This window comes from Mus caroli, unplaced genomic scaffold (assembly GCF_978045245.1).
Source record: "Mus caroli unplaced genomic scaffold, Mus_caroli_1 scaffold_2, whole genome shotgun sequence".
In the NCBI taxonomy this organism is placed as follows: Eukaryota; Metazoa; Chordata; class Mammalia; order Rodentia; family Muridae; genus Mus; species Mus caroli.
This window is the reverse complement of record NW_028227257.1, coordinates 90,242,690-90,314,778: the sequence shown is the minus strand read 5'-3', so window position 1 is coordinate 90,314,778 and position 72,089 is coordinate 90,242,690. Positions and strand designations below refer to the sequence as shown.

General features: G+C 39.4%; 4 protein-coding genes across 4 annotated transcripts; all 4 read right to left on the bottom strand.

Annotated features, from left to right (window-relative positions):
* Positions 1-31,334: 31,334 nt before the first annotated feature.
* Positions 31,335-32,261, bottom strand: LOC110289517 (olfactory receptor 4B1-like). Its single transcript, XM_021155758.2, has one exon. It carries the CDS (start codon positions 32,259-32,261, stop codon positions 31,335-31,337), a length of 927 nt encoding a protein of 308 aa, XP_021011417.1.
* A 9,391-nt stretch (positions 32,262-41,652) lies between these two features.
* Positions 41,653-42,578, bottom strand: LOC110289428 (olfactory receptor 4B1-like). The gene is given in 2 exon segments (XM_021155629.2): positions 41,653-41,678; positions 41,681-42,578. Coding segments are annotated over 2 exon segments (924 nt in total).
* An 8,538-nt stretch (positions 42,579-51,116) lies between these two features.
* LOC110289760 (olfactory receptor 4B13-like) lies at positions 51,117-52,034 on the bottom strand. The gene has a single exon (XM_021156130.1). The coding sequence runs from the start codon at positions 52,032-52,034 to the stop codon at positions 51,117-51,119; it is 918 nt and encodes a 305-aa protein (XP_021011789.1).
* Positions 52,035-69,566: 17,532 nt separating this feature from the next.
* LOC110289032 (olfactory receptor 4B13) lies at positions 69,567-70,484 on the bottom strand. The gene has a single exon (XM_021155242.1). It carries the CDS (start codon positions 70,482-70,484, stop codon positions 69,567-69,569), a length of 918 nt encoding a protein of 305 aa, XP_021010901.1.
* Between the last annotated feature and the right edge of the window lie 1,605 nt (positions 70,485-72,089).

The window sequence follows — 72,089 nt, the reverse complement described above, 5'->3', positions numbered from 1 at the left end:
GGTAGTACTATGTCCAATTTTCTGAGGAACCGCCAGACTGATTTCCAGAGTGGTTGTACAAGCTTGCAATCCCACCAACAATGGAGGAGTGTTCCTCTTTCTCCACATCCTCGCCAGCATCTGCTGTCACCTGAATTTTTGATCTTAGCCATTCTGACTGGTGTGAGGTGGAATCTCAGGGTTGTTTTGATTTGCATTTCCCTGATGATTAAGGATGTTGAACATTTTTTCAGGTGCTTCTCTGCCATTCGGTATTCCTCAGGTGAGAATTCTTTGTTCAGTTCTGAGCCCCATTTTTTAATGGGGTTATTTGACTTTCTGGAGTCCACCTTCTTGAGTTCTTTATATATATTGGATATTAGTCCCTTATCTGATTTAGGATAGGTGAAGATCCTTTCCCAATCTGTTGGTGGTTTTTTTGTCTTATTGATGGTGTCTTTAGCCTTGCAGAAGCTTTGTAGTTTCATGAGGTCCCACTTGTCAATTCTCGATCTTACAGCACAAGCCATTACTGTTCTATTCAGGAATTTTTCCCCTGTGCCCATATCTTCAAGGCTTTTCCCCACTTTCTCCTCTATAAGTTTCAGTGTCTCTGGTTTTATGTGAAGTTCCTTGATCCACTTAGACTTGACCTTAGTACAAGGAGATAGGAATGGATCGATTCGCATTCTTCTACATGTTAACAACCAGTTGTGCCAGCACCATTTGTTGAAAATGCTGTCTTTCTTCCACTGGATGTTTTTAGCTCCCTTGTCGAAGATCAAGTGACCATAGGTGTGTGGGTTCATTTCTGGGTCTTCAATTCTATTCCATTGGTCTATTTGTCTGTCACTATACCAGTACCATGCAGTTTTTATCACAATTGCTCTGTAGTAGAGCTTTAGGTCCGGCATGGTGATTCCACCAGAGGTTCTTTTATCCTTGAGAAGAGTTTTTGCTATCCTAGGTTTTTTGTTATTCCAGATGAATTTGCAGATTGCGCTTTCTAATTCGTTGAAGAATTGATTTGGAATTTTGATGGGGATTGCATTGAATCTGTAGATTGCTTTTGGCAAGATAGCCATTTTTACAATGTTGATCCTGCCAATCCATGAGCATGGGAGATCTTTCCATCTTCTGAGATCTTCTATAATTTCTTTCTTCAGAGACTTGAAGTTTTTATTATACAGATCTTTCACTTCCTTAGTTAGAGTCACGCCAAGATATTTTATATTATTTGTGACTATTGAGAAGGGTGTTGTTTCCCTAATTTCTTTCTCAGCCTGTTTATTCTTTGTGTAGAGAAAGGCCATTGATTTGTTTGAGTTAATTTTATATCCAGCTACTTCACCGAAGCTGTTTATCAGGCTTAGGAGTTCTCTGGTGGAATTTTTAGGGTCACTTATATATACTATCATATCATCTGCAAAAAGTGATATTTTGACTTCATCTTTTCCAATTTGTATCCCTTTGATCTCCTTTTGTTGTCGAATTGCTCTGGCTAGGACTTCAAGTACAATGTTGAATAGGTATGGAGAAAGTGGACAGCCTTGTCTAGTCCCTGATTTTAGAGGGATTGCTTCAAGCTTCTCACCATTTACTTTGATGTTGGCTACTGGTTTGCTGTAGATTGCTTTTATCATGTTTAGGTATGGGCCTTGAATTGCTGATCTTTCCAAGACTTTTATCATGAATGGGTGTTGGATCTTGTCAAATGCTTTTTCCGCATCTAACGAGATGACCATGTGGTTTTTGTCTTTGAGTTTGTTTATATACTGGATTACGTTGATGGATTTCCGTATATTGAACCATCCCTGCATCCCTGGGATGAAACCTACTTGGTCAGGATGGATGATTGTTTTGATATGTTCTTGGATTCGGTTAGCAAGAACTTTATTGAGGATTTTTGCATCAATATTCATAAGGGATATTGGTCTGAAGTTTTCTATCTTTGTTGGGTCTTTTTGTGGTTTAGGTATCAGAGTAATTGTGGCTTCATAGAATGAGTTGGGTAGACTACCTTCTGTTTCTATTTTGTGGAATAGTTTGTGAAGAACTGGGATTAGATCTTCTTTGAAGGTCTGATAGAACTCTGCACTAAACCCATCTGGTCCTGGGCTTTTTTTAGTTGGGAGACTATTAATGACTGCTTCTATTTCTTTGGGGGATATAGGGCTGTTTAGATCATTAACCTGATCTTGATTCAACTTTGGTACCTGGTATCTGTCTAGGAACTTCTCCATTTCATCCAGGTTCTCCAGTTTTGTTGAGTATAGCCTTTGGTAGAAGGATCTGATGGTGTTTTGGATGTCTTCAGGATCTGTTGTTATGTCTCCTTTTTCATTTCTGATTTTGTTAATTAGGATGCTTTCCCTGTGCCCTCTAGTGAGTCTGGCTAAGGGTTTATCTATCTTGTTGATTTTCTCAAAGAACCAGCTCCTTGATTGGTTGATTCTTTGAATAGTTTTTCTTGTTTCCACTTGGTTGATTTCACCCCTGAGTTTGATTATTTCCTGCTGTCTACTCCTCTTGGGTGAATTTGCTTCCTTTTGTTCTAGTGCTTTTAGGTGTGTTGTCAAGCTGCTAATGTGTGCTCTCTCTAGTTTCCTTTTGGAGGCACTCAGAGCTATGAGTTTTCCTCTTAGAAATGCTTTCATTGCATCCCATAAGTTTGGGTATGTTGTGGCTTCATTTTCATTGAACTCTAAAAAGTCCTTACTTTCTTTCTTTATTCCTTCCTTGACCAAGGTATCATTGAGAAGAGTGTTGTTCAGTTTCCACGTGAAGGTTGGCTTTCTATTATTTATTTTGTTATTGAAGATCAGCCTTAGGCCATGGTGATCTGATAGGATGCATGGGACAATTTCAATATTTTTATATCTGTTGAGGCCTGCTTTGTGACCAATTATGTGGTCAATTTTGGAGAAGGTACCATGAGGTGCTGAGAAGAAGGTATATCCTTTTGTTTTAGGATAGAATGTTCTGTAGATATCTGCCAGATCCATTTGATTCATAATTTCTCTTAGTTTCACTGTGTCCCTGTTTAGTTTCTGTTTCCATGATCTGTCCATTGGTGAAAGTGGTGTGTTGAAGTCTCCCACTATTATTGTATGAGGTGCAATGTGTGCTTTGAGCTTTACTAAAGTTCCTTTAATGAATGTGGCTGCCTTTGTATTTGGAGCATAGATATTCAGGATTGATAGTTCCTCTTGGAGGATTTTACCTTTGATGAGTATGAAGTGTCCCTCCCTGTCTTTTTTAATGACTTTGGGTTGGAAGTCAATCTTATCAGATATTAGAATGGCTACTCCAGCTTGTTTCTTCATGCCATTTGCTTGGAAAATTGTTTTCCAGCCTTTCATTCTGAGGTAGTGTCTATCCTTTTCTCTGAGATGAGTTTCCTGTAAGCAGCAAAATGTTGGGTCTTGTTTGTGTAGCCAGTTTGTTAGTCTATGTCTTTTTATCGGGGAGTTGAGTCCATTGATATTAAGAGATATTAAGGAAAAGTAATTGTTGTTTCCTGTTATTTTTGTTGTTAAAGTTGGCATTTTGTTCTTGTGGCTGTCTTCTTTTAGGTTTGTTGAGGGATTACCTTCTTGTTGTTTCTAGGGCGTGGTTCCTGTCCTTGTATTGGTTTTTTTCTGTTATTATCCTTTGAAGGGCTGGATTCGTGGAGAGATAATGTGTGAATTTGGTTTTGTCGTGGAATACTTTGGTTTCTCCATCTATGTTAATTGAGAGTTTGGCTGGGTATAGTAGCCTGGGCTGGAATTTGTGTTCTTTTAGTGTCTGTATAACATCCGTCCAGGATCTTCTGGCTTTCATAGTCTCTGGTGAAAAATCTGGTGTAATTCTGATAGGCTTGCCTTTATATGTTACTTGGCCTTTTTCTCTTACTGCTTTTAGTATTCTATCTTTATTTAGAGCATTTGTTGCTCTGATTATTATGTGTCGGGAGGTATTTCTTTTCTGGTCCAGTCTATTTGGAGTTCTGTAGGCTTCTTGTATGTTCATGGGCATCTCTTTCTTTAGATTTGGGAAGTTTTCTTCTATAATTTTGTTGAAGATGTTTGCTGGTCCTTTGAGTTGAAAATCTTCATTCTCATCCACTCCTATTATCCGTAGGTTTGGTCTTCTCATTGCGTCCTGTATTTCTTGGATGTTTTGAGTTAGGATCTTTTTGCATTTTACATTTTCCTTGATTGTTGTGCCGATGTTCTCTATGGAATCTTCTGCACCTGAGATTCTCTCTTCCATCTCTTGTATTCTGTTGCTGATGCTCGTATCTATGGTTCCAGATTTCTTTCCTAGGGTTTCTATCTCCAGTGTTGCCTCATTTTGGGTTTTCTTTATTGTGTCTACTTCCCTTTTTAGGTCTAGTATGGTTTTGTTCATTTCCATCATCTGTTTGGATGTGTTTTCCTGTTTTTCTGTAAGGACTTCTACCTGTTTGATTATGTTATCGTGTTTTTCTTTAAGGATTTGTAACTCTTTAGCAGTGTTCTCCTGCAATTCTTTAAGGGATTTTTGTGCTTTCTCTTTATTGTCTTCTGCCTGTTTAGCAGTGTTCTCCTGCATTTCTTTAAGTGTGTTATTAAAGTCCTTCTTGAAGTTCTCTATCATCATCAGGAGATATGCTTTTAAATCCGTGTCTAGCTTTTCCGGTGTGTTGGGGTGCCCTGGACTGGGCGAAGTGGGGGTGCTGTGTTCTGATGATGGTGAGTGGTCTTGGTTTCTGTTAGTAAGATTATTACGTTTACCTTTCGCCATCTGGTAATCTCTGGGGTTAGTTGTTATCGTTGTCACTGTTTAAAGATTGGAGCAGAAGCTGTGTTCCACTCACCAGCAGTCTCTAAATCCTGCGGCGGGGGTCGTGGGTAGCTGACGGTACCCCGGTGCTGGTCCAGCCGGAAGAGGCCTGTGGTCCTACACAGGCCGTTTTTCTGCTTCCCTAACTAATGCAGTCTCTGGTCCCGCGTGCAATTGGATTGGAGCAGAAGCTGTGTTCCACTCTCCAGAAGTCTTAAGATCCTGTGGTGGGTGTTGTGGGTAGCTGGTGAGTGTCAGCCGACCCTGCGCCCCAGCTGCCCCGGTGCTTTTCTGATCGGAAGAGGGTTGTGGCCCTATGTAGGCCGGATTTCTCTCTCCCCAACCAGAGCAGTCTCAGGTCCCGCGTGATTGGACTGGAACAGAAGCTGTGTTCCACTCACCAGCAGTCCCAAAATCCTGCGGCGGGGGTCGTGGGTAGCTGGCGGGTGTCAGGCAACCCTGCGCTTCCGCTACCCCGGCTCTGATCCGGCTGGATGAGGCCTGTGGCCCTACTCAGGCCGGTTTCTGCTTCCCTAACTAATGCAGACTCAGGTTCCGCGCAATTGGATTGGAGCAGAAGCTGTGTTCCACTCACCAGCAGTCCCAAAATCCTGCGGCGGGGGTCGTGGGTAGCTGGCGGGTGTCAGGCAACCCTGCGCTCCTGCTACCCCGGTGCTGATCTGGCCGGATGAGGCCTGTGGCCCTACTCAGGCCGGTTTCTGCTTCCCTAACTAATGCAGTCTCAGGTCCCGCGCAATTGGGTTGGAGCAGAAGCTGTGCTCCACTCACCAGAAGTCTTAAGATCCTGTGGTGGGTGTTGGGGGTAGCTGGCGAGTGTCAGCAGACCCTGCGCCCCAGCTGCCCCGGTGCTTTTCTGACCGGAAGAGGGTTGTGGCCCTATGTAGGCCGGATTTCTCTCTCCCCAACCAGAGCAGTCTCAGGTCCCGCGTGATTGGACTGGAGCAGAAGCTGTGTTCCACTCACCAGCAGTCCCAAAACCTGCGGCGGGGGTCGTGGGTAGCTGGAGGGTGTCAGGCAACCCTGCACTCCCGCTACCCCGGCGCTAATCCGGCCGGATGTGGCCTGTGGCCCTACTCAGGCTGGTTTCTTCTTCCCTAACTAATGCAGTCTCAGGTCCTGCGCAATTGGATTGGAGCTGAAGCTGTGTTCCACTCACCAGCAGTCCCAAAATCCTGCGGCGGGGGTCGTGGGTAGCTGGCGGGTGTCAGGCAACCCTGCGCTCCCGCTACCCCCGCGCTGATCCGGCCGGATGTGGCCTGTGGCCCTACTCAGGCTGGTTTCTGCTTCCCTAACTAATGCAGTCTCCCATTTATATTTCAAATGCTATCCCGAAAGTCCCCTATACCCTTACCCCACCCTTCTCCCCAACCCACCCACTTCTGCTTCCTGGACCTGGGATTCCCCTGAACTGGGGCATATAATCTTCACAAGACCAAGGGCCTCTCATCCCATTGATGGCCAACTAGGCCATCATCTGCTGCCCCACCCAGGGATCCATCCCATAAACAACCACCAAACCCAGACACTATTGCATATGCCAGCAATATTTTGCTGACAGGACCCTGATATAGCTGTCTCTTGTGAGGCTATGCCAGTGCCTGGCAAATACAGAAGTGGATGCTCACAGTCATCTATTGGATGGAACACAGGGCCCCCAATGAAAGAGCTAGAGCTAAAAGGGTCTGGAACCCTATAGGAGACCTCAAGGAGCTAAAGGGGTCTGCAACCCTATAGGAGGAACAACAATGTGATTTCTTTATTATTTCTATTTCCATTTTTAGATCCTGTATGGTCTTGTTCAATTCCTTCACCTGTTTGTTTGTGTTTTCCTGTAATTCTTTAAGGGATTTTTGTGGTTTCTCTTTAAGGGCTTCTAGCTGTTTACCTGTGTTCTCCTGTATTTCTTTAAAGGAGTTATGTCGTACTTACGGTCCTCTATCATCATCATGACATGTGATTTTAAATCAGAGTCTTGTTTTTTCTGAGGTGTTGGAGTATCCAGGGCTTGCTGTGGTGAGAGAAGAGGGTTCTGATGATTCTAAGTAGCTTTGGTTTCTTTTGCTTGTATTCTTCTCCTTGCCTCTCGCCATCTGCTTATCTCTAGTGTTAGCTCCTCTTGCTATCTCTGACCATGACTTGTCCTTCCTGCAAGCCTGTGTGTCAGTACCCCTGGGAGACCAGTTATCTCTGGGAGGAATTTGGGTATGGAGAGCTGTGGCACAGGGACAGCTCCGGGGTACATATGGAAACCAGAAGGATCCTGTTCCTAATGGGTCTGGGTGGATCCTTCTTGGGCCAGGAATTTGAGTAGAAGTCCTGGTCTTACCTGTACTCACAGGTGTGTCAGCACTCCTGGCAGACCAGCTCTCTCCCGGCCATATTTAGGTATGGAGTGCAATGGCACAGGATCAGCAGACAGAAACCAGAAAGATTCTCTCCCAGGCTGCTCCTCCATTCCTGTATCATCAATAGTTTCTTAATCGTGTTTATTTCCTTAAAGAAAAGTATTTGAGATTTATTGGTTCTCTGTAATGTTTTATTTCTGTTTCAATAATTTTTATCTGGTGTTTTTTATTTCTTGCTGCCAGCTGGGCTTAAATTTGGTTTAATTTTTTTTTAATTTATTTTTTTATTAGGTATTTTCCTCGTTTACATTTTCAATGCTATCCCAAAAGTTCCCCATATCCACCCTCCCAATCCCCTACCCACCCACTCCCCCTTTTTGGCCCTGGGGTTCCCCTGTACTGGGGCATATAAAGTTTGCAAGTCCAATGGGCCTCTCTTTGCAGTGATGGCCGACTAGGCCATCTTTTGATACATATGCAGCTAGAGACAAGAGCTCCGGGGTTCTGGTTAGTTCATATTGTTGTTCCACCTATAGGGTTGCAGTTCCCTTTAGCTCCTTGGGTAAGTTCTCTAGCTCCTCCATTGGGGGCCGTGTGATCCATCCAATAGCTGACTGTGATCATCCACTTCTGTGTTTGCTAGGCCCGGGCATAGTCTCACAAGACACAGCTATATCTGGGTCCTTTCAGCAAAATCTTGCTAGTGTATGCAATAGTGTCAGTGTTTGGAAGCTGATTATGGGATGGATCCCTGCATATGGCAATCACTAGATGGTCCATCCTTTCGTCACAGCTCCAAATTTTGTCTCTGTAACTCCTTCCATGGGTGTTTTGTTCCCATTTATAAGAAGGGGCAAAGTGTCCACACTTTGGTCTTCATTCTTCTTGAATTTCATGCGTTTAGCAAATTGTATCTTATTTCCTGGGTATCCTAAGTTTCTGGGCTAATATCCACTTATCAGTGAGTACATATTGTGCGACTTCCTTTGTGATTGGGTTACCTCACTCAGGATGATGCCCTCCAGGTCCATCCATTTGCCTAGGAATTTCATGAATTTTTTTTTAATTTTTAATATTTTTATTACATATTTTCCTCAATTACATTTCCAATGCTATCCCAAAAGTCCCCCATAGGGCCCCCCACTTCCCTACCCACCCATTCCCATTCTTTTGGCCCTGGCATTCCCCTATATTGGGGCATATAAAGTTTGCAAGTCCAATGGGCCTCTCTTTCCAGTGATGGCCGACTAGGCCATCTTTCGATACATATGCAGCTAGAGACAAGAGCTCCGGGGTTCTGGTTAGTACATCATGTTGTTCCAACAATAGGGTTGCAGATCCCTTTAGCTCCTTGGGTACTTTCTCTAGCTTCTCCATTGGGAGCCCTGTGATACATCCAATAGCTGACTGTGAACATCCACTCCTGTGTTTGCTAGGCCCCGGCATTGTCTCACAAGAGACAGCTATATTTGGGTCCTTTCAGCAAAATCTTCCTAGTGTATGCAATGGTGTCAGCGTTTAGAAGCTGATTATGGGATAGATCCCTGGATACGGCAGTCTCTAAATGGTCCATTCTTTCATCACAGCTACGAACTTTGTCTCTGTAACTCCTTCCCTGGGTGATTTGTTCCCAATTCTAAGAAGGGGCACAGTGTCCACACTTTGGTCTTCATTCTTCTTGAGTTTCATGCGTTTAGCAAATTGTATCTTATATCTTGGGTATCCTAAGTTTTGGGCTAATATCCACTTATCAGTGAATACATATTGTATGAGTTCCTTTGTGATTGTGTTACCTCACTCAAGATGATGCCCTCCAAGTCCATCCATTTGGCTAGGAATTTCATAAATTCATTCTTTTTAATAGCTGAGTAGTACTCCATTGTGTAAATGTACCATAATTTCTGTATCCATTCCTCTGTTGAGGGACATCTGGGTTCTTTCCAGCTTCTGGCTATTATAAATAGGGCTGTTATGAACATAGTGGAGCATGTGTCCTTCTTACCGGTTGGGACATCTTCTAGATATATGCCCAGGAGAGGTATTGCTGGATCCTCCGGTAGTACTATGATCAATTTTCTGAGGAACCGCCAGACTGATTTCCAGAGTGGTTGTACAAGCTTGCAATCCCACCAACAATGGAGGAGTGTTCCTCTTTCTCCACATCCTCCCCAGCATCTGCTGTCACCTGAATTTTTGATCTTAGCCATTCTGACTGGTGTGAGGTGGAATCTCAGGGTTGTTTTGATTTGCATTTCCCTGATGATTAAGGATGTTGAACATTTTTTCAGGTGCTTCTCTGCTATTCGGTATTCCTCAGGTGAGAATTCTTTGTTCAGTTCTGAGCCCCATTTTAAATGGGGTTATTTGACTTTCTGGAGTCCACCTACTTGAGTTCTTTATATATATTGGATATTAGTCCCTTATCTGATTTAGGATAGGTGAAGATCCTTTCCCAATCTGTTGGTGGTTTTTTTGTCTTATTGATGGTGTCTTTTGCCTTGCAGAAGCTGTGCAGTTTCATGAGGTCCCACTTGCCAATTCTCGATCTTACAGCACAAGCCATTGCTGTTCTATTCAAGAATTTTTCCCCTGTGCCCATATCTTCAAGGCTTTTCCCCACTTTCTCCTCTATAAGTTTCAGTGTCTCTGGTTTTATGTGAAGTTCCTTGATCCACTTAGACTTGACCTTAGTACAAGGAGATAGGAATGGATCAATTCGCATTCTTCTACATGTTAACAACCAGTTGTGCCAGCACCATTTGTTGAAAATGCTGTCTTTCTTCCACTGGATGTTTTTAGCTCCCTTGTCGAAGATCAAGTGACCTTAGGTGTGTTGGTTCATTTCTGGGTCTTCAATTCTATTCCATTGGTCTATTTGTCTGTCACTATACCAGTACCATGCAGTTTTTATCACAATTGCTCTGTAGTAAAGCTTTAGGTCCGGCATGGTGATTCCACCAGAGATTCTTTTATCCTTGAGAAGAGTTTTTGCTATCCTAGGTTTTTTGTTATTCCAGATGAATTTGCAGATTGCACTTTCTAATTCGTTGAAGAATTGATTTGGAATTTTGATGGGGATTGCATTGAATCTGTAGATTGCTTTTGGCAAGATAGCCATTTTTACAATGTTGATCCTGCCAATCCATGAGCATGGGAGATCTTTCCATTTTCTGAGATCTTCTATAATTTCTTTCTTCAGAGACTTGAAGTTTTTATTATACAGATCTTTCACTTCCTTAGTTAGAGTCACGCCAAGATATTTTATATTATTTGTGACTATTGAGAAGGGTGTTGTTTCCCTAATTTCTTTCTCAGCCTGTTTATTCTTTGTGTAGAGAAAGGCCATTGATTTGTTTGAGTTAATTTTATATCCAGCTACTTCACCGAAGCTGTTTATCAGGCTTAGGAGTTCTCTGGTGGAATTTTTAGGGTCACTTATATATACTATGATATCATCTGCAAAAAGTGATATTTTGACTTCATCTTTTCCAATTTGTATCCCTTTGATCTCCTTTTGTTGTTGAATTGCTCTGGCTAGGACTTCAAGTACAATGTTGAATAGGTATGGAGAAAGTGGACAGCCTTGTCTAGTCCCTGATTTTAGAGGGATTGCTTCAAGCTTCTCACCATTTACTTTGATGTTGGCTACTGGTTTGCTGTAGATTGCTTTTATCATGTTTAGGTATGGGCCTTGAATTCCTGATCTTTCCAAGACTTTTATCATGAATGGGTGTTGGATCTTGTCAAATGCTTTTTCCGCATCTAACGAGATGACCATGTGGTTTTTGTCTTTGAGTTTGTTTATATACTGGATTACGTTGATGGATTTCCGTATATTGAACCATCCCTGCATCCCTGGGATGAAACCTACTTGGTCAGGATGGATGATTGTTTTGATGTGTTCTTGGATTCGGTTAGCAAGAACTTTATTAAGGATTTTTGAATCAATACTCATAAGCGATATTGGTCTGAAGTTTTCTATCTTTGTTGGGTCTTTTTGTGGTTTAGGTATCAGAGTAATTGTGGCTTCATAGAATGAGTTGGGTAGAGTACCTTCTGTTTCTATTTTGTGGAATAGTTTGTGAAGAACTGGGATTAGATCTTCTTTGAAGTTCTGATAGAACTCTGCACTAAACCCATCTGGTCCTGGGCTTTTTTTAGTTGGGAGACTATTAATGACTGCTTCTATTTCTTTGGGGGATATAGGGCTGTTTAGATCATTAACCTGATCTTGATTCAACTTTGGTACCTGGTATCTGTCTAGGAACTTCTCCATTTCATCCAGGTTCTCCAGTTTTGTTGAGGATAGCCTTTGGTAGAAGGATCCGATGGTGTTTTGGATGTCTTCAGAATCTGTTGTTATGTCTCCTTTTTCATTTCTGATTTTGTTAATTAGGATGCTTTCCCTGTGCCCTCTAGTGAGTCTGGCTAAGGGTTTATCTATCTTGTTGATTTTCTCAAAGAACCAGCTCCTTGATTGGTTGATTCTTTGAATAGTTCTTCTTGTTTCCACTTGGTTGATTTCTCCCCTGAGTTTGATTATTTCCTGCCGTCTACTCCTCTTGGGTGAATTTGCTTCCTTTTGTTCTAGTGCTTTTAGGTATGTTGTCAAGCTGCTAATGTGTGCTCTCTCTAGTTTCCTTTTGGAGGAGTTTTCCTCTTAGAAATGCTTTCATTGCATCCCATAAGTTTGGGCTTCATGTTGTGGCTTCATTTTCATTGAACTCTAAAAAGTCCTTAATTTCTTTCTTTATTCCTTCCTTGACCAAGGTATCATTGAGAAGAGTGTTGTTCAGTTTCCACGTGAATGTTGGCTTTCTATTATTTATTTTGTTATTGAAGATCAGCCTTAGGCCATGGTGATCTGATAGGATGCATGGGACAATTTCAATATTTTTGTATCTGTTGAGGCCTGTTTTGTGACCAATTATGTGGTCAATTTTGGAGAAGGTACCATGAGGTGCTGAGAAGAAGGTATATCCTTTTGTTTTAGGATAGAATGTTCTGTAGATATCTGCCAGATCCATTTGATTCATAATTTCTCTTAGTTTCTCTGGGTCCCTGTTTAGTTTCTGTTTCCATGATCTGTCCATTGGTGAAAGTGGTGTGTTGAAGTCTCCCACTATTATTGTATGAGGTGCAATGTGTGCTTTGAGCTTTACTAAAGTTTCTTTAATGAATGTGGCTGCCTTTGTATTTGGAGCATAGATATTCAGGATTGATAGTTCCTCTTGGAGGATTTTACCTTTGATGAGTATGAAGTGTCCCTCCCTGTCTTTTTTAATGACTTTGGGTTGGAAGTCAATCTTATCAGATATTAGAATGGCTACTCCAGCTTGTTTCTTCCTACCATTTGCTTGGAAAATTGTTTTCCAGCCTTTCATTCTAAGGTAGTGTCTATCTTTTTCTCTGAGATGAGTTTCCTGTAAGCAGCAAAATGTTGGGTCTTGTTTGTGTAGCCAGTTTGTTATGTCTTTGTCTATGTCTTTTTATCGGGGAGTTGAGTCCATTGATATTAAGAGATATTAAGGAAAAGTAATTGTTGTTTCCTGTTATTTTTGTTGTTAAAGTTGGCATTCTGTTCTTGTGGCTGTCTTCTTTTAGGTTTGTTGAGGGATTGCCTTCTTGTTGTTTCTAGGGCATGGTTCCTGTCCTTGTATTGGTTTTTTTCTGTTATTATCCTTTGAAGGGCTGGATTCGTGGAGAGATAATGTGTGAATTTGGTTTTGTCGTGGAATACTTTGGTTTCTCCATCTATGTTAATTGAGAGTTTGGCTGGGTATAGTAGCCTGGGCTGGAATTTGTGTTCTTTTAGTGTCTGTATAACATCGGTCCAGGATCTTCTGGCTTTCTTTTTTTTTTTTTTTTTTTTTTTTTTTTTTTTTTTTTTTTTTTAAATGATCCTGACCAGGCTTTTTTTTTTTTCCATTTTTTATTAGGTATTTAGCTCATTTACATTTCCAATGCTATATCAAAAGTCCCCCATACCCCCCCACTCCCTTATCCACCCACTCCCCCTTTTTGGCCCTGGCGTTCCCCTGTACTGGGGCATATAAAGTTTGCAAGTCCAATGGGCCTCTCTTTCCAGTGATGGACGACTAGGCCATCTTTTCATACATATGCAGCTAGAGACAAGAGCTCCGGGGTACTGGTTAGTTCATATTGTTGTTCCACCTATAGGGTTGCAGTTCCCTTTAGTTCCTTGGGTGCTATCTCTAGCTCCTCCATTGGGGGCCCTTTGATCCATTCCATAGCTGACTGTGAGCATCCACTTCTGTGTTTGCTAGGCCCTGGCATAGTCTCACAAGAGACAGCTATATCTGGGTCCTTTCAGCAATGCTTTGGAATGTTTGGAGCTTTGCACTGGAAAAACCACTGAGAGTTCAGAGCCTGGTGAGCTATTGTTGGAACTTGGAAGACAGTTCTGATATCACTGCTAATGATACGGACCTAGATTATGAAGTTTCAGAGGAAAACTGTTCTTGTAATAACTTGAAATAAGAATCTGTGGCTTCTGGTAAGCTAATAAATAATTGACTATGATTAACCAATGACCAGCACAATTGAAGTGAAACCATTGCTTTACGGAGGCAACTTATATTGCTTATTTGGAGTTAAAGGATTACCTGTGACTATTAAAAGTCCAGTATCATTGAGGTGAAATCTGTGGGTTATTTCCTCAGGATGAGTCAGAGCACAGAATCTGTGGTTCACTGAGGGACCTAAGGATACATCCTAAGCTCAGATTGAATCTGACAGTGCATACATCTCCATTATGGCTTTGGTTTTGAAGGCATGAAGGAGTCATTAAGAAAAAAATGAGGCTTGGTACCATTAGAGCCTGAGAGGTCATTGGTAAAGATGCATTCTCAGTTGTAGTGAAGACACTACCATATTGGATACTATAGAACATGGATCAAAAAAGAGAGGCATGTTGTAACGGTGCAAATTAGAGCCTGCCAGGCAAGCTGGGCACTGCAGATGTCAGAATAGTCAAGGTGGAGCTATCCAAGCCATTTAGAGTCCATAGGTCTTTTTTTTTTATTTTTAATATTTTTATTACATATTTTCCTCAATTACATTTCCAATGCTATCCCAAAAGTCCCCCATAGCGCCCCCCACTTCCCTACCCACCCATTCCCATTCTTTTGGCCCTGGCATTCCCCTATATTGGGGCATATAAAGTTTGCAAGTCCAATGGGCCTCTCTTTCCAGTGATGGCCGACTAGGCCATCTTTCGATACATATGCAGCTAGAGACAAGAGCTCCGGGGTTCTGGTTAGTACATCATGTTGTTCCAACAATAGGGTTGCAGATCCCTTTAGCTCCTTGGGTACTTTCTCTAGCTTCTCCATTGGGAGCCCTGTGATACATCCAATAGCTGACTGTGAACATCCACTCCTGTGTTTGCTAGGCCCCGGCATTGTCTCACAAGAGACAGCTATATTTGGGTCCTTTCAGCAAAATCTTCCTAGTGTATGCAATGGTGTCAGCGTTTAGAAGCTGATTATGGGATAGATCCCTGGATACGGCAGTCTCTAAATGGTCCATTCTTTCATCACAGCTACGAACTTTGTCTCTGTAACTCCTTCCCTGGGTGATTTGTTCCCAATTCTAAGAAGGGGCACAGTGTCCACACTTTGGTCTTCATTCTTCTTGAGTTTCATGCGTTTAGCAAATTGTATCTTATATCTTGGGTATCCTAAGTTTTGGGCTAATATCCACTTATCAGTGAATACATATTGTATGAGTTCCTTTGTGATTGTGTTACCTCACTCAAGATGATGCCCTCCAAGTCCATCCATTTGGCTAGGAATTTCATAAATTCATTCTTTTTAATAGCTGAGTAGTACTCCATTGTGTAAATGTACCATAATTTCTGTATCCATTCCTCTGTTGAGGGACATCTGGGTTCTTTCCAGCTTCTGGCTATTATAAATAGGGCTGTTATGAACATAGTGGAGCATGTGTCCTTCTTACCGGTTGGGACATCTTCTAGATATATGCCCAGGAGAGGTATTGCTGGATCCTCCGGTAGTACTATGATCAATTTTCTGAGGAACCGCCAGACTGATTTCCAGAGTGGTTGTACAAGCTTGCAATCCCACCAACAATGGAGGAGTGTTCCTCTTTCTCCACATCCTCCCCAGCATCTGCTGTCACCTGAATTTTTGATCTTAGCCATTCTGACTGGTGTGAGGTGGAATCTCAGGGTTGTTTTGATTTGCATTTCCCTGATGATTAAGGATGTTGAACATTTTTTCAGGTGCTTCTCTGCTATTCGGTATTCCTCAGGTGAGAATTCTTTGTTCAGTTCTGAGCCCCATTTTAAATGGGGTTATTTGACTTTCTGGAGTCCACCTACTTGAGTTCTTTATATATATTGGATATTAGTCCCTTATCTGATTTAGGATAGGTGAAGATCCTTTCCCAATCTGTTGGTGGTTTTTTTGTCTTATTGATGGTGTCTTTTGCCTTGCAGAAGCTGTGCAGTTTCATGAGGTCCCACTTGCCAATTCTCGATCTTACAGCACAAGCCATTGCTGTTCTATTCAAGAATTTTTCCCCTGTGCCCATATCTTCAAGGCTTTTCCCCACTTTCTCCTCTATAAGTTTCAGTGTCTCTGGTTTTATGTGAAGTTCCTTGATCCACTTAGACTTGACCTTAGTACAAGGAGATAGGAATGGATCAATTCGCATTCTTCTACATGTTAACAACCAGTTGTGCCAGCACCATTTGTTGAAAATGCTGTCTTTCTTCCACTGGATGTTTTTAGCTCCCTTGTCGAAGATCAAGTGACCTTAGGTGTGTTGGTTCATTTCTGGGTCTTCAATTCTATTCCATTGGTCTATTTGTCTGTCACTATACCAGTACCATGCAGTTTTTATCACAATTGCTCTGTAGTAAAGCTTTAGGTCCGGCATGGTGATTCCACCAGAGATTCTTTTATCCTTGAGAAGAGTTTTTGCTATCCTAGGTTTTTTGTTATTCCAGATGAATTTGCAGATTGCACTTTCTAATTCGTTGAAGAATTGATTTGGAATTTTGATGGGGATTGCATTGAATCTGTAGATTGCTTTTGGCAAGATAGCCATTTTTACAATGTTGATCCTGCCAATCCATGAGCATGGGAGATCTTTCCATTTTCTGAGATCTTCTATAATTTCTTTCTTCAGAGACTTGAAGTTTTTATTATACAGATCTTTCACTTCCTTAGTTAGAGTCACGCCAAGATATTTTATATTATTTGTGACTATTGAGAAGGGTGTTGTTTCCCTAATTTCTTTCTCAGCCTGTTTATTCTTTGTGTAGAGAAAGGCCATTGATTTGTTTGAGTTAATTTTATATCCAGCTACTTCACCGAAGCTGTTTATCAGGCTTAGGAGTTCTCTGGTGGAATTTTTAGGGTCACTTATATATACTATGATATCATCTGCAAAAAGTGATATTTTGACTTCATCTTTTCCAATTTGTATCCCTTTGATCTCCTTTTGTTGTTGAATTGCTCTGGCTAGGACTTCAAGTACAATGTTGAATAGGTATGGAGAAAGTGGACAGCCTTGTCTAGTCCCTGATTTTAGAGGGATTGCTTCAAGCTTCTCACCATTTACTTTGATGTTGGCTACTGGTTTGCTGTAGATTGCTTTTATCATGTTTAGGTATGGGCCTTGAATTCCTGATCTTTCCAAGACTTTTATCATGAATGGGTGTTGGATCTTGTCAAATGCTTTTTCCGCATCTAACGAGATGACCATGTGGTTTTTGTCTTTGAGTTTGTTTATATACTGGATTACGTTGATGGATTTCCGTATATTGAACCATCCCTGCATCCCTGGGATGAAACCTACTTGGTCAGGATGGATGATTGTTTTGATGTGTTCTTGGATTCGGTTAGCAAGAACTTTATTAAGGATTTTTGAATCAATACTCATAAGCGATATTGGTCTGAAGTTTTCTATCTTTGTTGGGTCTTTTTGTGGTTTAGGTATCAGAGTAATTGTGGCTTCATAGAATGAGTTGGGTAGAGTACCTTCTGTTTCTATTTTGTGGAATAGTTTGTGAAGAACTGGGATTAGATCTTCTTTGAAGTTCTGATAGAACTCTGCACTAAACCCATCTGGTCCTGGGCTTTTTTTAGTTGGGAGACTATTAATGACTGCTTCTATTTCTTTGGGGGATATAGGGCTGTTTAGATCATTAACCTGATCTTGATTCAACTTTGGTACCTGGTATCTGTCTAGGAACTTCTCCATTTCATCCAGGTTCTCCAGTTTTGTTGAGGATAGCCTTTGGTAGAAGGATCCGATGGTGTTTTGGATGTCTTCAGAATCTGTTGTTATGTCTCCTTTTTCATTTCTGATTTTGTTAATTAGGATGCTTTCCCTGTGCCCTCTAGTGAGTCTGGCTAAGGGTTTATCTATCTTGTTGATTTTCTCAAAGAACCAGCTCCTTGATTGGTTGATTCTTTGAATAGTTCTTCTTGTTTCCACTTGGTTGATTTCTCCCCTGAGTTTGATTATTTCCTGCCGTCTACTCCTCTTGGGTGAATTTGCTTCCTTTTGTTCTAGTGCTTTTAGGTATGTTGTCAAGCTGCTAATGTGTGCTCTCTCTAGTTTCCTTTTGGAGGAGTTTTCCTCTTAGAAATGCTTTCATTGCATCCCATAAGTTTGGGCTTCATGTTGTGGCTTCATTTTCATTGAACTCTAAAAAGTCCTTAATTTCTTTCTTTATTCCTTCCTTGACCAAGGTATCATTGAGAAGAGTGTTGTTCAGTTTCCACGTGAATGTTGGCTTTCTATTATTTATTTTGTTATTGAAGATCAGCCTTAGGCCATGGTGATCTGATAGGATGCATGGGACAATTTCAATATTTTTGTATCTGTTGAGGCCTGTTTTGTGACCAATTATGTGGTCAATTTTGGAGAAGGTACCATGAGGTGCTGAGAAGAAGGTATATCCTTTTGTTTTAGGATAGAATGTTCTGTAGATATCTGCCAGATCCATTTGATTCATAATTTCTCTTAGTTTCTCTGGGTCCCTGTTTAGTTTCTGTTTCCATGATCTGTCCATTGGTGAAAGTGGTGTGTTGAAGTCTCCCACTATTATTGTATGAGGTGCAATGTGTGCTTTGAGCTTTACTAAAGTTTCTTTAATGAATGTGGCTGCCTTTGTATTTGGAGCATAGATATTCAGGATTGATAGTTCCTCTTGGAGGATTTTACCTTTGATGAGTATGAAGTGTCCCTCCCTGTCTTTTTTAATGACTTTGGGTTGGAAGTCAATCTTATCAGATATTAGAATGGCTACTCCAGCTTGTTTCTTCCTACCATTTGCTTGGAAAATTGTTTTCCAGCCTTTCATTCTAAGGTAGTGTCTATCTTTTTCTCTGAGATGAGTTTCCTGTAAGCAGCAAAATGTTGGGTCTTGTTTGTGTAGCCAGTTTGTTATGTCTTTGTCTATGTCTTTTTATCGGGGAGTTGAGTCCATTGATATTAAGAGATATTAAGGAAAAGTAATTGTTGTTTCCTGTTATTTTTGTTGTTAAAGTTGGCATTCTGTTCTTGTGGCTGTCTTCTTTTAGGTTTGTTGAGGGATTGCCTTCTTGTTGTTTCTAGGGCGTGGTTCCTGTCCTTGTATTGGTTTTTTTCTGTTATTATCCTTTGAAGGGCTGGATTCGTGGAGAGATAATGTGTGAATTTGGTTTTGTCGTGGAATACTTTGGTTTCTCCATCTATGTTAATTGAGAGTTTGGCTGGGTATAGTAGCCTGGGCTGGAATTTGTGTTCTTTTAGTGTCTGTATAACATCGGTCCAGGATCTTCTGGCTTTCTTTTTTTTTTTTTTTTTTTTTTTTTTTTTTTTTTTTTTAAATGATCCTGACCAGGCTTTTTTTTTTTTCCATTTTTTATTAGGTATTTAGCTCATTTACATTTCCAATGCTATATCAAAAGTCCCCCATACCCCCCCACTCCCTTATCCACCCACTCCCCCTTTTTGGCCCTGGCGTTCCCCTGTACTGGGGCATATAAAGTTTGCAAGTCCAATGGGCCTCTCTTTCCAGTGATGGACGACTAGGCCATCTTTTCATACATATGCAGCTAGAGACAAGAGCTCCGGGGTACTGGTTAGTTCATATTGTTGTTCCACCTATAGGGTTGCAGTTCCCTTTAGTTCCTTGGGTGCTATCTCTAGCTCCTCCATTGGGGGCCCTTTGATCCATTCCATAGCTGACTGTGAGCATCCACTTCTGTGTTTGCTAGGCCCTGGCATAGTCTCACAAGAGACAGCTATATCTGGGTCCTTTCAGCAATGCTTTGGAATGTTTGGAGCTTTGCACTGGAAAAACCACTGAGAGTTCAGAGCCTGGTGAGCTATTGTTGGAACTTGGAAGACAGTTCTGATATCACTGCTAATGATACGGACCTAGATTATGAAGTTTCAGAGGAAAACTGTTCTTGTAATAACTTGAAATAAGAATCTGTGGCTTCTGGTAAGCTAATAAATAATTGACTATGATTAACCAATGACCAGCACAATTGAAGTGAAACCATTGCTTTACGGAGGCAACTTATATTGCTTATTTGGAGTTAAAGGATTACCTGTGACTATTAAAAGTCCAGTATCATTGAGGTGAAATCTGTGGGTTATTTCCTCAGGATGAGTCAGAGCACAGAATCTGTGGTTCACTGAGGGACCTAAGGATACATCCTAAGCTCAGATTGAATCTGACAGTGCATACATCTCCATTATGGCTTTGGTTTTGAAGGCATGAAGGAGTCATTAAGAAAAAAATGAGGCTTGGTACCATTAGAGCCTGAGAGGTCATTGGTAAAGATGCATTCTCAGTTGTAGTGAAGACACTACCATATTGGATACTATAGAACATGGATCAAAAAAGAGAGGCATGTTGTAACGGTGCAAATTAGAGCCTGCCAGGCAAGCTGGGCACTGCAGATGTCAGAATAGTCAAGGTGGAGCTATCCAAGCCATTTAGAGTCCATAGGTCTTTTTTTTTTATTTTTAATATTTTTATTACATATTTTCCTCAATTACATTTCCAATGCTATCCCAAAAGTCCCCCATAGCGCCCCCCACTTCCCTACCCACCCATTCCCATTCTTTTGGCCCTGGCATTCCCCTATATTGGGGCATATAAAGTTTGCAAGTCCAATGGGCCTCTCTTTCCAGTGATGGCCGACTAGGCCATCTTTCGATACATATGCAGCTAGAGACAAGAGCTCCGGGGTTCTGGTTAGTACATCATGTTGTTCCAACAATAGGGTTGCAGATCCCTTTAGCTCCTTGGGTACTTTCTCTAGCTTCTCCATTGGGAGCCCTGTGATACATCCAATAGCTGACTGTGAACATCCACTCCTGTGTTTGCTAGGCCCCGGCATCATCTCACAAGAGACAGCTATATTTGGGTCCTTTCAGCAAAATCTTGCTAGTGTATGCAATGGTGTCAGCGTTTAGAAGCTGATTATGGGATGGATCTTCTGGCTTTCATAGTCTCTGGTGAAAAATCTGGTGTAATTCTGATAGGCTTGCCTTTATATGTTACTTGGCCTTTTTCTCTTACTGCTTTTAGTATTCTATCTTTATTTAGAGCATTTGTTGTTCTGATTATTATGTGTCGGGAGGTATTTCTTTTCTGGTCCAGTCTATTTGGAGTTCTGTAGGCTTCTTGTATGTTCATGGGCATCTCTTTCTTTAGATTTGGGAAGTTTTCTTCTATAATTTTATTGAAGATGTTTGCGGGTCCTTTGAGTTGAAAATCTTCATTCTCATCCACTCCTATTATCTGTAGGTTTGGTCTTCTCATTGTGTCCTGTATTTCTTGGATGTTTTGAGTTAGGATCTTTTTGCGTTTTACATTTTCCTTGATTGTTATGCTGATGTTCTCTATGGAATCTTCTGCACCTGAGATTCTCTCTTCCATCTCTTGTATTCTGTTGCTGATGCTCGTATCTATGGTTCCAGATTTCTTTCCTAGGGTTTCTATCTCCAGTGTTGTCTCATTTTGGGTTTTCTTTATTGTGTCTACTTCCCTTTTTAGGTCTAGTATGGTTTTGTTCATTTCCATCATCTGTTTCGATGTGTTTTCCTGTTTTTCTTTAAGGACTTCTACCTGTTTGATTGTGTTATCCTGTTTTTCTTTAAGGATTTGTAACTCTTTAGCAGTGTTCTCCTGCAATTCTTTAAGGGATTTGTGTGCTTCCTCTTTAATGTCTTCTACCTGTTTACCAGTGTTCCTTTGTATTTCTTTAAGTGTGTTATTAAAGTCCTTCTTGATGTCCTCTACCATCATCATGAGATATGCTTTTAGATCCGTGTCTAGCTTTTCCAATGTGTTGGGGTGCCCTGGACTGGGCGAAGTGGGAGTGCTGGGTTCTGATGATGGTGAGTGGTCTTGGATTCTGTTAGTAAGATTATTACGTTTACCTTTCGCCATCTGGTAATCTCTGGGGTTAGTTGTTGTCATTGTAACTGTTTAAAGATTGGAGCAGAAGCTGTGTTCCACTCACCAGAAGTCTCAAAATCCTGTGGCGGGGCTCATGGGTAGCTGGCGAGTGTCAGCCGACCCTGTGCCCTAGCTACCCCTGTGCTGTTCAGGCCGGAAGAGGCCTGTGGCCCTACTCAGGCTGGTTTTCTGCTTCCCTAACTAATGCAGTCTCAGGTCCTGCGCGCAATTGGATTGGAGCAGAAGCTGTGTTCCACTCACCAGAAGTCTCAAGATCCTGTGGCGGGTGTTGTGGGCAGCTGGTGAGTGTCAGCAGACCCTGTGCCCTAGCTACCCCTGTGCTGTTCTGACCAGAAGAGGCTTGTGGCCCTACTCAGGCCAGATTTCTGCCTCCCCAACCAAAGCAGTCTCAGGTCCGCGTGATTGGACTGGAGCAGAAGCTGTGTTCCACTCACCAGAAGTCTCAAAATCCTGTGGCTGGGCTTGTGGGTAGCTGGCGGGTGTCAGCCGACCCTGCATTCTAGCTACCCCGGTGCTGTTCAGGCCGGAAGAGGCCTGTGGCCCTACTCAGGCCGGTTTTCTGTTTCCCTAACTAATGCAGTCCCATAAATTCATTTTTTTAATAGCTGAGTAGTACTCCGTTGTGTAAATGTATCACATTTTCTGTATCCATTCCTCTGTTGAGGGGCATCTGGGTTCTTTCCAGCTACTGGCTATTATAATTAAGGCTGCTATGAACATAGTGGAGCATGTGTCCTTCTTACCGGTTGGGACATCTTCTGGATATATGCCCAGGAGAGGTATTGCGGGATCCTCCGGTTGTACTATGATCAATTTTCTGAGGAACCGCCAGACTGATTTCCAGAGTGGTTGTACAAGCTTGCAATCCCACCAACAATGGAGGAGTGTTCCTCTTTCTCCACATCCTCCCCAGCATCTGCTGTCACCTGAATTTTTGATCTTAGCCATTCTGACTGGAGTGAAGTGGAATCTCAGGGTTGTTTTGATTTGCATTTCCCTGATGATTAAGGATGTTGAACATTTTTTCAGATGCTTCTCAGCCATTCGGTATTCCTCAAGTGAGAATTCTTTGTTCAGCTCTGAGCCCCATTTTTAATGGGGTTATTTGACTTTCTGGAGTCCACCTTCTTGAGTTCTTTATATATATATTGGATATTAGTCCCCTATCCGATTTGGGATAGGTAAAGATCCTTTCCCAATCTGTTGGTGGCCTTTTTGTCTTATTGACAGTGTCTTTTGCTTTGCAATTTTATGAAGTCCCATTTACTGATTCTCGATCTTACAGCACAAGCCATTGCTGTTCTATTCAAGAATTTTTCCCCTGTACCCATATCTTCGAGGCTTTTCCCTACTTTCTCCTCTATAAGTTTCAGTGTCTCTGGTTTTATGTGGAGTTCCTTAATCCACTTAGATTTGACCTTAGTACAAGGAGATAGAAATGGATCAATTCGCATTTTTCTACATGATAACCGCCAGTTGTGCCAGCACCATTTGTTGAAAATGCTGTCTTTTTTTCCACTGGATGTTTTTAGCTCCCTTGTCGAAGATCAAGTGACCATAGGTGTGTGGGTTCATCTCTGGGTTTTCAATTTTGTTCCATTGGTCTACTTGTCTGTCACTATACAAATACCATGCAGTTTTTATCACAATTGCTCTGTAGTACAGCTTAGGTCCGGCATGTTGATTCCACCAGAGGTTCTTTTATCCTTGAGAAGAGTGACCAATTTCCCTTATGAATATCGATGCAAAAATCCTCAATAAATTCTTGCTAACCGAATCCAAGAACACATCAAAACAATCATCCATCCTGACCAAGTAGGTTTCATCCCAGGGATGCAGGGATGGTTCAATATACGGAAATCCATCAACATAATCCAGTATATAAACAAACTCAAAGACAAAAACCACATGATCATCTCGTTAGATGCTGAGAAAGCATTTGACAAAATCCAACACCCATTCATGATAAAAGTCTTGGAAAGATCAGAAATTCAAGGCCCAAACCTAAACATGATAAAAGCAATCTACAGCAAACCAGTAGCCAACATCAAAGTAAATGGTGAGAAGCTGGAAGCAATCCCACTAAAATCAGGGACTAGACAAGGCTGTCCACTCTCGCCCTACCTGTTCAACATTGTACTTGAAGTCCTAGCCAGAGCAATTAGACAACAAAAGGAGATCAAGGGGATACAAATTGGAAAGGAAGAAGTCAAAATATCACTTTTTGCAGATGATATGACCCTAAAAATTCCACCAGGGAACTCCTAAGCCTGATAAACAGCTTCAATGAAGTAGTTGGATATAAAATTAACTCAAACAAGTCAATGGCCTTTCTGTACACAAAGGATAAACAGGCAGAGAAGGAAATTAGGGAAAGAACACCCTTCTCAATAGTCACAAATAATATAAAATATCTTGGCGTGACTCTAACTAAGGAAGTGAAAGATCTGTATGATAAGGACTTCAAGTCTCTGAAGAAAGAAATTAAAGAAGATCTCAGAAGATGGAAAGATCTCCCATGCTCATGGATTGGCAGGATCAACATTGTAAAAATGGCTATCTTGCCAAAAGCAATCTACAGATTCAATGCAATCCCCATCAAAATTCCAAATCAATTCTTCAACGAATTAGAAAGGGCAATCAGCAGATTCATCTGGTTTAAATTTTTGAGTGTCATCATTAAATTATGTATTTGTACTCTTTCTGATTTTTTTTAATGTAGGTGCGTAGAACTATAACTTTTCCTAATAGAAATGCTTTCAATGTGTCCCTGAATTTTGTTGTATTGTGTTTTTATTTTCATTTACCTTCAGGAAAATTTTATTTCTTTTTTGGTTTTTTTCTTTGACCTATTCATTATTCAGTAATAAGTTGTTTAATTTCCATGACTTTGTATATTTTACTAGAGGTTGTTTTTGCTGTCAGCTTAAGTTTTACTGTGATCAGATAGGATGCAAGTAGTAGTTTAAATCTTTTTGAATTTGTAAAGATTTGTTTTGTTTCTCTGGTATGGCCTATTTTTTATTAGATATTTTCTTTATTTACATTTCAAGTGTTATCCCCTTTCCTAGTTTCCTCTCTAAAAATCCCCTGTGTTGCTGAGTAGAATGTGTATTTTTCAGTGCTTGGGTGGAATATTCTGCAGATATCTGTTAAGTGAATTTGATGTATGATGTCAATTCTGGTATTTAGTTTTTGTTTAGATAACCTGTTGTACTGGCTAGTTTTGTGTCAACTTGACACAGCTGGGGTTATCACAGAGAAAGGAACTTCAGTTGGGGAAGTACCTCCATGAGATCCAGCTGTGGGATATTTTCTCAATTAGTGATCAAGGGGGAAAGGCCCCTTGTGGGTGGGACCATCCCTGGGCTGGCAGTCTTGGGTTCTATAAGAGAGCAGGCTGAGCAAGCCAGGGGAAGCAAGCCAGTAAAGAACATCCCTCCATGGCCTCTGCATCAGCTCCTGCTTTCTGGCCTGTTTGAGTTCCAGTCCTGACTTTCTTTGGTGATGAACAGCAATGTGGAAGAGTAAACTGAACAAACCCTTTCCTCCCCAAGTGCTTCTTGGTCATGATGTTTGTGCAGGAATAGAAACTCTAAGACACCTGTCTACTAAGGAAAGTGAGATACTGAAATCCCCTTTTGTTGGTGGATTGATGTTAATCTGTATCTTCAAATCCAATAGTGGAATTTTTAGAAAATTGGGATCCTCAGAGTGTGGAGCATATATGTTTTGGATACTAATATTTTCTTCATTAACTGTTCTCTTGACTGGGATGAAGAGTCTTTATTCTCTTCTGATTAGTTTTAGTTTGAAGTCCATCTTGTCAGATTCTGAGGACAGCAAAACCTGCTTGTTCTCTGGTCCCTTTTGGGCCAAGGGCTTTTGTCTATCCTTTTACTTGTGTTGTGTGTCTGTCCTTAAAACAAAGGTGCACTTCTTGTAAGCAACAGATTAATGGATTTTTGTTTCTCGATCCATTCAGTCAGTCTGTGTCTTTTGGTTAGAGAAATGCAGCCAATGATATCTGGGATGATTTGAATGAGAATGCCTTCCATTGCCTCATATATTTGAATGTTTAGTCACCAGGGAGTCCAACTGTTCAAGAATTTTTATGATATATGGCCTTGATAGAGTAGATGTGGTCTTGTTGAAGGAGGTGTGTCACTTGGAGTGGGCTAAGGGTTTCCAAAGCCAATATCATGCCCAGTCTTTTTTTCTGCCTGCTGCTGAAGACCACATTATAAAGCTCTCATATATTGTCCTACAGCCATGCCTGTCTCCTTCCTGCCATGATGAAGATGGATTGATTCCCTAAAACTGTAGGCAAGCTCCCAAATTACATCCTGGCTTTTATAAGAGTTGCCTTGGTTAATAGTGTCTTTTCACATCAATAGAACACTGACTAAAGCAATATTTAAAGTTATTTAAATTATGTTAGTTGCAGTCATTATGCTGTTTATTTTCTGAAGGCTTTGTGGTTTTCCTCTAGTTTCTCAGCTATATTCATTCCTCTCTTCAGCTGTAAATTATGCTTCCTATATTTTTTCAAGCTTTGGTTTGTTTGATACAAATTTTTTAGACTGTTTATGTCATGGACACTTCCTTCTCCTTCAATTACTAAGGATAGTTTGCTAGTTATATTAGTCTATACTGGCCACCATAGTCTATATTAGTCTATACTGGCCACCATAGTCTTTGGAGTTAGAATGCATTTGTCCAGGCTCTTCTGGCTTTCAATTTTTCAGTGAGAATTCAGCTGTTAATCTGATAAATTTTCTATCTTTTTATAGGCTATTTTATTTTCTTACATTGCAAATGTTATCCTCCTTCCCAGTTTCGCCTCAGCAAACCTCCTATCCCATCCCCCTACCCCCTGCTTCTATGAGGGAGCTCACCCACCCACCCATCCACTCCTGCCTCACTGTCTTTGCATTCCCCTATGTTGAGATGTTGGGACATTGAGTTTCAACAGGACCAAGGACTTCCCCTCCCATTGATGCCAGATAAGGCAATCCTCTGCTACATAAGCAGCTGGAACCATGGGTCCCTCCATGTGTAGTCTTTGATTGGTGATTTAGTCCCTGGGAGATCTGGGGGTCTGGTTGGTTGCTCTTTCTATGAGGTTGCAATCCCTTTCACCTTCTTCAGTCCTTCCCCTAACTTTTCCATTGTGGTCCCCGTGCTCAGTCTGATGGTTGTCTGCCAGCATCTACATCTGTACTGGTCAGGCTCTGCCTTGCATTTTTTCTCTTGCAGTTTTCAATACACTTTGTTATGTGTAGTTAGTGTTTTAACTGTGATATACTGTGGGGAATTTCTTTTCTGGTCTTGTCTATTTGATATCCTGTGTGTGTTTCTTATATTTGTAGGGTATATCTTTCCTTAGTTTATCGAAGTTTTCTTCTATGATCTTGTTGAATCTCTGGGTTAATACCATTAGCTTGGGGGGTGTTTCTCCCTCATCTATGCCTATAATTTAAAGATTTGGGTTTTTTCATGATATCCCATACTAGATATATATATATATATATACTTTCCTGTGTGGTTTTAAATTTTTTCATATTTCTTTCCTATTTGATCTAGAACCTCTACTTTATCTTCAAGTCCTGGTTTTCTATAGTCTGGTTGATTCTTTCTACTTATAAAGTTTTCCTTTGAGTTTTCTATCTTAATTAATGAGTTTTTCATTCCCATCTTCATTTCAGATTCTGTCCTCGGTGTTTTCTATCTCTTTATTAAATTTCATAAATAAAATTACATAGTCCTGGATTTTTATCAGTTTCTGCCAATTTTATGTTTGTGGTTTCTTGGGCATCACTCTAGCATTTTTTTTCTCCTTAAGAATTTTCTCCTTGATTTCATTCATATGTCTCTTTGTGTCTTCTTTAAACTCCCTGAATTCTTTGATAAAGTTTATGATTGTTCTTTTAAATTCTGTTTCCTAGAGTTCATCTATGTAATTCTCATTTGTAAACATTTCTACATGATTGGGAAGATTTGGAGAGAAAACACTGGCTTGATCTTTCATGTAGTTGGCACTCTTGCAATGAGATCTGGCATGTGGACTTCCTTTGCTAGTTATTATGTTGTATTATTTTTGCAGACAGAGTAGGTTGTAGAAAAAAATCTGTAGATGTGGGTTGGGCCTAGAGATTAGAAGTTCCTTGAGAAAGGACTGAGCTGGAATACAAGGTGTTATTCCAATTCTTGGAATACCAGGGGGTAGATCTGTGGGAAAATTCCATTTGACATTGGACAGCCATGTGATTTGGGTAATATGTAGGAAGGATTCTGGCCTAAGACTAGAGTTCCTTTGCCATGCATGCAAGGAAGGCAGGACTAGGCTGGTGCACTAGTTATGGGACCTAGGATGGTGATTTGTGGGAAAGGTGTGTATGGGGATATCAGGAATACTCACAAGGCTAAACCTTGGTAGAGAATGTGGGGAGTCTAGATACCAAGTGAGGTGATGGAGACCGCACAGAAGGTGCATGTGGGCAGAAGCCTAGAACTTGGATGCTGCATAGGCCAGTGACCAGACTAGGCTGGGGCATTTGGTACAAGACCCAGGCTAGATCTGGCAGGTTATAGGAATATAAGGATGATATATGTATGATGAGAGGTACTCACCATGTTAAACCCTGGAGAGGATGTGAAAATCTGGGTATTTTTAAAGTGTTGAAAATGGTTTGTTTGTTTTTTGTTTTGTTTTTTTTAATTTCTGTATTTTATTTATTTATTTTTAATTTTAATATTTTTATTACGTATTTTCCTCAATTACATTTCCAATGCTATCCCAAAAGTCCCCCATACCCTCCCCCCCACTTCCCTACCCATCCATTCCCATTTTTTTGGCCCTGGCATTACCCTGTACTGGGGCATATAAAGTTTGCGTGTCCAATGGGCCTCTCTTTCCAGTGATGGCCGACTAGGCCATCTTTTGATACATATGCAGCTAGAGTCAAGAGCTCCAGGGTACTGGTTAGTTCATAATGTTGTTCCACCTATAGGGTTGCAGATCCCTTTAGCTCCTTGGGTACTTTCTCTAGCTCCTCCATTGGGAGCCCTGTGATCCATCCAATAGCTGACTATGAACATCCACTTCTGTGTTTGCTAGGTCCCAGCATAGTCTCACAAGAGACAGCTATATCTGGGTCCTTTCAGCAAAATCTTGCTAGTGTATGCAATGGTGTCAGCATTTGGAAGCTGATTATGGGATGGATCCCTGGATATGGCAGTCTCTAGATGGTCCATCCTTTCATCACAGCTCCAAACTTTGTCTCTGTAACTTCTTCCATGGGTGTTTTGTTCCCAATTCTAAGAAGGGGCACAGTGTCCACACTTTGATCTTCATTCTTCTTGAGTTTCATGCGTTTAGCAAATTGTATCTTCTATCTTGGGTATCCTAAGTTTTGGGCTAATAGCCACTTATCAGTGAGTACATATTGTGTGAGTTCCTTTGTGATTGTGTTACCTCACTCAGGATGATGCCCTCCAGAAGTATGTTTTTTCTTACAAAGTAGGCACTTAAAAATACTTCTCAAGGTTTTTGTAAAAATAACCTTGTATTTATTTTCAGGGGGGAGGGATACATGAATGCAACAGTGCATGAGTAGAAGTGAGCAAACAACTTTCCAGTGTTCTTCCCCGCTCCCACCATGTGGGATCTGAGGATCAAGCTCAGGTCATCAGATTTGGTTGTAATCACGTTTATGTCTCCCAGCCTTCATTTAAAGCATCTAATAACTGAAATAAGCCCAATGTCCACCAATGAGAGAATTTTTTTATTTACAGTGATGTATTCCTACAATGGCACGCTATTTAATAAAGTGAATTTTAATTATTATAATCCATAACACTAATGAGTTTCAAAAACATTAAAATCAGAGAAAAAGGACAAATTCAACAGAGTGCAACCATAGTGCTAGTGTTTATATGAACACAGCATGACTCAATTAATACATGATGATAGAAATTGGAGCAGCAGCTTATGTTGGGTGGGGAGGAAGCTGTGCGCATGAAAGGACACAAGAGAAGCTTCCATGTCTTCCAATGGATGTCAAGGAAACTGTGTGTAAATTTATCAAAAAAATCATCTAACCATTGAGAATTATTCATTATGAATGAAACTCCAGCACCCATCTTAGGACACGAGGTAAACACAAAAATGAAAAGCCTTGGTGACAGACAAATTCTATAGAGAATTTTTCAACCCTGAATTATTTACATCTGCACTTTTCTCTTATTTCTGATTTGTTCTGATTCTGTTCTTTGCAACCAAAACCTAATCTAAATGACATTTAAATCTCTATAGCTAGGCACTCATAATAATTAATTACTACTTTATTAATATTATAGAGTTGCTTTGAAGATTCCAAGAAGTAATAGATATGAAAAGGCTTTGAGATGTGCAAAAGCTATTTACTCAAACAGATTGTGCATCAACCACTCCAACAACAAATTGAAATAAGGATGAGGGGCATCTCCAAGCAGTTTGTAAAGTTGATATCTTTTCATTGCAGGATTCTATTAACATCACTGTAATAGCTATAGCTCAACTAAGGTAACTTCTAAGAAAATTCCTCCTTGGTTCCTGGTATCCTCATACTGACCCAATCCCCTCCAAATGATGAATAATATTGTCATCACCTTGATGTCTTTAATCATTGTGTAGCTCAGTTCCTGTTGTGTGTGACTTATCATGAAAGGTTACCTGAAAAGAACACAGATGTGGAGAGTGAAGGACAGGCTGCTCATTCAATCTGGTCAGCCCAGGGAATACATGTGTAGAATCAGGGAAGGAGTCCTGGGACTTCCTCCAAAATTTGCAAGCAGACAATATAAAACAAATACTTTTGCTATTGGATTACAAGATCCCTTCACATACAATAGCATGGTAACATCAGAAGGAAAATGAATAAAGCTAAGGTCACAGAGCTGATAGGTAGCTGGGTAGGGTTCCTTTTGTGAACTGGGATTCCCAGGGAAAAGCCACACATGTTTAAGATTCTAAAAAAACTTACTGATTAGAATTTTACAATTATGGAAGTTTAATATCCATGCCAAATTATCATGGATTAGCTTTAGAGTCATTACAGCTATCCATTGTCCACTTCTTACCTAATCTAATGTGACTAATTATTAGATTGTGACTATTGCACAAATCTTTGGGGTATGTAATAACCACAATCTTCACCAACCCAAAAACTAAGAATGTTATCATATGCCATTTGAATCCAAGAACAGAGATTCCCCCAACACTGTCCCATAACCTATCAGCCTGATATTCTTACCAATGTATTTTATAATGCCTTGATCTATTATCTTTATTTTCTATGAACCTGTTCCCACAATGAAACATGGTGTTTGGTGTAAGCTGAATCTATAGTCCCACACTTTACTCATATCAGCACAAGAATAAACTGTTTCATTTCTTTCAGTGTGAGAACTTTTATGTCCACACATTAGAGGAGTTCTATTCCTAAATCATACACATTATAGATCACTAAAAAAGAGATGTAAAATAGACCAATTTGAACATACTTCAAAATACTGATGCCTATGACATGATGGAATTCAAATAAAACAAAAACCATGAGGACGCAGATTTTAATCTGTCCCTTCACTGATGATTAAAGTCAGATTCGAGTTCTAGTCAGAGTAGTCATGCCGTTGATTGTCTCATGCTTTTAATTTTATTCCAGACTTGAGCTCACTTTTTTGCCCCACAACTTCCTCACAGCATTTTTCACCTCTGCGTTTCTGAGTGTGTAGATGATGGGGTTCAGCATGGGGGTGATGACCGTGTAGAACACAGCCACAAGCTTGTCTTCAGTGTAGGTAGAGGCAGGTCTCAAGTACAGAAAGATGGCAGGTCCAAAGAACAAGACAACCACCATGATATGAGAGGCACAGGTAGATAAAGCCTTGCGTCTCCCCTCTGCAGAATGGTTCCTCAAGTTATACAGGATAACAATGTAAGAGGACACCAAGAAAAGAAAGGAAAATACAGAAAATAATCCACTGTTAACAAACATAATAACCCCCACCACAAAAGTGTCAGTGCAGGCCAACTTGAATAAGGGATGGAGGTCACAGAAGTAGTGGTCAATCACATTGGGACCACAGAAAGGCAAAGGGAGAGTGATGAAAATCTGAATTATAGAATGAAAAAATCCCCCCACCCAAGAACCAGCCACCAGGCGGTGACATTTGGGCCTACTCATGATAGTTGTGTAGTAAAGAGGTTTGCAGATGGCCACATAGCGGTCATAAGCCATCACTGTAAGCAAGAGAATCTCAGTGACCCCAAAGAAGTGGAAGAAGAAAATCTGAGCTAGGCAGCCCTTTGGAGAGATGGTTTTAATCTTGTTAAGTAAATCAGTGATGAACTTAGGGACAACAGTAGAGGAGTAGAGGATCTCCACCAAGGACAAGTAATTGAGGAAGAAATACATGGGGGAATACAGACTCTTACTGATGTTGATTGTCACAACAATGAGGCCATTGCCCAACACTGTGGCCAGGTACACGGGAAGAAACAGCACAAAGCACACCTTCTGCACCTCTGGATCCTGGAAAAGACCAGTGATGATCAACTCAGTCACATTTACAAATGCCATGAGTTCAGTTCAAGTGTACTGGATACCAGCAGTCAAGGGACCTGAAATAAAACAAGCAATAATCGTGACACTATTCACATTGTTTATTTTAGGAAGAATATTGCTGTGTGGCAAAAACAAGAGGAATAACCTCAAAAGAGAAAGAGAAGTCAGACATTCATGGAAGCTAAAAGAAATGGACTAAAAAGGCTAACGCTTTTAAAAAAAAAACTCTAAAATATTGGACAGCAAATTACAGTGAAATTCAAGGGCACAACAAGCATTATGTTTACATTCAGTATGACATCTGCTACGAAATAAGAATTGTAATTTGGTACAAGGCTTTAGAATCACCAGGAATATTCAGTCACCTAAGAAATCAAGTTGCTGAATAGGGAGATAACACAGAATCACCTTTCCCGTATCACTCAGAAGCACAGAGAAAAGACATGGGCAGAGTTAGGAATGCAGATGATGGGACTATGTTGTGATTTCACAGAAGACCTAGGGGCAGGTAAGACCTAGAAACTGTTCTGATGATCCATCCCATTACCCTCCAGGCTGCCTGGCTTTGCAGCTTTGATGTCAGTGTTTCATTGGCATACCTATCCAGCCAGCCCCACTGCATTAATTTGACCTACAACAGATCCCTAGCGTGCCCTTTCCTCCCATCCTTGCTGTCATCTCCTCACACTCAGAAGACTGATACCTAAATTACCAAAGTCTTTAAGTCTCCAGCTGCCCAGCCCCATCCTTCCTGTAACAGATATCAGAAAATTGCTTTACCACACCCTTCGTTCCTCAGATTACTCTGCTACCTAGGAATAACCAGGGCAGGGCACACCTGAGTCTCTCTCACTACAGTTTAATGACCTGCTATTTAGGAATAACCAGGGAAACTCTGAATTCCTATAACTGGCTTTCAATGGCTTTAAAATCTGAGCCACTTCAACCATTCTTTTTCTTACCCAGCAAACATCAACTCAAGTATTTTGAAGTCAGAGTCCTGTCCACCTCCACAACCTCCTGTTCACTGGCACCAGAAACACCCCTGTTTCTTCTAGCCTTATGCATCTTCTAAGACCAAAAGCAGTCCTGTTGGTTCAGTGAGTTTGCATAAATTACACAATCCCACATAGATCTTCTCCTCTCTAAGCACTGGGGAAATGCTTCAACCATTTCCCTGATGTAAAAATCTAGCCACACTTCTCTACTAAAAAGTACCAACTGTTCCTACTGCCCTAATCATGAGTTTTGATATCTTCAGAGAAAATGTAAGAGTCTTCTTAAACTAACTGTAAACTCTTTGTACCCTTCTTATCATCCCCATACTGAACACTAAAAAGCTTTATTCTAACATAAAGTGGCCTTACCTCTTTCTTCAGTATATCTTCCTTCCTAACTTATACAATGACCTGCACTGCTGTAAGAATGAATCTCCCTGACTTTCTGTTCTAATAGTACCCCATCATGTTTCTTTCAGCAAAATTAATAGAATCTTTCATTATTTAGGCTTCTTCTTTATATGTCTTATTAAAAACTACATTGTTTACTATTAAAATCATGATAAATTATTTTGTAATTGTTTGCATCTCGAGTTAATAGAAAAGAATATCACTTCAAAGCTACCTAACATATCAAACATTTATAACTACTCTATATGCATTAATATATTCAGCATATACAACAAACCTGTGAATTTGGTGTGATTACTGGCAGAGAAGTAAATAAGTTGTCTTAAGTTTACACAGCACCAAAGCCAAGATTTGAAAACTGGCAATCAGAGTGCAGCACCTGTGTTCTGTAACTACCACACTATGCCTAAGAAGAATAGGGCACATGTGTAGCACAAAAGTAAATTGAAATACAATTTATCAACTATTAGAAGCAAGGGAAACATTAATTTGACAATATAAACATGTACCTCTCATTTGATTGTCTGTTGATCTACTCCTGTTCTATTACAAAAATAAAGGTAAATTTACTAGAACCAGTCTGAGATATTCAGAGATGAGGAAAATCATGTAAGGACCCATGTTTCTAAGCTTCATCAACAAGAGGAGAATACACAGTAGCTCTCCTCTTTGAAAAACAACTTTTATCTATCTATTATCTCAGCCTTTCATGTATTTCTTCTCTCTAACCCCCACTTCTTTGTCCCTACTCTTTTACATAGCTATTAATAAATACATCCTCTCCATCCACAATGGTGCCTTACCTAGAAATACAGATGACAAAGTGACCAAGATATGGAAGCATAAATCAGCAAATGAGCATGTGGAATTTATATCAAGTAGTCTCTTAAAATTTGCATTACAACAAGAGACATCATGCCTGAAAAAAATGTAAAGCAGAGCCTTGTGTAGCAATTGTGTCTAACCACTACACACACACGCACACACAGACACATAGACACACACACACACACACACACACACACCACACACACAGAGTTTAACAAATTTAACAGATGAACTCTGAATCTAGGAACAAATTACAAGTTCAACATCATGTGGCTGCTAAGAAACTTTGGTCTTTGCTTATTGGCACATCACCCACCTTTAAGTCAGAAGAGCTGCTCTGCCTTGGAGCAAGGAGTTGAATAAGATGGAACTGAAAGACACCCAAGATGCACCTAACATGAACTTCATAATACAGCTGAGATGTGGATGATCACTGTATTCTTCCCTCTTAAATCCTAGTTCTGAGCAAATAAGATCACTTTACTAAGAGCCCCTCACAGCATATGTCTCACCATGACACAGTGTACCTAATCCAGATCAATATCAGCTAACTCTTCTAAGGGTGATTCTGAAAGAATTCAAAGACATATTTTACTTCCTATTCACAGATGAAGTGACAGAAGCTGAGAGAGGTTAGTTAGCTTTTCAAGCCCGTGCTCTAGTTACTTCCAGTTACTAACTTAAAAATTGATGCTCCTATGAAACATCTACCTGCTTCCTGAAGGAACTGAGTAGTGATACAACTGTGACTCAAAGATCAAGGACAAATCACCAGCGGTCTTGGGAGCTTTATAAAACAAGATAGATAACACCGAAGACAAATGACAAAGAAAATACAGGGGAGGGGTAAATCAATGATAATATATGGATTTAAGAAATAAGAACCACAAATTTAAAAAAACTGAAAATTTAAAATCCTATTGTATTGTGGGAATCCTACCTCCTCATTCAGACTCCAAGAGTTGTGAATAAGTGCCCAAAACCTTGAACTATTTAAAATAAATTATGCTACACACTGTAGTCAAGAGACCAACTTCCCCATAGAATTCCTGTTCTCTAGAGTAAAACTTTGCCAATGGAATATGATGTAAGAACAGGATAAAGCTGATTCAATTAATTCCATGCATAGGCATAAGATTTTAGTAATGTTGTGAAAATATAATGAAAGAAACAACTTTAAAGGATGTCTCCCACACACATTTCCCCTGGAAATAAATAGCAGACTATGAATGGCATAGCCCAAAGGCAATAACTCCGGGTAAGCAGTTAATGAAGTATGCACTACAGTCATGCAAGGTCCCCTCATCACTTCTTACTCTCCAGTTTCTACTTCTATTTAAAATGAAAGCCTTGGCTTTTCAGATGCTGCTATCACCTGTCACTGCTTGCTACAGCCACAAGTCAATCTCACCATGATCATTGACACTGTGGCTGACAGCAAGCATCTGGGCCACATCTCCTTCAAGCTGTTTGCAAATGAAGTTCCAAAAACAGCACTTTTATGCTCCAATAATCTTGGTTCTCCAATCTCATAGGTTTTGGCCAGTATTGTGCTTTTATTTTCACTCAATTCTAACAAACACACACACACACACACACATATATATACAGCCCTTAATGACTCATTATAGTCTTTAAACAAATGACAATACACTTTAAGGCCTAAGTAAAACCATAATGAGTGAACCCCAAGTTAAGTAGACAGAAAATAGATTTGGTTCTTTGAAAGGATAAACAAGATCAGAGAACCCTTAGACAAAATAACAAAAGAAAAATAAAAGGACCAATATTTTTTAATATATCAACTGATAACATCCAAGCCCAGATAGATTCACTGAATCTGCTGAATTCTGACAGACCTCTGAAGAACTATCACCAGTACTTCCCAAACTATTTTGTAAAAGATAAGGGAAAGAAATGGTACCAAGCTCTCTCTAAGAAGCCAGTATTATCCTTATATCAAAGTCATATAATATACAACAGCAACAACAAAATAAGCTAGAGTTCAATCTCCTGATGAACATAGATACAATATTGCTTAACAAAATTACCAAAGAACAAATTCAATACTACCCTTCATATTTTACAGGATAGTTTGAGAAGTACTGGTGTTAATTCATCTTCAAAGACCTGTCAGAATTCAATAATGAATTTTTCTGGGCCAGAACATTTCTCAGTTAATAGACTAAAAACAATATTGATTCAATCCTTATTTGTATACTATATGAAAGATGGAGAAAAATGAGAAATGGAAAAGGTAATTTTTACAAACTAGAAGCCTAGATGTCTGTGTAAAAACACAATAATAGCCAGAGCAACATGTCCCCACTATAGTCCAGCAGGAGAGATCAGGGGGATTAAATGGGGAGTAAGAAGGAAGACAGAGAAAAGAATAGAATTTGAGGGGGGACAACTAACACAAAGGGCACTTGAGGGCCCTTACTGCAATACCTACTACAGTACAAGCTTCTTAAAATATGTACATATATAAAAGAAATTTAAATGGAATTACCAAATAACTGGTGAAACAAAGCCCCAGCTGGATAGCTCTCACCATCAAATCAAACTTTCATTGCTAAGAATGGGCTACATCTAATTGTTGGCCAAAAGGACTCCATGAATACTTCCAAACAATTCAGGCTATTGCCACAGCTATTGGTTGCTCTCTGCAATGATGGTCCTATTGCTGAAAATAACCTTTCCATATCTCATTGAACACAGAAAAGTAGTTGAGCTGATGCCTAACTAGAGCCTTCATCCTTACTGACTACTATTGACAGTACTAAAAGTACTCTTTATACTACCAGGGGAGAAAGATAAAAAAAAGCCGACCCACAAACCCTTTGGTCTACAGTGGTGACGGCATGCCTGCATATTATGCTGGTACAATAGTGGCACAAAAGTTGTGGGAGTAACCAACCACCATTTTACTGGATTTAATATCCACTTTATGAGATGTGACCCATGCCTGACACTGCCCTGTTGGATAAGAACTTAAGACTAGATAGGCCATGGACCTAGGGGAAAATCAGATACTATTGTTCTTCTAAAGGAATTAGTTATCCTGATGAAATTCTACTATAGCCATAAACCAGTGTCTTGCTCAGCCATCAGCAGAGATGCTTTCTCCTGAAGTAGATGGGAACAAATACTGAGGTCCACACATGAATAATGTGCAGTGACCCTGGAACAGTCAATCCTAAATCAGATGTCTTCATCAACCCCTCCCAATCAGTGCTCAGGGAGCTATGCAGAAAAGGAGGTGAAAAGATTGTGAGAGCCAGAAGGGTTGCATGGCACCAAGAAAGCATCTGAGCAGCATGCACAAGGGATTGCACAGGGCTAAGCCGATTGGGTTCTATGATTAAGAGAGAAAAGTAGACATAAACTCCCATTCCAAACAAGGAAGCTATCTCCAAATGACAACCGTTTACAAAGGAAAAAATTTTCAATCAGGTTTCACTGGGTATATAAACCACACTGAAAGGGCAGGACATCATGTCCAACTGTAGATGGATACATAATAAAATAACAAAACTCAATATTATTTTGGAGATACTTTTATCTCATAGTGCTTTATTTGGACATTTCTTACCCTGTTGGCCCATTATTTGTATGCTTTAGTTTCTCGTTTTATACTTTTATTGGTTTTATTTTTGTTTGTGAGTCTCTGCATGTCTATCTGTTTCTCATGCATTTTTCTTTTTTATGGTTTATCAGGTTTGTTTTATTTGCCTATTTGCTTTCTAAAGAGAGGAAGAAAGGTGTCCAGTTAGATGGATAGAGAGGTCACAAGATTCTGAGAAGAATCTGGGATGAGATAAAGGAGAGGGAACAGTGATAAGAACATATTGTGTGAAGAAGAATTTATTTCCAATTAAAGAAAAAAAACTAAAAATAGATCCAGATATACCATTCATGGGCATTTACTAAAAGACTCCAATTCACTATATCACAAAGACACTCATACATCAATCTTTATTCTGCATTATTCACAATAGCTAAAGTTGGGCATATGAATTAAGATTCAAGGAAGAGGTCTGAGCAGAGCTAACAGTTTGAGTCATTAACATGTGACTTACTGAAGGCTGCATCACTTGCATACATTCATGTGTAATAGTCATGTAGTATTGAGAGATAGGGCTGTGATCACACTGGCATCTCTGTCAGGGGGTGGGATTGTACCACCACGGGACGGTAAGACAGTTAAGTGGGTAAACCTGAGTTAGAAGAACTAACAAATGAAGAGCCTGAGATTAGAGGAAGTTACTCATTGAACCACTGGGGTCCTGGAAAAGGAGCTGTCCCACCCCTGACCATACGAGTTGATCACAGGTTTGAAGCTGAAGTAAACAAGAAGGCCTTTAGAGTCCTGCTACCCATTTCAGTAGCCGTTAGTATGAGTTAAATATAGCGTTAATTATAATTCAACAAAGTTAAAAGAATGCTGTGAATATTTCAAGTGTTCAGTAGCCAATGCAACTTAGCACAGATACAGCTATCACCATCAGAGAAGCTCCTATCAGCAATGTTGACCCAGATATTCTACAGCATCTTTGAAGCAAAAGGTTTGCTTGGAATGTGAGCACCATGAAAAGATGCTCTCTGTCTGGGCAGCATCACTCACTAACTCTTAGAACTACGTTTCACACATAACACATGTTCAATTGGTTTTGCTGAATAAATTATTAAATGAACACAAACCCTTGAAATAGATCATTGCTTAAGAAAATTATGCTGCAATTAGGCTGTGTGATAAGACCAAACCACTATAAATAATACTTGTAGAAAAAATTTTTACATGAAAAACTACAATAGATCTGATGCCATATGACACTTTGATCCATTCTCCTATTCCTCTTTGGGATTATGGAAAAGACATAGGAATAGAACAAAATTAAATTCATATTTTTAGGTGAACACAAAATAAAATACTTCAATTTCCAGCCTCATTAGTGAGGGCCGTGTGATGATTTTCTCAGATAATACGAAAACAAAAAGGTTGTGTGGCATACGTGAAGAATCTCTTTGAAGTAAAAAGGATCCATTTATCCTTCTCTTTCTTACAGCATATGAATTCAAAATGTTTTTTTATCTACCAACCTCATGTGATGACTAAAATTTAAACTTTTTAAATGAAATTTAGGACTGAGTTCATCAGTCTTTCACTGCAATGGGCCTATCTATGATCACTGCCACATTAGATTTCCAGGCAGTGCTGGACTTTCTGTCTCTGTACTTTGCTGGACTTTCTGTCTCTGTACTTTGCATTCCAGATCACTAACTATCTCTTTTTATGTTAATATGTGGCCAAACCTTAAAGATCCAAACACTCAATAGAAAAAGAATGTAGAACTATATACAGAGTAGATTCCGGCATTCTGCAATTTTTCTTGCAAAAAAAAAAATGCATGTTATTTATATTTTAATGTGACAGATCAGTGAGAGATTACAATGCTGAAATGATATAATTAGACTGTCACTATTTCTTGAATTGAAGGTTTTTTTTTAAATTTTCACAAGCTTTTTGTTTTTTAACAAATGGTCAGCCCTGAAAACAAACATGGAAATAAGATTATATAGACTGAGTAGGTTGTGTTCAAGAATATGTATGTGTATATGTATACATATATGACTATAACAACAATTAATGAAAAATAGGCCATGAGTTTGAAAGATAGCATAGAAGAGAGGAATGAAAGTGGAAATAAAGTAGTTATATTACAATCTCAAAAAATAAAAGAATTAATTTAAAAACAATGGGAAAATATTTTCCTTTAATCTCTGTGGTTTCTTCTGTTGAGAGTAGAACAAAGAGAATAATGAGCTCTCAGTAGACCCACAACCCTCAGTAGGTGAGATAATTTCTGAAAATGTTGATAGTTCACTGGAACACTTTATCAAGCTGTGCAATCCCCAGCCACACAGAAGTCACTGATGTAGCTTTAACTAAAAAATCCTAACCTGGAGGGGAGGGAGTGAAGAACTCTATCACAGTCAACTGCCCAACTGGAATGTCTATGTCATTTTGGACATTGTAAGAGGGCCTAAGTTTCTTTTATGCCAAAAAGTCACAAGAACTGAAATTATTCATGGGAATTGTCCAGTGATTATAATTAGTATATTATATAAGACTCTAGGAACATCAGAATAATAGAAAAATCTTTGGATGTAATGTTAAGTGATACATTTTTTCAGATAAGAAGAAAATTTTCTTTTGCCTTATTTTTTCTTTGCCTTATTCCACAGAGTCCCCTGATTAATTCCTTTGACTGATTTCCTTTCTAAATTAAGTGTAACTAACTTCCTTTGTAAGTTATTATCCTGGGGTATTTTAAATAAATAAGACAAAAGGAAGCAGCAGAAGAAACTTTACCCAAATTGTATTTGTGAAAATATTCTCCTTGTACTGGGTGCAGCTGGGTTAAGGAACATTTTCTAGTATTTTTACATTAGGTATTGATAACTAATAGTGTCAAAAATTAATCAAATGTTTCAAAAGAGATAGCAGAGAGGATGAAGAATCTTTCCAACATGAGAATGTTGGTATAAAGATGATAGACATGCCAATTACCCTGATCAGACAGATTACTTAACATTTTATAGATGTATTGAGATATTATACTATACCCCATAATTATATGTTACTAAGTATCATTTAAAATACATTTTTCTCACTTTGGGAAAAAAATACATTTTTTTCTTACTTAATACCAAAATTTCTTCTTTCCCCTTCCTCCTACCAAACTTTCCCATATACCTTTCCCACTCTCCTTTAAATGCATGGCCTCTTTTTCTAAATTGTTATCATATGCATATATAACCTGTTCAGTCTGTACACTGTTACTTACATGTATACTTTCAGGGCTGACCTAAAACTATAAATTTTTAATGGGCTTTACATTTTTACTTGGCTTGAATATTCAAATTACTCCAGCCATAATAGAAGCAAGTATCAGGAAGATAATCAAGTTCCATAAGATTACAAAGAGGTGGCTCAGTGCTGTGCTTCTATGCAATGCTAGGACACCATGCAGTTTTGACCTATTAAGGAAATATACAAAGGTAATAATCTGATGTCCTTAATGTTTTGGTTACCATTTTTTAATATCTCACATAAAATAGACCCACTTCAACAATAGGTTTTTTTTTTAATCATTAGCTCTCCTTCACTTCATACCTATATTCTTTTTCCCCACAATTTCTTCACAGCATTTTTCACCTCTGCATTTCTGAGTGTGTAGATGATGGGATTCAGCATGGGGGTGATGACCGTGTAGAACACAGCCACAAGCTTGTCTTCAGTGAAAGTAGAGGAAGGTCGCATATAGAGGAAGATGGCGGGTCCAAAGAACAAGACGACCACTGTGATGTGAGAGGCACAGGTGGAGAGGGCCTTGCGTCTCCCCTCTGCAGAATGCTTCCTCAAGTTGACCAGGATGATGACATAGGAGGACACCAAGACAAGGAAGGAACACAGAGCAATTAAGCCACTATTGGCCATTACAATGACACTCTCCACAAATGTGTCAGTGCAAGCCAGCTTGAATAATGGCTGCAGGTCACAGAAGTAGTGGTCAATCACATTGGGACCACAGAAGGGCAACTGAATAGAGATAAGAACCTGAATTATAGAATGTAAAAAGCCCCCCAGCCAAGAAACAGCCACCAGCGTGTGACACACTTGATGACTCATGATATTCATGTAGTGAAGAGGTTTGCAGATGGCCACATAGCGGTCATAGGCCATCACCACAAGCAAAAATATCTCAGCCACTCCCAAGAAATGGAAGAAGAATATCTGAGCCAGACAGCCCTTCAGGGAGATGGTTTTAACCTTAGCAAGTAAGTCAGTGATGAACTTAGGGACAACAGTAGAAGAGTAACAGATCTCCACCAGGGACAAGGAGCTGAGGAAGATGTACATGGGAGAACGCAGACTCTTACTGACACTGACCATTGCAACAATGAGGCCATTGCCCAACACTGTGGCCAGGTACACAGGAAGGAACAGCACAAAGCACACCTTCTGCACATTTGGATCCTGGAAAAGGCCAGTGATGATCAGTTCAGTCACGTTATTTTCCCTGGCCATGAGTTCAGATGAGGAGAAGTGAACATCAGGCAGTAAGTGTCCTAAAATAAAACATTGTAGCACCAGTTACATCATTTACAGGATGTCAGAGAAAGCAACCCACTTACTAATCATTCCATTAGCCCATGTGTAATAATTCAGAATCTACCATAGTACACTAACATTTTATGACATTTTGCTTTACTTGGTTTTATCATTGGAAAAGAGAAACCCATAGAAAAGATTACTTGCCCATAACCACACATTTTGAATTTGGGCAGCCATTCAAGTTAAGAACATATATTTGTACACTCTTTACTGCATTTTGATACCTCTTCTTCTTGGAGAATTCCCTTGACATATTTCTTTACATCTATTCTTTATTTCTTTCTTCTATGTCTCAAGGAGTATCCATTTTCTATTGTATGAATATATTAATGTAGGTGAGGTGAAATTATGTCTCACCAGTAACTTATGATTACCGTTATCACTATAAAATATAGAAAGAAACACTCACTTAAAAGTCAATCAAGGCTTCTCACTTGGAAAGGTGATTAGCAGAAGAGAAACACCAAGTGCTAATGTAAAAGTTATGGTTGCTCTCATATTCCATTGTAAACATGAAAACCAGTACAATCACTCTAGAGAACAAACTGCCATCAAGTGTATGTACAGGTACTTCCATCAGTGTGCTGCAAGGAGAGTCTAACTCTACACACAGGTGTTGGGGGCAGTATATGGGGCCATTTGGAACTGCTTTTGATGTAATTTTCCCAAACTTCACATTCAGGAATACCATCTTGGTATCTTAAAGTTAGTCAAGGTCACAGTTACAATATTTAAATATTGTAAATCATGAAACACAACATATCAGATCTTTTTTCTATTAAGAAGCATCATCTTGCAGGTACATGACTTGATAGAGATTTTTCTTCCCTGATACAGTAATAAAACACTCCCAGCCACACCCTTCCCAAGGAGACAGGATGAACTTAGAAGAGATTAGGCATAGAAAGCCCCTTACCCTCTCCTACTGTTAAATATTTCAGATAATATACTTCATGAGCTTCTGTCTATGTGGAATATAAGCATGACAGTGTGTTTGGTCAGGTACATCCAATGCTGCCATGCCTGTGTACTTATGTTTGTCTAACTCTTGAATAAACTATACAAGAGCTACTTGAGACAAATATAAGTCACCATCTTCTTTACCATCCTTATCACTAACAAGGCAATGCTTTCTGCTCACTCATGTGCCACTGCTCTGAATTACTTCACTGTTACATGAGGCAAAGATAGTAAATTTCCTACAAACATAGAATTATGAATTATACTATTTTACAAGTGAAAAATGTAATATATATATTACATATATATAGTATATATATATATATTGAGAGAGAGAGAGATCAAAGCTATGGTAGTATTATTTATCTACCCAAATAGAAGACATATTGTCTTACTTTCTTGAACAAGGACCTGTTATGTGACCCCAAAAATGCCAAATATAGACTAAATGAACCAGTCATTCATTAACAGCATCCATAGAAAAGGCATAAGAGAAGAGTTAAAATTAAGTATGACCTTTCAGAAATTTCAATTATATTTATCTAAATAAACACATAACTCTTCTTTGAATTTAAGCACAACTTAATCTTGACATTACAGAAATTATGATAAATTTACTAGAACAAATAATGAGACATCACTTATAGATAGGAGAATTGAGTAGGTCCACAGTGTTTTCAGGCTTCATCCCAAATTCCTTTAGAAATTACCCTTGTCTCTGAAAATACCTGTGTGTGCTTGTGTGTGAGTGTGTGTGCGTGCGTGTGTGTGTGTGTGTGTGTGTGTGTCTTTCCCTGACTCCTTCTCTCTCTTCCTGCCCCCACTCACCCATTCTAACTCTCTGCTACTTAAATGATAAAGAAATACCTCCTGCTTTGCTTTATACTAGAATATATACAGACCATGGCTAGTGAAAACTATGAGACCTTTGATGTTTAATGTGACTGACCTGGAGTAAAGTAATAGAGCCTGTGTCAATCACAGGCTCCAAACTGGTTATCCCCAAATAGTACTTTAAAGAATGCATAATTGTAAAAGAATTTTGGCATCATTAAATTTTATGCTATGAATTTTATACCATAAGAAAAATCATGATCTTAGTTCTTCTCTCTTCCCTAACCACCTTATCTCAAAAATAAATTCTCGTGGCTCTAAGAAAACATTTGACTAGCCCAACACCTTATATCAGCTGATAAATTCTGTGTCATGCATTTAGTCATGCCACCTACCTTTATGTCTGAGCAGCTGATATATACTCTTATGCTTCCTTGGAACAAAAAATTGGACAGCATGAATTTCAAATACACTCAATGTGCCTCCAAGTTAGCGTGATGTTAGGCACCTTGCTGGAACACATCACTACTCAAGGTTTATTCAGACTTAGAAAAATCGAGCTCAGAGAATAGCTGGATTGTTGCCTGAAAATGCTGGTCCTAGAGTAAGCAAGATCTATAGAATAATACTACCAAGTAGCTGAATTCTCACAAAAGACCCTCAGATTATACCCAGCTAAGCCACTCTGGGCAGGGCGGGGACAGGGGTAGTACTGAAAAGAATTTAAAGAAAGATTCTAACTCCTTCTATTCATATATAAGATGGCACAGGCTAAAAGAGCACAATTAATTTCCCAAAACCACACTCTAACAATTTTCTAGGTACTATCTAAGGAATCATTGTTCTTTCAAAAAAATACTAGGCTATCATTGGTGATAGGAAGTGATTATTGTTACTATAGTTTAGGAGTTAGCTTTGTCTCCCAGAACATACCAAAAAGTATCCTCGTAGCTTTTGAAAACAAAATGCAGTAAAGTTTAATATGAATGATGAAATGGGAAAGAAAATTCAGGACATCTGCATTTGCATGTGTAACTTTTAAGAAAGAAAGTCCTTAAGAATAGTAAACTCAAGAGTTTCTGAGATCCTATCTGATAAAGAACTACCCACCACACAAAATCCAAGCACTGGAACTGAATGTTCACGTACACGAAGTGTTCATAAATCAACCCTCCTGTTACCAAGGGACCAACTTCCCCATGGAATTTCTTTTCCCTCTAGTAAAGCTTACCAAATGAAGTATGGCTTGAAAAAAGGATCAAAATGTATTTCAATTATTTTGCTGTCACTTTCATTGGTTTGCACACGGTAGAGAGAAAGAACATGAAGTGTTGAAAGTAGGGAGTGTTTGACTAAACTTGCCAACTAAAAATTAACCCCAAGTGAGTAAGGAAAGAAAAGACGGTTGGCTACTGGGCAGGCGCTGGACTGATAAGCACCAGATTCACTACCCACATTCAGCTATGCTACCCCACACCTCCTTCCTATTCCTCATCACCTACATTTCTCATTTTAATAAGCGTTCACTTTGTCTGTCATTTGTGTACTCTTCAAAAGCTACCTTCATGCATTTTGTACAGTTTGTATATAAAAAACACATAGACTCTTTGTGGCTCTGTCCCTCTGTCAACAACAGTGGTTCAATCGTGGAATATAGCAGGAATTTCTTCTGAAAGTGATGCCTTTTGTTGATCCAATCATTCACCCATCATTTAACAAATATAATATTGAATTATGTGATGTTCTGAGCACTGTTTAGGTACTGAATATTACACTGAGAAAAAAAAACACTTGAACAAATTAAGGATGCAGCATCCTTAATTTCCCTTTTAGAGTATAACAGAGGTAGAGAGAAAATGAAAAAAAAATATTCCAGACATGCAATTCAGTCCTTTGATGAGTAGAAAGAGGGGGGGAAAAGATGAAAAGAAATACTAGTGGACATAACCACATGATAAGACCCTAATTGCTGACAATGTCACACATTTTGACTCCCAGACATAGAAAAAGCAATCTGGAGCCAACTGGGAAACTTCCTTCCTGCTGCTCAGCTTTCATGGTGCCAAAGAGACTATGCAGGCTGCTGAAGAGAAATAGCATCAGTGATCTTTCCCAGTGCTGGACATACCTGCTACAGTACTGACACGCCAGAATCTCCATTGTGCCGTGTAATTCTAAACAAGCCCATGCTTGTTCCGGCGAGGAGCCGGCATCTGCAGTATCTGTTCCTAGCCCTGAGCCCCACGCTTGGCTCAGCTAGATGCGGGCAGCAGCGGTCACACCCAGCCTCCATCCCTAGCTTGGTGCCAAGCCGCTCTGGTCTCTGAGCTATCAGCAGCCAAACAACGGTCCACCCCACGGCTTGACTCTGCCCATGCCATGGCTGCCACGCGCCTGTGCCCTCTCACTCGCCTACCTGAATTGTCGCAAATGGATGAATGGAAAACACTAGATGATCTTAATTTTAAAATTAACATGAATGACACAACCACGGGACTCGGAACCTATTGTACTAAACTCATCATCTATTCTATGTTGGAAATTCTTCTGGTGGTGGAAGCCCCCACTGGGTCTGACAATGGCCTACATCCTGCAATTATCTTGCTCTCCACCTCACTGAAAAAAGGTATTCCTTTTCTCCCACGTCCCCTCTTCCTCTCTCTGACCCAGAAAACCTGCCACATTATCTTTGCCCAGTGATTGGCTTCTTGTCTTTGTTAGCCAATCAAATAATTAGAGGAAATCCCCCTACACTACATGCTCACTGGAACAGTAGCAGCATAATGGCTATAGAGTAACCATCTGGTCTCTGAATGGATTTGAGGCCTATTCATTCATGACTGGTCAAAAGCCCATATCTGGGAAGGTCATAGATCCTAGGGTAGAAATTATTATAATTGTTGTTTCTGCTGTTGTTATTATTGCTATTGCTAAATAGTCATGTGGTCAAACTACTTTCTAAATGTTTGTTTATGTTTATAATGTTTGTGTTTATGTTTATGTTTATTCTGACAGACCTAGGATGCTTTCAACCCTGGTCATAAAAGCCTTCTGTAGTGGACAGTAGTCAATGACTCCAGTTCCTGGTCATCCAGAGAGTGTTGGGCATGGGCTCCCTCTCATGGCATGGACCTCAAATTAGACCAGTCATTGGTTGGCCATTCCTACAAGTTCTGTTCCTCTGTTGTCCACTGCATATCTTACAGGTAGGACAGATTGTAGGTCAAAGGTTTTTTGATTGGATTGAAAGTTGCTAGTGTTACCTTCATAGATTCTAAGGAATTTCTGCTGAGCAACACTTCCACACTGCCCTTCGAATACCCTTCAATTCCAGTCTTCTCTTCTCATACTCTACCTCTCCATCCCTCCCCCACCACCTGATCCCTCCTGCTCCCATTGCCACCAGCCCCCAGTCCACCTTCAAAGTCTACTCTATTTCCCCCTCCCAGGGAGATCCATTCATATTCCTCAGAGTCCTCCTTGTTACTTCCCCTCTCTGGGTCTGTGGATCATAGTGTGATTATCATTTACCTAACAACAAATATCTTCTTAGAATTGAGCACATTTTGTTTGTCTCTCTGGGTCTGGGTTTCAATACTTTGACAAAATCAACAACTCAGAGCTCTCAAATATTAGTAGATTGTTCATATTTCTGTTAAAGATATATGCACACATATGTGTGTATATATACATATATGTACATATATGTGTTAGGTTTTTATTGAAAATAAATTTTGTATACAATATGCTCTTTTCATTTATTTCTAAAATCCTCCTAACCTCTAAATCCATGCAATTCCTCTCTGACAATCTGTCTGTCTGTCTGTCTGTCTATCTATCCATCTGGATATCTATCCATCTATCTATCCATCTATATATCCATCCATTATCTATCTATCTTTTAAAAAAACAGGCAAATTTAAAAATAAATAAATTCTGTTTTCTTTAAAATTTGGTGCTTTGTTTCTAGTGATGTCAAAACAAAGTGAATACCTGATCTTAATGGATCTACAAGCTCTTGTCTCCCAGACAATGAGGAAAACCCTGAGGATTTTTTTTTTTTTTGATCATTCAAATAGAGTAGACACTATCATCCTGTGAGGTTCCCAACATCTCAGGGATCACTGATGAAGCTCTACCCATAGTTTCCACTGCAAAAAGAAAACCCTCACAGAAGTGAAGGATGCTATGACAGCCAGCATCCTAAATACCTAGTCTACTGAGCATAAGACATCAATAGAAATGGAAGTTCTCGCCATTCTATTTAGTTCACGATCTAATATTTTGAAATACCTTAACAAAGCTTAAAAGTATTCAACATAAAATATAATGTAGGGGCTATGTTATGGTCAATAATCACTTGACAAATAATCAACTAATTCCTAAGATCCCAGGCTCCTGTCTACACACTTGAAATTAATTGGATAATAAATTATGTTTACCATCATCCCCCCAAATATGAATGAAATTCCAAATAGTTTTGGTCTGCGGTGAAATTAAGACCTATTCTGAGCAGATCCACATCTCAGAAAGACCAGTTAAGGACATGAAGTTATCACTCAAAATAAAATTGATGACCAGCACAATGATGATATAGTTAATTTTTATTGGGTACCATGTTCCTTCCTAAAAACTTAGCATGTATATTATCTGATTTACTGCTCAGAGTAATCCTATGAGTTTAATCACGGTATTGATATAAATTTAATTTAATCATAAAAAAGTTGTTGACAGAAGTTAAGGAATATGTACCTCAAATTGTGCCTGACAGACAATTGGATTAGCCTAGTGAGTTTCAGAGACTGAGGAAAAGATGAGGTGCCAACACATAAGTATTCAAAGTATTCTAAGTGAATTATTGCAAGGTTTCACACTCAACAAGAGTTTATGGGGCGTCAATTTGTGGACAGAGTAGTAGGAACTACAAAGGAAAAGAAACAATACACAGTTATGCACATGACAGCTTAAAGTCTAAGAAACACATATGAATAATAACAATGAAAATGACAAGGGTTATATCATGTAAGTCTAAAATGGCTACCTTAGGATAAACTTGCAAAGGTGTTTGAAAGAGACCTTCTCAGAAAGATGATTGTAATTAACCTAGGTTTGAAAATAGATATAAGATTTTGCCATGTGTAAATGGGAATGGGTGGGTAGGGAAGTCGGGGGGAGGGTATGGGGGACTTTTGGGATAGCATTGGAAATGTAATTGAGGAAAATATGTAATAAAAATATTTTTAAAAAAGAAGGTAAAGTTATTCCATGTGGAATAAGCAGAATTTTCTCCGTGAATGTTCATCTACCCTACTGCCATTTCCTGTTGCTGTGATAACATACCCTAACAAGAGTGACTTAGAGGGAAAAAAAGGGTTTTGCTTGATTCAAAATTTCAGGTTACAGTCCATCATTGCAGGGAATTCCAGGTGGCTAGAACTTGAAGTGGCTAATCACATTACATCCAAAATCAATGGCAGAAAGCAATGGATAAAGTCAAGCGTGTTAGACTTCAGCTTGTCCACTCCTCTTCTACCAAATTTAGTATCTCCTGTCTGAGGAATGGTGGCATACACTGCAGATGGGTTGACTATTAATCAAGATAATTCTCCCACAAAATGCCCATAGGCCAAGCTAAACTAGACAATTCCTCATTGAAATTCTCTTCCCAGGTGATGCTAGATTTGTCAATGTGACTATGGAAACTGTCACATCATCCATGATTAACAATTAATAGAGACACCAAAGAGAATGAGAATTGTGTGATGATTTTATAGCTACTGTTTATCTACATATTGAACCAGTATCCCTAAGAGAAATGGACCACAAATCTAGAATGCTAGATCCATTTTCTGGGGAAGCTGCTGGCATTAATTTACCTGGTCTGAATAAATATAAACAGATGCACAGAAAATGAAGTGCAGGCCTTAGTCATCTCAAAGCTGAAAGGGGCCAATTTTATGATAGTCTATCCATTGTAGATAATTCTGTGAGATTGTGGGTAACATGGAAATTCTGTAAGGTGAAATGGCATTTTAGACTCACTTCTCTGGTATTTTTCACCAAGAAATGCTAACAGACTTTGAAGGTAATAATTATGGTATATCAACTTAAAAGAAGAGACACAGGTCTGGAGTTAAAACATCCATGAAGTGTGGTAGTCAACACAAGTAGTTCACTCCTGCCTGATTCCTCTGAATTAAGGAAAAATACAAATGTATAATATTCTGTATTTTTATAGTGGGATGAGACAAAAATAATTTCATATTCATAACAATTATTTTACTTCATCATTCTGTTGGTAGGCAGCATATGTGTCATTTTAGTGTTATCTGCTAGTATGAATGTTAGATTCGGTAATAGGGCACAAAGTCTATCTTTTGCAACATTACATCACACGAAGTAAAACTGATTCAGAAATATTTTTGATGATCAAGATGAGATGACAACAGTCAGCAGCATCAATCAGAAAAGAAAGATGTACTTGTCTACATTAGAAGAGAAAAACAGATTAATATTCTCATGGACAAATATCCCATAATAATTACATTGCTTGACTCCTCTAAACGCAAATTGAAAAAAAGAAAAATCCTACTAAAAACATTTCCCATTTCAATAAGCACAAAAAACAAGACATATTTTTAATTTTGTTGTGAAGCCTCAGCTGTGCTTTTGGTTCCATAACATTCGTATAGCATTTTTCATTTCTGTATTCCTTAGTGTATAGACAATGGGATTAAGCATAGGAGTAATGACAGTGTAGAACACAGACACAAGCTTATCTTCAGTGAAGCTGGAGGATGGTCGCAGATAAAGGAAGGTGGCAGGTCCAAAGAACAGGATGACTACCGTAATGTGAGAGGCACAGGTGGAGAGAGCCTTGCGTCTCCCTTCTGCAGAATGTTTCCTCAAGTTGATTAGGATGATAGCATAAGAGGACACCAAGATGAAGAGAGAGATTATAGACATTACACCACTGTTGGCCATCACAACAACACCCTCCATAAAGGTGTCAGTGCAGGCAAGCTTAAATAATGGCTGCAGGTCACAGAAGTAGTGGTCAATCACATTGGGACCACAGAAGGGCAATGGAATAGTGATGATGATCTGGATTATGGAGTGAATGAAGCCCCCCAGCCAGGAGCCACCAACCAGCATGTGACACATTTTACGACTCATGATGTTCATGTAATGAAGAGGTTTGCAGATGGCCACATAGCGGTCACAGGCCATCACCACAAGCAGGAAAGTCTCAGCAACCCCCAAGAAATGGAAGAAGAATATCTGAGCCAGACAGCCCTTCAGGGAGATGGTTTTAACCTTAGCAAGTAAGTCATTGATGAACTTAGGGACAATTGTAGAGGAGTAACAGATCTCCACCAGGGACAAGGAGCTGAGGAAGAAGTACATGGGAGAATGTAAAGTCTTACTGATTATGACTGTCACAACAATAAGACCGTTGCCCAGCAATGTGGCCAGGTACACAGGAAGGAACAGCACAAAGCACACCTTCTGAACCTCTGGATCCTGGAAAAGGCCAGTGAAAATTAACTCGGTTACATTATTTTCATTGGCCATGGAGTCAGTTCATGTGTGTTGGACATCAGATAATAGGAAGGCTGAAAAAAAGTCAAAACATTGCAACACAAGTTAATTTCACTAAAAGCATTCTCAAAAGCTGGGGCTGTTTTGCTAAATACTTACTACTCAGCTGGTACATTCTTATTCAGCACTAAATGTTACCACATTTAATGCTGAATCCTCTACATCTTCTAACGAATGTTCACACCTCTGAGAGTATTGGAATCACTAAATTCTCCACATTCTTCTACAATCATTTCCCACCATCTCCCACTAAGTCTATTGAGGATCAGTCACTACAAAGAGACAGAAATTTCTCAATAGCTCAGTCGGATCCCGCAAATAGGACCAATAGAAAGAATAGATACAGGAAACACAACACTGATGAAAGGGAAAAGGTTGTTTCCAGACACAATAGGGTTAATGTCCATATGAAGTCCCAGAAACTGTCAGCATGCACAAGACCTCCACAGGGCCAAGCCAGATAAAAACCCCAGTATGGAGAAGGGGAAGTGGGTGAAAGTCCTACTCCTAACCAAAGGTTATGGTTCATTGAAAACTTCTAAGAAAGAGAAAAATTATTTTTAGTTTTTATTAATTAATTCTAATTAATTTATTTAATTAATTCTAATGGCATGTGCAAGGAAAAATCTTCATAAAACAATGTTAAACATACTGAAAATGGTGAGTGGATAGGTGTGTTTGTTTTGCTAATTCAGGAACTAAATTTTCCCATGGTCATTTGTAACAGACATAAACTTCCATTCTCCTTATCATCTTTGTCAGCAACAAGAATGTTTTCTTCTCACTCTGAAGTTTTAGCTCTTATTAGCTCAGCAATCATAAAGACAGCAACCAGGACAATAGGGCAGTTGGAAAATCTTCTAAGTTAATATTAATTCTTTCCATAATCTAAGTTCCTTCAACAATTCACACCCTTATGTGCCCAGGCTTCTACTTACCATTGCTCAACTCAGAGTCCTCTCCTCCACCACACTCATGCACACTGCTGATTCCCACCATAGAGCCTCACTTACCCAAACGATCTTCACCTGTCCTCTCCAAACCTACCCATCTTGCAAGCCCAATTCAAGTACTGTTGAGACAGTGAGATTTCTCTAAATGATGCTACCACAATTACATCTTCTAGTCTCTGGCCACTGAATAAATAATTTTAAACTATACAAAAACTTCCCTTTGCCCCACAGAACAAATTCCCATGCTCTCAGGAGTTCAAGGTCTTTCTCAGATTGATCTAACTCAATTTACTCCCTTATAGTCAGTTCCCAAATAGACCCAGTGCAGCAATTGCCTATCATAAGGTGGTCCCTCTCTGCTCTTTCTAAAGTGTAAGCAAAATTTACCTGCTACAGAATAAAGTTCTCATGCCTCTCTGTCACTGTGATGCCTTATCGTGCATATCAATTAGCATATTATTTTGAGCATAGTATGTATGCATGTCCATTTTAGTGTGCATTTTATGTTTTCCAACCAAAAGTATACTATTATGTTACTCAAAACAATGGTTATTTTTTCTTAATCTTTCTTTGTACTTTATGAACACAAAAGGCTAGCTTTCCTTTTTTAGTTTTGTGTGTATATGAGTGTTTCTAAGTGTATGAATGCGCACCATGAGAATTCAGTGTCCTGTAAAGATCAGAAAAGAGCACCACATGCCCAGAGTTACAAGAATTGGTAAACACCCATGTCACTGATAAGAGTAGAACCCAAGTCCTCTCCAACAGTAGCAAGTGCTCTTAACAACTGAATCATCTCTATACTTTAATGCCCCACAGAGATCCAGACAGTTTTTAATATTTTAAATGATATTTCTTGATTTAATTGTGTATGTGTGCCACAATGTGGGTGTGGGTCACAGAACAACTTATAGAAGTCAGTTCTCTTCTCCTACTGTGTGGATTATATGTGAGAGAATGAAGTCAGATCATGACATTTGGAAGCCAGTATCTTTACCCATCCAGCTGTCTTGTGTTCTTATACATCACGCTTGAAATCATGTATGCTTATCCATCCCAATTTTAATATTAAACTTATAACTGCCTCTGATTGTTATCAGATTTTGCATATGAAGAAATACAAACATAAATAAATGAATTAACTTGTATTATTTATAGTTTCTGAATAACTGCACAACAGCAAAGCCAGGATTTAATATCAACCAGTTTAACCACTATGCCTGTCCATTTTACCCAGAATCATACATCATTAGTAGTATAAACATGAGGAGTTGTAAGAAGTCATTGTGTATATTTATTTACCTACAAGAGTAATGCCTTTTCTCTGAGGTTGAACATCATTTCTGATCCACTAAAAAATACAAGCATCTGTACCATGTTAATTTAATACACCAATTTGAGACAAAACTCAGAGATACGAAAAAGTTTTTCAGGGTCCTGTGTTTCCAGGATGTATTTTCCAACATGAAGAAGAAGCACATCTGATAACCTGTCTATTTTAAGGTGACCTGTTCCTACTCATCAACTCTGTCCTTTCTGTATTTATTCCTCTCTTTCTTCTACTCTAACATGTTTAGCAATTGATAAATTCTGCCTCTTTTTGCAATGAATAACTCACCAAGAAACATGGAAACGAAGGGGAGAATCTTCAGATGAGTATGTTAAGTCTATAAAGACAGCAATAGAGAAAAATGAGTTAATTGATATTGATAGTGACCCATAGACTTAGTGCCTTGACTCTAGTCATTTCACCTACCTTCAGGTTAGAAGAACTGGTGTGTTCATGCTCTGCCTTGGAGCAAGGAATAGATCAAATTGATTTCAAATAAATTGTCTCTAATTCACCATAGGATTCTCTGCACACATGAAACAGAGCATGGCTTGAGATGTTATGCTGGCAAGGGGGTAGTATCAGATTCCTCCATGCAGCTTCTGATTTCTTCAATAAATGAAGTCTCTTGACTAATGTTAACACCAAGAAGATTTTCCACCAAAATGCTTAGCCCAGGTCACACTCAGCTAAACCAGCCTAGGAGCACTGCCCTCAACAATTTGCAGAATAATTTGAAATAAACTAGTCTATCTCCTGAACATACAAGAAAAGGGAAGAGTCTGAGAGAGGTGAATTAATTTCCCAAAGCCACAGTCTAACCAATGTTCTCTCCAATGGATTATGCTTTGAGGGTATGAAGTGGAAATGGTCCTGCCGTTTGAGGCTTAGATCTGTCCCCTAAGTCAGACACCTATGGAGTATTTAGAAAACAAGTTTGATGACTGGGGTGAATCACAAGTAAAGAAAATTGTAGGGCATCTGTATCAGGAATAATAACAATACATAGAATATAGAGAAAAAAACGTAAGAATAAAATACTCAGGAGTTAAAAATTCTTGTTTCAATGTAGCAGTCTCTCCATCCACAGAGTATCCAAGGCTGTTGATAAATGCTCACATACTTGGACTATTCATGATAAATGTATTCACGAATATAATCAAGAGACTATCTTCCCCCTGGGATTTCTTCTCCCTATAGGAAAACTTAACAGAATAAGTAATGACTTGGGCAATGTTTATAAATATTTTGCAATTATTTTAGTGACACTACAATATTGCTTTACAGAGTTTCTGACCTAACGAAGTATCTTAATTTTTTTAAGGAAAAGAAAGTCCCTAGGCACTAGATTTTGATAAGCTACTGATTAAATATTCAACTGAAGACAGGCTATCTCATACCAACTTCCAGTTCTCCTGTTGACACTTTCACAGAAAACTGTACTGTAAATCTACATTATCTTCACTTCACCTTCTCATTCTCACATTTGCATATTTGTGTATAATGCTCATTTATATAATCACTTGGTCTCACTGTAGTTCTGCCTCTTTATGATGATAGTGGTCATAGCCACTGAATATGCAAGAATTGCCTCTGAAACATAACATTCATCCACTCAGTCATTCAACAAACAATCCAGAAAAATCCCTAGCTCCATGTAGTCCTTCTGCTAAACAGGTGATCACTGAGCAAGGCTTTAAGTCACTTACATAGGCTTTAAGTGCATTCTTAGGTAGTTAGTAAGAATCAACTTGTCCTTCATTCTTCAAGTTAAGACAATAAGCATTTTTAATATTGTTTATTTTTAATATCTTACAGGCTTAACATCACTTTCTTTTGTGAAAACATTTGAGTTATTCTGAATTCATAAGTAGAATGTTATCATTTTAATGGTACTTTGACTTACAAATGTTGAATGTTGTGAGAGATCAAAAAGACACTCCTTGATACCAGAGTAACTCAAGAAGTAAAATTGTCTATTGTGGTGGCTGATATCAGATGGTCTACAATATAAGAATCTAATACCAATCAGAATAGAAAAGTCCTTGGGTGGGTATAATTCTCTAAACATGCTTATATCTAGGCTATGCCAGAGCCTAACAAATACAGAGGCAGATGCTCACAGCCACCATGGGACTGAGCATGAGGTCCCTGATGGAGGAGTTGGAGAAGGGACTGAAGAAGCTGAGGGAGGTTGCAGCCCCATGGGGGGAGCAACAGTGTCAACAGGCCAAACCCCTCAGAGCTTCTGAGGGCTAGACTCCTATAATCCATAGGTTTGGTCTTCTCATTGTGTCCTGGGTTTCCTGGATGTTTTGGGTTAGGATCTTTTTGAATTTTGCATTTTCTTTGATTGTTTTGTCCATGTTTTCTATGGTATCTTCTGCACCTGAGATTCTCTCTTCCATCTCTTGTATTCTATTGCTGATGCTCACATCTATGGTTCTTGATTTCTTTCCTAGGATTTCTATCTCCAGAGATGTCTCCCTTTGGGTTTTCTTTTTTATTATTATTATTGGGCATTTATTTCATTTACATTTCCAATGCTATCTCAAAAGTCCCCCACACCCACACCCACTCCCCCACCCACCCACTCCCACCTCTTGGCCCTGGGGTTCCCCTGTACTGAGGCATATAAAGTCTGCATGACCAATGGGCCTCTCTTTGCAGTGATGGCTGACCAGGTAATCTTCTGATACATATGCAGCTAGAGACACGAGATCCAGGGTGTACTGGTTAGTTCATATTGTTGTTCCACCTATAGGGTTGCAGATTCCCCCAGCTCCCTGGGTACTTCCTCCAGCTCCTCCATTGGGGGCCCTGTGATCCATCCAATAGCTGAATGTGAGCATCCACTTCTGTGTTTGCTAGGACCCGACATAGCCTCACAAGAGAAAGCTATATCTGGGTCCTTTCAGGAAAATCTTGCTAGTGTATGCAATGGTGTCAGCATTTGGAGGCTGATTATGGGATGGATCCCCAGGTATGGCAGCCTCTAGATGGTCCATCCTTTCATCTCAGCTCCAAACTCTGTCTCTGTAGCTCCTTCCATGAGTGCCTTGCTCCCAATTCCAAGAAGGGGCAAAGTATCCACACCTTGGTCGTCATTCTTCCAGAGCTTCATGTGTTTCACAAATTGTATCTTATATCTTGGGTATTCTAAGTTTCTGGGCTAATATCCACTTATCAGTGAGTACATATCATGTGAGTTATTTTATGATTGAGTTACCTCACTCAGGATGATGCCCTCCTGGTCCATCCATTTCACTAGAAATTTCATAAATTCATTCTTCCTAATAGCTGAGGAGTTCTCCATTGTGTAAATGTACCACATTTTCTGTGTCCATTCCTCTGTTGAGGGGCATCTGGGTTCTTTCCAGCTTCTGGCTATTATAAATAAGGATGCTATGAACATAGTGGAGCATGTGTTCTTATTACCAGTTGGAACATCTTCTGGATATATGCCCAGGAGAGGTATTGCAGGATCCTAAATTATGTCCAATTTTTGAAGAACTGCCACACTGATTTCCAGAGTGGTTGTACAAGCTTGCAATCCCACCAACAATTAAGGAGTGTTCCTCTTTCTCCATATCCTCACCAGCATCTGCTGTCACCTGAATTTTTGATCTTAGCCATTCTGACTGGTGTGAGGTGGAATCTCAGGGTTGTTTTGATTTGCATTTCCCTGATGATTAAGGATGTTGAACATTTTTTCAGGGGCTTCTCAACCGTTTGGTATTCCTCAGGTGAGAATTCTTTGTTTAGCTCGGAGTCCCATTTTTTAATGGGGTTATTTGATTTTCTGGAGTCCACCTTCTTAAGTTCTTTATATATATTGGATATTAGTCCCCTATCTGATTTAGGATAGGTAAAGATCCTTTCCCAATCTGTTGGTGGCCTTTTTGCCTTATTGACGGTGTCTTTTGCCTTAAATAAGCTTTGCGATTTTATGAGGTCCCATTTGTCGATTCTCGATCTTACAGCACAAGCCATTGCTGTTCTATTCAGGAAATTTTCCCCTGTACCCATATCTTCGAGACTTTTCCCTACTTTCTCCTCTATAAGTTTCAGTGTCTCTGGTTTTATATGGAATTCCCTAATCCACTTAGATTGGACCTTAGTACAAGGAGATAGGAATGGATCAATTCGCATTCTTCTACATGATAACCAAGAATTGTGCAGTACCATTTGTTGAAGATGCTGTCTTTTTTTCCACTGGATGGTTTTAGCTCCCTTGTTAAAGATCAAGTGACCATAGGTGTGTGGGTTCATTTCTGGGTCTTCAATTCTATTCCATTGGTCTACTTGTCTGTCGCTATACCAGTACCATGCAGTTTTTATCACAATTGTTCTGTAGTACAGCTTTAGGTCAGGCATGGTGATTCCAACAGAGGTTCTTTTATCCTTAAGAAGAGTGTTTGCTATTCTAGGTTTTTTGTTATTCCAGATGAATCTGCCAATTGCCCTTTCTAATTCATTGAAGAATTGAGTTGGAATTTTGATGGGGATTGCATTGAATCTGTAGATTACATTTGGCAAGATAGCCATTTTTACTATATTGATCCTGCCAATCCATGAGCATGGAGATCTTTCCATCTTCTGAAATCTTCTTTAATTTCTTTCTTCAGAGACTTGAAGTTCTTATCATACAGATCTTTCACTTCCTTAGTGAAATTTAATTTCTTTCTTCAGAGACTTGAAGTTCTTATCATACAGATCTTTCACTTCCTTAGTTAGAGTCACGCCAAGATAGTTTATATTATTTGTGACTATTGAGAAGGGTGTTGTTTCCCTAATTTCTTTCTCATCCTGTTTATCCTTTGTTTACAGAAAGGTCATTGACTTGTCTGAGTTAATTTTATATCCAGCTACTTCACTGAAGCTGTTTATCAGATTTAGGAGTTCTCTGGTGGAATTTTTAGGGTCACTTATATATACTATCATATCATCTGCAAAAAGTGATATTTTGAACTCATCTTTTCCAATTTGTATCCCCTTGATCTCCTTTTGTTGTTGAATTGCTCTGGCTAGGACTTCTAGTACTATGTTGAAGAGGTAGGGAGAAAGTGGCCAGCCTTGTCTAGTCCCTGATTTTAGTGGGATTGCTTCCAGCTTCTCACCATTTACTTTGATGTGTTGGCTACTGGTTTGCTGTAGATTGCTTTTATCATGTTTAGGTATGGGCCTTGAATTCCTGGTCTTTCCAAGACTTTTATCATGAATGGGTGTTGGATATTGTCAAATGCTTTCTCAGCATCTAACGAGATGATCATGTGGTTTTTGTTTTTGAGTTTGTTTATATAATGGATTACGTTGATGGATTTCCTTATATTAAATGAACCCTGCATCCCTGGAATAAAACCTAGTTGGTCAGGATGGATAATTGTTTTGATGCGTTCTTGGATTCTGTTAGCTATAATTTTATTGAGTATTTTTGCATCGATATTCATAAGGGAAATTGGTCTGAAGTTCTCTATCTTTGTTGGGTCGTTCTGTGGTTTACATATAAGAGTAATTGTGGCTTCATAGAATGAGTTGGGTAGAGTACCTTCTATTTCTATTTTGTGGAACTGGAGTTGGATCTTCTTTGAAGGTCTGATAGAACTCTGCACTAAACCCATCTGGTCCTGGGCTTTTTTGTTTGTTTGGGGGACTATTAATGACTGCTTCTGTTTCTTTAGGGAATATAGGACTGTTTAGATCATTAACCTGATCCTGGTTTAACTTTGGTACCTGGTATCTGTCAAGAAATTTTTCCATTTCATCCAGGTTCTCCAGTTTTGTTGAGTATAGCCTTTTGTAAAAGATCTGATGGTGTTTTGGATTTCTTCAGGATCTGTTGTTATGTCTGCCTTTTCATTTCTGATTTTGTTAATTAGGATGCTGTCCCTGTGCCCTTTAGTGAGTCTGGCTAAGGGTTTATCTATCTTGTTGATTTTCTCAAAAAACCAGCTCCTCATTTGGTTGATTCTTTGAATAGTTCTTTTTCTACTTGGTTGATTTCAACCCTGAATTTGATTTTTTTTTTTCCTGCCATTTACTCCTCTTGGGTGAATTTTCTTCCTTTTTTTCTAGAGCTTTTAGGTGTGTTGTCAAGCTGTTAGTGTGTGCTCTCTCTAGTTTCTTTTTGGAGGCACTCAGAGCTATGAGTTTTCCTCTTAGAAATGCTTTCATTGTGTCCCATAAGTTTGGGTATGTTGTGGCTTCATTTTCATTAAAATCTAAAAACTCCTTAATTTCTTTCTTTATTCCTTCCTGACTGAGGTATCATCTTTCAGAGTATAGTTCAGTTTCCACGTGAATGTTGGCTTTCTATTATTTATGTTGTTATTGAAGATCAGCCTTAGTCCATGGTGATCTGATAGGATGCATGGGACAATTTCAATAATTTGTATCTGTTGAGGACTATTTTGTGACCAATTATATGGTCAATTTTGGAGAAGTTACCATGAGGTGGTGAGAAGAAGGTATATCCTTTTGTTTTAGGATAAAATGTTCTGTAGATATATGTTAGGTCCATTTGTTTCATAACTTCTGTTAGTTTCACTGTGTCCCTGTTTAGGTTCTGTTTCCATGATCTGTCCACTGATGAAAGTGGTGTGTTGAAGTTCCCCATTATTATTATGTGAGGTGCAATGTGTGCTTTGAGATTTACTAAAGTTTCTTTAATGAATTTGACTGTCCTTGTATTTGGAGCATAGATATTCAGAATTGAGAGTTCCTCTTGGAAGATTTTACCTTTGATGAGTATGAAGTGCCCCTCCTTGTCTTTTTTGATAACTTTGGGTTGGAAGTCGATTTTATTAGATATTAGAATGGCTACTCCAGCTTGTTTCTTCAGACAATTTGCTTGGAAAATTGTTTTCCAGACTTTCATTCTGAGGTAGTGTCTGTCTTTTTCCCTGAGATGGGTTTCCTGTAAGCAGCAGAATGTTGAGTCCTGTTTGTGTAGCCAGTCTGTTAGTCTATGTCTTTTTATTGGGGAGTTGAGTCCATTGATATTAAGAGATATTAAGGAAAAGTAATTGTTGCTTCCTATTATTTTTGTTGTTAACGTTGGCAATCTGTTCTTGTGGCTGTCATTTTTTAAGTTTGGTAAGGATTACTTTCTTTCTTTTTCTAGGGCGTGGTTTCCGTCGTTGTATTGGTTTTTTTTCTGTTATTATCTTTTGAAGGGCTGGACACATGGGAAGATAATGTGTGAATTTGGTTTTGTCGTGGAATACTTTGGTTTCTCCATCTATGGTAATTGAAAGTTTGGCTGGATATAGTAGCCTGGGCTGGCATTTGTGTTCTCTTAGTGTCTGTATAACATCTGTCCAGGATCTTCTGGCTTTCATAGTCTCTGATGAAAAGTCTGGTGTAATTCTGATATGCCTGCCTTTATATGTTACTTGACCTTTTTCCCTTACTGCTTTTAATATTCTATCTTTATTTAGTGCATTTGTTGTTCTCATTATTATGTGTCGGGAGGAATTTCTTTTCTGGTCCAGTCTATTTGGAGTTCTGTAGGCTTCTTGTATGTTCATGGGCATCTCTTTCTTTAGGTTTGGGAAGTTTTCTTCTATAATTTTGTTGAAGATATTTGCTGGCCCTTTAAGTTGAAAATCTTCATTCTCATCTACTTCTATTATCTGTAGGTTTGGTCTTCTCATTGTGTCCTGGATTTCCTGGATGTTTTGAGTTAGGATCTTTTTGCATTTTGCATTGTCTTTGATTGTTGTACCGATATTCTCTATGGAATCTTCTGCACCTGAGATTCTCTCTTCCATCTCTTGTATTCTGTTGCTGATGCTCGCATCTATGGTTCCAGATTTCTTTCCTAGGGTTTCTATCTCCAACGTTGCCTCACTTTGGATTTTCTTTATTGTGTCTACTTCCCTTTTTAGGTCTAGTATGCTTTTATTCATTTCCATCACCTGTTTGGATGTGTTTTCCTCACGTTCTTTAAGGACTTGTAACTCTTTAGCAGTGTTCTCCTGTATTTCTTTAAGTGGGTTATTAAAGTCCGTCTTGATGTCCTCTACCATCATCATGAGATATGCGGGTCTAGCTTTAAATCCGGGTCTAGCTTTTTGGGTGTGTTGGGGTACCCAGGACTGGCTGAGGTGGGAGTGCTGGTTTCTGATGACAGTGAGTGGTCTTGGTTTCTGTTAGTAAGATTCTTACGTCTGCCTTTCGCCATTTGGTAATCTCTGGAGTCAGTTGTTATAGTTGTCTCAGGTTAGAGCTTGTTCCTTTCGTAATTCTGTTAGCCTCTACCAGCAGCCCTGGGAGACTAGCTCTCTCCTGAGTTTCAGTGGTTAGAGGACTCTCTGCAGGCAAGCTCTCCTCTTGGAGAGAAGGTGCATAGATATCTGTTGATCAGATTTGCCTCCCAGCAGAAGATGAAGCCCCCAAACAGGGCCTGTCCCAGAAGCTGTTAGCTTCTGTAGTCCATACTCTCACCTGTGCAGACTAGTCTTGGTGGGATCCGGGAAGAAGATGGCTCCCTTGGATGCTCAGGCAAAGCCCTCCCAGGAGGGGTGGACACCTCTCCTCTGGCAGGGAAGGTTCCCGGATGCCTGGAGCCTGTGCAGACTAGTCTTGGCAGAATCCGGGAACCAAGATGTCTCCGGCAACCAAGATGTCTCCGGCAGATGCTCCTTTAATGGCCTCCCTAGCCGGGCGGATATCTCTCCTCTGGCAGGGAAGGTGCCCAGATGTCTGGAGCCCAAAAACGGGCCTGCCTTTGAAACTCTGTAGCTCCTGCCTGACCCAGAAGCTGTTAGCTTCTGTAGTCCACACTCTCACCTGTGCAGACTAGTCTTGATGGGATCCAGGAAGGAAGATGGATACCGTGGATTGGGTTTTCTTTATTGTTTCTACTTCCATTTTTAGATCTTGGATGGTTTTGTTCAATTCTATCACCTGTTTGGTTGTGTTTTCCTGTAATTCTTTAAGGAATTTTTGTGTTTCCTCTTTAAGGACTTCTACCTGTTTAGTAGTGTTTTCCTGTAATTCTTTGAGAAGTTTTTGTGCTTCTTATTTAAGGGATCCTACCCATTTAGCCGTGTTCTCTTGTATTTCTTTAAGTGTGTTATTAATGCCCATCTTAAAATTCTCTACCAGCATCATGAGATATGATCTTAAATCTGAATCTTGCTTTTTGTGGTGTGTGTTGGGGTATCCAGGACTCGCTCTGGTGGGCACACTAGATTCTGATGATGCTGAGTGGTCTTGGTTTCTGTTAGTAAAATTCTTATATTTGCCTTTCGCCATCTGTTAATCTCTGGTGTTAGATGTTCTAGCTGTCTCTGACTGGAGCTTGTTCCTCCTGTGATTCTGTTAGCCTCTGTCAGCAGTCCTGGGAGTGCAACTCTCTCCTGAGTCCCAGTGGTCAGAGCACTCTCTGCAGGCAAGCTATCCTCTTGCAGGGAAGGTGCACAGAGGTCTGGAGCTCAGATCCACCTCCTGGCTGAAGATCAAGGCCTGAAGGGACCCTGTTCAAGAAGTTCTGTTGCTTCTGCCGCCCGCATGCTCTCCTGAGCTGACTGGTCTCTGAGAGACCCAGGATACAAGATAGTGCTCTCACATGAGTTCTGGGGTCAGAGGCCTCCCTGGAGGCTGACTCTCCTCTGGGGGCGAAGGTGAGTAGAGTCAAAAAACAATTTAAAAAAAGAAATTACAACTCTAACGTAGATGCCATCATTCAAATGCCAGGCAACATTTCTTATAATTCCATCTTCTTGGTTTTCTAAGAAACTTCGTCTTTAATCCAGACCAGTGATCCTAGGATCCTGGGTGTGCTAGGGCACCTGCGGCATAGAGTCCTCTGGGGACTGTGGGACTGTCCATCAAGTTCACACCCAAGGTGGCCTGGGGCTGGCTCTGCCTGGAAAGAACCCCAGCTGCCTGTGTCCCTGTTCCTGCTGGCACAGGCCCCTTCGGGTTGTTTTGGAACAGATGTTGTGTTCAACTCACCAGTGAACCTAAGATCCTGGATGTGCTAGGGTGCCTGCGGCATGGACAATCCTCTGGGGACCATGGGACTGTCTGCTGAGTTCGTGCCCAAGGTGGCCCAGGGCTGGTGTCAACCAGAATGAACCCCAGCTACTCATAAGTGGGACTTCTTAAAACTGCAAAACTTTTTGTGAGGCAAAGGACACTGTCAATGAGATAAATCTGCATTCCACAGATTGAGAAAGTATCTTTACCAATCGTACATCTAACAGAGGGCTAATATACAAATTTTACAAAGAACACAAGAAGTTAGACACCAACAACACAAATAACCCAATTTAAAAATGGGGTATAGAACTAAACAGAGAATTTTCAACACAGGTGTCTCAAACTGCCAAGAAGCACTTAATGAAATGATTGAAGTCATTAGTCATCAGGGAAATACAAATCAAAACAACTCTGGAGTTCCATCTTATGCCCATCAGAATGGCTAAGATCAAATTTTCAAAAGGTAGCATGTGCTGGCAAGAATGTGGAGAAAGGGGAACACTCCTGGTGGGAGTCTAAACTGAGCAACCACTTTGGAAATCAATTTGGCCTCTTATCAGAACACTAAGAATGGTTCATCAAGATCCAGCTATACCACTCCTGAGCATAAACTCAAAGATGTTCTACCACCCCACAAAGACACTTGTTCAACTATGTTCATAGCAACTTTATTATAATAGCCAGACACTAGAAACAACTTAGATGTCCCTCAGTCGAAGAATGGATAAAGAAAACATGGTACATCTAAACAGTGGAATACTATTCAGCTACTAAAAACCAACACATCATAAATTTTGCACGTAAATGTACAGAACTTGAGAGTATCATCCTGAGTGAGGCAACCCAATCCCCTAAAGGACATGCATGGCAGGGGCATGTTGTCCTCTGAGAGACTCTACCTAGCAGCTGACTCAAACAGTAACAGACACTCACACCCAAAGTTTGGATGGAGCTTGGGGACTCTTATGGAAGAATAGGTAGAAGCATTGTGGGCCCCTAAGAGGATAGGAACTCTACAGGGAAACCAACAGAGTCAATTAACCTGGACCATTGGAGCTTTCAGATCTGAATTACCAACAAAAGAGCATACACTGGCTGGACCTAAATCTCCCTGTCTCTTATGAGGCTATGCCAGGGCCTGGCAAATACAGAAGTGGATGTTCACAGTCATCAGAAGGATGGAACACAGGGTCCCCAATGGAGAAGCTAGAGAAAGTACCCAAGGAGCTGAATGGGTCTGCAACCTTATAGGAGGAACAACAATATGAACTAACCAGTACCCCCAGAGCTCGTGTCTCCAGTTGCATATATAGCAGAGGATGGCCTCGTCGGCCATCATTGGGAAGAGAGGTCCCTTGATCTTGCAAACTTTATATGCCCCAGTACAGGGGAATGCCAGGGTCAAGAAATGGGAGTGGGTAGGTAGGGGAGCAGGGCGGAGGGAGGGTATAGGGGACTTTCAGGATAACATTTGAAATGTAAATGAAGAAAATATCTAATAAAAAATTGAAAAATAAATAAATATTGATGATTTTTTTCTTTAAAAAAAAGAAAAAAGAAAATGAAAAATTTATAAGTGCATCACCAATTAATTCCTGCTAATACCTTCAGTAGGCTTTCTTTTAGATGAAACATAAGTTATTTATGAACAAGTGGAATGAAAGGAATAGGTAGAAGTTATTTAAACCTTCACCAGTTGGATAAGAAAAACAATTCCAAATGTTTTATAAAACAGTAAGGCAACTATGACTGGTAAATATTTCAAAATGACTACTTAAGAGAATGTTGACCTTTCTCAACTAAAAGAAATGCTGACTCTGTAAGATAACAATAAACCTATCACTGTAAAATGATTATTATACTTTGTATTCAAATATTAAAATATTCTTTATCCTATAATAGAAGTTAGGCCAGCACCGTTTGTTACAGATACTTCCTTTTGTCCATTGTATGGTTTTGGCTTCTTTGACAAAAATCAAGTGTCACATTATATCCACAGTCAATGGCAGAAAGCATTGGACTAAGTCAAGCATGTTGTTCTTCATTTTGTCCATTCCTCTTCTACCAATATATATTGCCTGAGGAATGGTGGCATATAATGTGGATGAGTTGACTATTAATCAAGATAATTCTTCCACAAAATGCCCATAGGCCAAACTAAACTAGACAATTCCTCATTGAAATTTCCTTCCCAGGTGATTCTAGATTTTGTCAATGTGACTATTGAAACTATCACATCATCCATGATTAACAATTAATGGAGACAGAGAATTGTGTGATAATTTTATAGCTACTGTTCATCTACATATTGAACCAGTATCCCTAAGAGAAAAGGACCACAAATCTAGAATGCTAGATCCATTTTCTCTGGAAGCTGCTGTCATTAATTTATCTGGTCTGGATAAATATCAACAGATGCACAGAAAATGAAGTGCAGGCCTTAGTCATCTCAAAGCTGAAAGGGGCCAACTTTATGATAGTCTATCCACTGTTGATAATTCTGAGAGATTGTGGGTGACATGGAAATTCTGAAAGGTGAAATGGCATTTTAGACTCACTTCTCTGGTATTTTTCACCAAGAAATGGTAACAGACTTTGAAGGTAATAAATATGGTATATCAACTTAAAAGAAGAGACACAGGTCTGGAGTTAAAACATCCATGAAGTGTGGTAGTCAACACAAGTAGTTCACTCCTGCCTGATTCCTCTGAATTAAGAAAATATATAAATTTATAATATTCTGTACTTTTATATTGGGATGAGCCAAAATTATTTCATTTTCATAACAATTATTTTACTTCATCATTCTGATTGGTAAGCAGAATAACTGTCATTTTAATGTTAATTTCTAGTCTGAATGTTAGATAGTATAATAGGGCACAATGTCTGTCTTTTGCACCATTATGTCACAAGAAGTAAAACTGACTCACAAACTTTTTTGATGATCATGGTGAGATGACCCAAGGTAGAAGATGGCAATCAGCATCATCAATCAGAAAAGAAATATGTACTTGTCCACATTAGAAGAGAAAAAGAGATTAATATCCTCATGGCCAAATATGCCATGATGGTTCCCTTGCTTGGTTCCTTTTCTAAACACAAGTTGTTATCTTGAGTAATGGAAAAGAAAAGAAGGAGAAGAAAGAAAGACAGGAGATGAAAAGAAAGGGAGGAAGGCAGAAAGAAGGGAAAGAAGTAATCATTCACCTATAAGATACTTGTCAAATGTTCTCTATGCAGTTAATAGGATCAGGGGGAGAACAGGAAATACTTACAGTCTTTCATAGAATGTAAGAGAACGGTGAGTGAAAATGATTGGTGAATATTTTATAATCAGTACTAGATAAAAATTTGAATGTAGAAAGCCTATGAAATCATGAGTATGAGATGTGATATGTATAACAATTACTATGATCTAATAATGACACATTGGATACATTATTGAAATACCATGTTATAGCCATAAATACATAAAGACGTTGTGGAGTGAAAGAGGAAGGGATAAACTAACGAATTAGATTTTTGTCCTAGAAAAAGTACTTTGTATTTACACTTTGCTTCAAGTCAGAGATGTGACTGAATGTCATGGATACAAACATGTTCTGCAAAAATACATGATCTCTGCCTTAAAACATTATACCTACTAGGATGTTAGTGACTGAAAATTGTTGGTATAGGCATAACAAGGTCTTGTGTTTCCTGAAGCCATTTATTAAAACAAATGGAGGGAAAGGTTGCAAGAGTATGCGTAGTATGGGTGATGTGAAGAGAAAAATGGATAAAACAGGAAGTGGGTTCACACCATAAAGATGGGAGGGTTAATACAGAAGGAGTATAAGGGAGGAGCGATAAATAATGCCAGAATAAGTTTGAAATTCTGAAATTTTACAAAGCTGTTCTGTGTCACCATCAAAGATCCTTTTGGATTTTTGTTTAACTCTGCTACAGGAAGCTCCAAAAAAAATTTAAAATTGCAGTTTTTTTCCACTCTGACATTATACTGACTTGTACAATTCTTTGTTGTCTTAATATTTACAATTTGTAGTGGTTTTGGTTTCAGTTTGGTTTGGTTTTTTGCCATAGACTTAAAAGTCTCAAAAGAAAAAAAATAGATGGAACAATTGTTTGCTAAGTTCTTGTAAGAGCATGAACAAGACAAGTGGACTGTCCTTGGAGCTGTGACAGGCTGTTTAGTGTGGAACTTGGGACTTTTGTGGCTTCTCCCTAAGTCTCCACTAACTCCTGCCACCATGAAAATCAAGTATCTGCACATGCTGACAAATGTCCAAGTGACATAAAATCACTCAGGGCTTCCTTGAGCATAAAGAATAACCAACATTCATTACCTGCTTCTCTTTTACAAGTGTATGGCTCATGAACCATCAACTTATAAAAAACAGTGTTCTAATTTCTAGAAATGATGTGCTCAAACACAAGGTATTTGCTTCCATTAACATGCAAAAAAAGTATATAATAACACAAATTTAAAATGATTATTCTTTCAGAATACACAGTTTCAGTTATCTAGGGTTACCTATCACCATAAAGACTTTAAATGGGAAATTGCAGAAATGAGATTTGTAAGTTATAATTCTCAGATTGTTCCATTCTGTCTTCTGAGGACATGAATGCCCACTTTGCCAGGGTTATTTATGTGTATGCCACCCAACTCTCAGTCACACTGTGTCAAGCCCACAGCCTGCTGTCATAGCTCATATGTAACCCTTATTTTATTTCATAGTGGTCCTAAAGGACAATAATGACACTGGAAAGGAGTTTCCAGGGAATAAAAAAAAAAAAAAAAAAAAGAGGATGGACCACTCTCTGCTGTGTGACAGCTCTGCAGAGTAAATAGGGGAAATCACATCAAATCAAATACCTCACAATCATCCATATTTAACCACATTCTAATCACTGGAAAGATTAGAAACCATAAAAGCATGAGCTATAAGTAAACATAACATGTAGTTTCAAAACAAGAAACATTAGCTTAAATAGTAAAAATGAAGCTTTGAAATTCAAAGACCCGGATCCATGTTAGTAGGTGAGTTTTAGAACTAATATTTAAGGAAAAGCAGACCACAGAAGTTTCCTAAGAAATTATACCATATAGATGATTGTAGTAGATTTTATAAAAAAAAAAAAAGGAATAAAAAGAAATTTCTACTGAAAACAGAACCCATTTCAGTAAGCACAAAACCCAAGACATATTTCTAATTTTGTTGTGGACCCTCACTTGTCTTTTTGGCTCCAGAACATACGTATAGCATTTTTCATTTCTGTATTCCTTAGAGTATAAACAATGGGGTTCAGCATGGGAGTGATGACTGTGTAGAACACAGACACAAGCTTGTCTTCAGTGAAGGCAGAGGAGGGTCTCATATAAATAAATGCACCAGGCCCAAAGTACAGAATGACCACTGTGATGTGTGAGGCACAGGTGGAGAGGGCCTTCCGTCTCCCCTCTGCAGAATGCTTCCTCAAGCTGATTAGGATAACAGCATAGGAGGACACCAAGATGAAGAGAGAGATTATAGAGAACAGACCACTGTTAGCCATTACAATAAACTTCTCCATAAAGGTGTCAGTGCAAGCAAGCTTAAGTAATGGATGCAGGTCACAGAAGTAGTGGTCAATTACATTGGGACCACAGAAGGGCAATGGAATAGTGATGATGATCTGGATTATGGAGTGAATGAGGCCCCCCAGCCAGGAGCCAGCCACCAGCATGTGACATACTTGACGACTCATGATGATCATGTAATGAAGAGGTTTGCAGATGGCCACATAGCGGTCATAGGCCATCACCACTAGCAAAATGATTTCAACAACACCAAAGAAATGGAAGAAGAATATCTGAGTCAGACAGCCCTTCAGGGAGATGGTTTTAACCTCAGCAAGTAAGTCAGTGATGAACTTAGGGGCAACTGTAGAGGAGTAGCAGATCTCCACCAGGGACAAGGAGCTGAGGAAGAAGTACATGGGAGAATGTAAAGTCTTACTGATGCTGACTGTCACAAAAATAAGACCGTTGCCCAGCAATGTGGCCAGGTACACAGGAAGGAACAGCACAAAGCACAACTTCTGAACCTCTGGGTCCTGGAAAAGGCCAGTGAAAATTAACTCGGTTACATTATTTTTATGGACCATTGGGTCAGCTCACATGTGTTGAACATCAGATAATAGGAAGGCTGAAAAAAAGTCAAAGCATTGCAGCACAAGTTAATTTCACTAAAAGCATTCTCAAAAACTCAGGCTGTTTGCTAAATACTTACTACTCCACCAGTACATTCTTATTCAGCACTAAATGTTACTACTCTGGTGGGATAATTTATTATATTTTAATTTCATTTAGCTATTAACAGAAAAATAGAAGTCCAGAGAAATGTTTATTTATCAATAGTCACACACACAAAAAAAAAATATAACTCAGAATGAGTTTTTCTAACTTTCAGCCCAGGTATCTCTCTAATCATCACAAGGCGTTATGAATTTAAGAGTTCAAGATACATTCTAGGTAGAAAGGTGGGGAGATGGATACATAGATCATGTATTTATATTATCTTCATTGCATTTAATAGGTCTTCCTCTTGCATATTCCTTTTGATGCCATTCTGCTCCAATTCTTTGTGTCCTTCTGTTCCTCGGAGAATTATTACACCTGAAGCATATAAATGACTCATATGCTTCATATGACTTGGTCATTTACAAAGAATAACATTTATTAGCTCATAGTTCTGCAAGCTGAGAAGACCAAAGCAAGCTCAGAATCAAGGGGCTTGCCTTCCCTCTGTGCTGTGGCATGGCAGAGCTATCATATGGTGACTCAGAGCAAACCTAAGGAGAAAAGCTCCCTCTGGAGCAATGCCGCTCAGTCTTCACGCCTACTGAAGCATAAGCAGAATAGGCCAGCATGACTCAGTCACCAATTACAGATCGAACTCCCAAAATCATTAACTCACCAGGAAATAAAACTACACTTTATAGAGGACTTTTTTCCTATTCCTTCTGACCTTTCCCAATGTCTTTTATGCTGTGTCCCGTCCTCAGCTGTGCCGGTCCTCACTTTACTCAAGACAAAATCCTCTACATCTCCTAATGAATGTTCACATATCTGAGAGTATTGGAATCACTAAATTCTCCACACTCTTCTACAATCATTTCCCACCATCTCCCACTAAGTCTATTGAGGGTCAGTCACTACAAAGAGACAGAGAAATTTCTAAATAGCTCAGTAGGATCCCGCAAGTAGGAGCAATAGAAAGAATAGATACAGGAAACACAGCGCTTTTGAAAGGGAAAAGGTTGTTTCCAGACACAATAGGGTTGATGTCCATATGAACTCACAGAAACTGATAGCCTGCACAAGACCTGCACAGGACCAAGCCAGATAAAATCCCAGTATGGAGAAGGGGAAGTGGGTGAAAGTCCCAACCCTAACCAAAAAGCTATGTTTCATTGAAAACTTCTAAGAAAGAGAAAAATCCCTTTTCTCCCATTGAATAATACTGAGTATATCAACTGCATTCCAGGGCAGGCCTCATAGCAAGAAGTAACTGGCCCACACAAAGCAGATTCAGGACTTTGGTGGGTTGCTTGAATGGTGGAAGTTTCTATTCTAGTTGTGGAAGGGTGTTACTATTGCTCATTTGTTTTTGTTTTGTTTTGTTTTGGAAGAAAAAGAACATGAAAATAGATGGGGAGGGGGATCTGGGAGTAGGGGGGACTGGAAAGGAATAAGAATCAAATACAGTG

What these genes read in the sequence shown, in the direction of transcription:
- LOC110289517 (XM_021155758.2), bottom strand. Translation starts at nt 32,261, where the DNA reads ATGGCATTTGTAAATGTGACTGAGTTGATCATCACTGGTCTTTTCCAG.
- LOC110289760 (XM_021156130.1), bottom strand. Translation starts at nt 52,034, where the DNA reads ATGGCCAATGAAAATAATGTAACCGAGTTAATTTTCACTGGCCTTTTC.
- LOC110289032 (XM_021155242.1), bottom strand. Translation starts at nt 70,484, where the DNA reads ATGGTCCATAAAAATAATGTAACCGAGTTAATTTTCACTGGCCTTTTC.